This window comes from Mustela erminea, chromosome 11 (genome assembly GCF_009829155.1).
Source record: "Mustela erminea isolate mMusErm1 chromosome 11, mMusErm1.Pri, whole genome shotgun sequence".
NCBI lineage: Eukaryota > Metazoa > Chordata > Mammalia > Carnivora > Mustelidae > Mustela > Mustela erminea.
In genome coordinates, this window is record NC_045624.1 from 52,382,606 (window position 1) to 52,454,694 (window position 72,089).

The following is a 72,089-nucleotide window of genomic DNA, read 5'->3' on the forward strand; positions in this document are numbered from 1 at the left end:
GTTCACCAGTCACGGTGAACATAGAGTGATGTAGTTACTGTCTGTCACCACACAATGTTATTACAATATTGTTGACTATATTCCCCATGCTGTACTTTGCACCCCTATGATTTCCTTGTTTTTTTTTTTTTTAAGATTTTATTTATTTATTTATTTGACAGAGAGAAATCACAAGCAGATGGAGAGGCAGGCAGGGAGAGAGAGAGGGAAGCAGGCTCCCTGCTGAGCAGAGAGCCTGATGGGGGACTCGATCCCAGGACCCTGAGATCATGACCTGAGCCGAAGGCAGCGGCTTAACCCACTGAGCCACCCAGGCGCCCTGATTTCCTTGTTTTATAAGTAGGAGTTTGCACCTCTTAATCCCCTTCACCTATTTTACTCATCCCCCCACTTTTCTCCTCACGCAACCCCTAGTTTTTTCTCTGTATTTGTGATTCTCTTGTTTTTTGTTTGTTTGTTCATTTGTTTTGTTTTTTTGGTTCTACATATAAGTGAAATCTTGTGGTATTTGTTTTTCTCTGTCTGAGAGAATTTCACCTAGCATAATCCCCTCTAGGTCTATCCATGTTATCACAAAGGGTGAGATTTCATTCTTTATTATGTCTGAGTAATATTCCATTATATATGTGCACCACATCTCCTTCATCCATTCATACCTCTATTGATGGAACTTAGGTTTTTTCCATATATTGGTTATTATAAATGTTGCTGTAATAAACATAGGGGTGCATGTAGCTTCTTGAATTAGTGCTTTCATTTTCTTTGGGTAAATATCCAGTAGTGGAATTAGTGGATTGTACAATATTTTTATTTTTTATTTTTTTGAAGAAACTCCATACTGTTTCCCATAGTGGTTTCACCAATTTCCATTGTTCCCCAATAGTGCATTAGGGTTCCCTTTTCTCCACATCCTTGTCAACACTTGTTATTTCTTGTCCTTTTGATATTAGCCAACCTGATAGGTGTAAGGTGATATCTTATTGTGTTGATTTGCATTTCCCTGATGGTAAGTGATGTTGAGCATCTTTTCATGTGTCCATTGGCCATCTCTATGTCTTTGGAAAAATGTTTATTTGGGTCCTCTGCTCACTTTTAGTCAGATTATTATTATTATTTGGGTGTTGAGTTGTATAGGTTCTCTTTAGATTTTAGATACTAAACCCTTAACAGATATGTCATTTGTAAATATCTTTCCCCATTCAGTAGGTTGCCTTTCCATTTGGCTGAGAGTTTCCTTCACTGTGCAAAAGCTTTTTATTTTGGTATAGTCTCAATAGTTTATTTTTGCTTTTGTTTTCTTTGCTTGAGGTATTTTGAAAAATGTTGCTGAGGCATTTTAAGCAGTTTCATGGTTTCAGATCTCATAGTTAGGTTCTTTCATCAATTTTGAGTTTACTTTTGTACATGGTGTAAGAGTGGTCCAGTTTCATTCTTTTGCATGTACCAAGATAGCAAATAGTTTGTTTAGTGCCATGCTATCCAACATGATAGTGAGTAGCTATTTAGCACTGAAAATGTGACTGGTCCATATTGAGATATGCTGTTAGTGTGAGCTACACACTGAATTTTGAAGACTTAGAACAAAAAGAGAATGTAAAGTATCTCATTAAGAATTTGATATAGATTATATATTGCAAAGATAATATTTGAATATATTGGGTTAAGTAAGAGATATTAAATTTATTTCACTTTTGTAAAAATGTGGCCACCAGAGAGCTTAAAATTTTGTATGTGGCTTGCATTATATTTCTGTTGGACAGTACTGATTTAGAAATAAGGTGATGTATAAATGCCAAAAGAAAGAGCGAAAATAGTAAGAAGTGGTTGTCTCTGAGGAAAGAATTGCAGGATTGGGAAGGGGTAGAATAGGGAATTACTGTATTTTGTTTTAAGCCATTTGATCATTTGATTTTTAAGATGAGTGCATATGTGACTGTTAAATACAATTTAGAATATATTTATTTGGACAGTTTCCCCCTTAGTCCCTTTAGATTTACCTGATCTTTTAGGAACTGTATAATACTCTACTATATGAAATTACCATAATTGCTATAATTAGTTCCTCTTTTTCGTGGATACTGAAATTGTTTAAAAAAAAATTTTTTTTTTTTTGCTAATACCTCTGAACATAGATCTTTGCCATATTTTATCTGTAAGTCAAATATTCAGAAGTAGTCTTCCGGGACAAAGGGTATGTGCATTTGAAGTTTTCATTGGCCTGTAAAATTTCTCTTTTGAGAAATTACACTAGTTTGCACTTTGACCAACAATACCAGCTTCTCTACATTTTGATCAAAACAGGAATTATCTGTTTTATTTTTTTTAGCCCTCACTCTTTTGTTATTATTCATGATGTTGAGCATCATGTATGTTTTATTGGCTTATATCCTCACTCTGTTCATATCTTTTGCTTACTTTTATTTTGGAATGCTGTGTTTATTTTTTTACATGATTTATAAGAGTGGGTACTTTTTTGATGGATTCTGGGAGCTGTGGTAGATGGGACGGACATTTATCCTCCTAAAAGAGGACCAATCCAGAAGTGTCTGATGAGGGAACAGGTGAGAATGTTTGTGTGGGTGACAGTTTGTAATTGGCCAAAAAAAGTCATTTAAATAAATATAACAACATCTGTCCCAGAAATAAAATAGTCAATCAATCCTTTTAAAACAGTGGTTAATTATTAGGGTAATAAGAGATTGTCTTGGGGGGAAAGTAATTGTGAGGCAAGAAAAAAGATTGATTTTTAGTTCTTAGATCTGTGTCACCCCCTTCCTGACCAGTTTGGGTTTTTTTTTCATTATAAGTTTTCATAATTTGTCTTCATCCCTAACCTTATAAAAATACTGTCTTATCTAGTATGAATATTTACACACCCACATACTGTTGCTTTTATAAAAAGCTATGAAAGAGCTCACATCCTCAACACTCATCTTTCCCTTTACTCCCTAGCAGGAGCTACTGTGAAAATAGGGCTGGAACACTTGACAATATGTATGGTCTGTTGACTTAAAGTAAAGGACACCTGCAGGTTGTTAGTATTCTCATTCTGTCAGAAGAAAGAGTTGTTTTTGATATAGCAGCTGCCAGGGATAACTTACCTAAATAACTTCTCTTTCCTCTAATTTTTTTAATAGCAAATGTCTGCATGAAAATAAAGAAGAAAAATACGTCAGGGTGGGAGAGAAGTATGTGATGGAGGTGTGTAAGACGAAGGTCAGCATGGAGAATAATAGCTTAGAACCTAAAAATAAGCATCTCTTCATTGCTTATAGAAACCCAGGACTGGAAAGCACCATACAATGTCAGAGAGTCTGTGTTTTTATCCTTAGGGAGGTTTCCCTCAGCCCCCCAGACAGTGGGTTTGCATCCTTCTGCTCTTTAAACATCTCTGGAGCAGGGAGGGCTCCAAGACTATCCACAAAATATTGTGCATCAAACCCTTCTGTAAGTCAGAGGGTCTTGCTTTACTTAATTGAGATCATTTCCTCTTCTATCCTTCATGGAAAGAGACCAGGCCACTATTCAAAACTTAATAATCTTCCATGATCTTCTTGTAACATTTCTATTCTGGCTTCTTCAAGTTAAAAGATTCTCCTCAATGATACATTTCCCCCTGCTCTACATCATGTACTTGAATAATTTCAAAGCTCCTTTCTGACTTGTCTTTCCATATGACATTGAAACAATTCTTCCTTAGAGTTGAAACTTGCACCTGAGCATTTAATTATTTTGATGTAAATGGTGACAGAAATTAAAAATGATTGTCTGGTTTTGTCATTTCTGAAAGATTTCACCATTTTCTTTCATGCTTCCAACCTCCAACCTCCAACTGCAGCTCCAGATACTAGTAGCAACAACCTGTTTCCAGGGCTCACTGTATAAATTAAACAGAACATAAACTGCTGGCAGTACCAGAGGTTTTTTTTCCTTACAGAACACTCCAATGTAGAATAATCCATTGTTACAACAGCATTCTGTGAAGGTCTGCCAATAACAGGCACCAAAGTTGTGATGTGACGTCTGGGAGAGCTCATCCAGACACAGGGAGGAACCTCCATCTCTAACTTCTGAAGACAAACGAGAGAAGTCACTTGGGAATGAAGAAGCATAGACCATGGAACTGGAGCTTGATGTAATTTACTATGCAATTAACTCCAGCATAATTATGTTCAATACATTATCACTGATTTGCAGTAGGGTACTGATTACTAACTTCAGAGCCTCCTACCTAAGGCATTGGTGAATCAAGTCCTTATTTAAGGATTGCCTTCCTTCCATTCTGGCTTAGATCCCTCATTTGTGTTCCTGTGCTAAGCTAGTCAAGAGTGGGGGCGGTTAAATTCTTGAATGAATCTTATTCTCATCTTCTGTTTTTGTGGTTTTTCAGTTATTTCTGGAGTTTTTGCAAACTTCATGGCTAAGGAGGCTTATCCTCCCATCAAAAGGATATGTGGTAAGCCTGTTTCTTGTCACGTATTACTAAGAAATACCTTGTCTTTCTACCCTTCCTCTACTCTCTTCTCTTGTTCTCCTCTGTTCTCTTTTCCTCTTGTGATCTCACACTGTGTTTTGTCCATTCCCCTTGGATGGAAAAATTATTTCCTGCTTTTCCCCTCCTTAAGAATGAGTGTTACCAACCCTATTTACAGAACATGATCAATAGAGAAATGTGGAAAACACCAAAAAGCACAAGGGAAAAACTATTTATGATTCTACTACCCAGAAGTCATCACTATTAATATTTTAGTGTGCATATATATATATGTATACACAAACACACATGCATTTTAATTTATATTACAAAAGAACTATCATATTGTGCTTCCTGTGTTATAATATTTTAAAATTTGACAATATGTTATATTCATTTTCCCATAGTATTCATATAAAAATGTATTTTGCATCATTTTTCTGAATAGATTTTATTAGTTCAATTTTATGGGGATAGATGAATCATTTCCATTTTTCTATCATATATAATATTGCAGGGCACATTGTTGCACAGATGTCTCTGCACTCATTTGACATTTTTTTCAGAATAAGATCCTTGAAGTGAAACTGTAAAGTCAAAGGCATATACATTTTAAGTGTTCTGGTAAATGTTGCCATGTTACCCTTTATAATGAAAGGTGATACCAGTTTGCTTACACCAGCAGTGTATGGGAATTTCAGGACTGTGGTTAATAGTGGGCACTGACTTTTTAATCTTTTTCATTTTGATAGGTATAAAATGGTATCTCAGTATTTAATATGGCATTTCTTTGATTATGAGTCTGAATATATTTACATGTGTTTCATGTTCAGATAAACTTTTTTGTGTGATTTGCTTCTTTAGGTCATTGGTCCTTTGTCTGGGTCATCTTTTTCTTATTTCTTTGTGTTGATAGCTTTGTGTTGATAATTCTCCTAGATCAATCACCAATGAGATATCTTATTTCTTTGTATTAATAGTAGAGGGGTGATTAATGTGGAGCCCAACTGCCTAAACCCAAATCCCGCTCTCTTACTGGCTGTGTAATCCTGGGTGAATTACTTAGCCTCTTTGTGCCTCAGTTTTATCATCTATAGAATGAACAATCATGCCTATCTCAGAGTATTGTGAGAAGTAAATAAGTCAGTATACGTAAAACATTTGAAACATTGTTGGGCATATAGCAATTGCTAAATAAATGTGATTATTATAAATACTTAAGATACTCTCTATTATAGTAAGGACAGGGACCCTTTATTATATAAGTTGCAAATACTTTCCCCTATTTTCTCAATTTTGTATATTGCCTTTTACTACAAAATCACATTTATTATATTTTTTGTAGCTTCTACCATGGTGTAATGCATATAAATTCCTTTCTTATTCTAGGCTTATGTAAACAGTCACCATATTTTCATCCAAGGTTTTGTTTGCTTTCTCATTTGTTCATTAAAAAATTTTAATTACTTAGCTTATATGGAATTAATTTTGGTAAACAGAATGAGATAAGATATTAATATTATTGCTTTTTGAAATCTCAGTACTATTGAATAATCTCTCATGTTTATGGTATGGTGAATAATTATATATACTTCTTAAAGTTTCCAGACTTCCTATTCCATTTCACAGGGTTCACTATCCTTCTATCACTGATGCCACATTACTCAAATTATTTTAGCTTTAAAATATATCCTACTTTCTGGCAGTGAAGGTGCCTCATTTGTTATTACTCTTATTATTTTCTTAGCTATCACATTTTGTTAACTTCAGAATTTAATTTTTTTAATTCCAAAATTTAAATTTAAAATTTAAATTAAATTAATTATAGTAAATTAAATTTAATTTTTTAATTCCAAATAATCTTTTTTATTGAAATTGAATTAAGTGTATAAATTACTGTGAAATGAATTGATATCATTACATTGCTGGCTTTTCTCATTTAATAAGCTAGTTTATGTCTATTCTTAAAATATTTAACATATTTCAATAAAATTTTGGTTTTTTTTTCCATCAAGGCTGATTTTCTCAAAAAAATCATGGTAAAAACACATAAAATTTTTTTTAAGTATATCGGTCCTATGTATTTCATTTAATTCCTATGTATTTTGGTTTTTATTGTTCTTTAGGAATAGAAAATTTTTCCATCATATATAAAGTTTGCTGTGATTAAAGTTTACATCACGTACGGGAGAAAGTTTTCTCTTTTTGTGTTTTTTGTAACTGGTTCTCTATCCAAACTGGCCTATTTATACTAGTAGATATTATTACCTGATAGGGTTTTTACTAGTAATCATATACCTCAAATAATAATTTTGTGTCATCTTTTGTGAGATTTATACCTATTTTTTTTTCTTGTCTCATTAATACTCAAATTTCTAAAATGTTAAAAGCTTGCAGAGCTTCTGAATATTCCTCATCTGGTTTCAGTTTTTACTTGTTGGAGGTAACTTGTTGGAAGTAGATATTCCATGTTGGTGTCATAACTAAGAACAGATTTTTCACTGAGCAAAGTTACGAAGGCCTTGTCACGTCCGTGGTAAAATCATTTCATATCCCTTGTGATTGCAATTGCACAAGGGTGGAACCATTTACCGTCTTGTGTTCAGCATGACTTAATCTGCATGTATTATACGATTTAATTTTCCTAACAGCCCTAAAAAGTAGATACTGCTATCCCTATTTTCAGATGAGGAAGCCAAAATTCAGAAGAATATGTGAGTTGCCTAATCCCTAGTCACACAGCCACCATATGACAACAGAGACAATTGAGCTAATCCTGCTCGGTTTTTTCCCTGGCGGGTTATAAAGTGATGGGAATAGTGGAAGTTACAAATTCCACTGTTCTGGGAAACCCAAAAAGAATATAAAGAAATATATACAGTCTTAACTTGGTAGCTCTCAATTTTTAATGTGTATCAGAATCACCTGGGGAATGTTTACAGTATAGATTCTGGGTCCTACTTTCAGGAATCCCAATCCTAGCAAGTAGGCTGGGCTGGGCTGGGGACCAGGGATCAGTAGTTTTGAAAGAGGAAGTCCACAACCTCCTCCCCCACTTTAAGAAACAACATTTTAACTGTCTACCTTGGGGTATTACATTAGTCAATGACATCGTGTAACTAGTTGGATATAGAAATTCTGCCCAGAGTTAATACAACATGGCACTCCCTGCTAGCTCTTCTAAGGTGGTATTCTTACATAGTGCAGTTCTCCTAGATCAATCACCAAGCCTATTGTTAAGTAAATATTTTATTGATTAAGATTTTTCTGATAGCATCTACCTTATTGAGAATGATATTTATCTATCATCTCCCGTCCTTCCTGCCTTCCTGCCTTCCTTCCATCTATCTTAGAGAGAACATGATTGGCGGGGGAGGGGAGGGCACCAAGAGGGAGAGGGAGAAAGAGAACCCCAAGCAGACTCCATGCCCACCCAGAGGCAGAGGTGGGCTTGATCTCAGGACCCAGAGATCATGACCTGCATCAAAATCAAGAGTCCCTGGCTTAACTGACTAAACCACCCAGATGGCCCTTGTTGAGAATGATTTTTTAAAAATCTGTTGTGAGGGCAGTGGGGTGGCTCAGTGGGTTAAGCCTCTGCCTTCGGCTCAGGTCATGGTGTTGGGGTCCTGGGATCGAGTGCTGCATCGGGCTCTCTGCTCGGTGGGGAGCCTACTTCCTCCTCTCTCTCTCTCTCTCTGCCTGACGTTCTGCCTACTTGTGATCTCTGTCAGATAGGTGAATAAAATCTTAAAAAAAGAAAATATGTTGTGAGGGCTCTCATTTTCCCCAAAAGTAATTAGGGAGTTTCTCCAATTTATTTGTTCTTTGTCTATTGCCACTTCGACTGAGTTCATTTCTGAAATTCTTTCACACATGGCCTAAGCCTATAAATTTGGGAGACTTTAAAAGAAATTAAGTAATTTTTTATCATTGGATTATATTATCAAGATTAGCCACTACAGGGGCGCCTGGGTGGCTCAGTGGGTTAAAGCCTCTGCCTTTGGCTCAGGTCATGATCCCAGGGTCCTGGGATCGAGCCCCGCATCGGGCTCTCTGCTCAGCGGAAGTCTGCTTCCCCCTCTCTCTCTGCCTGCCTCTCTGCCTACTTGTGATTTCTGTCTGTCAAGAAAAATAAATAAAATCTTAAAAAAAAAAAAAAAAAAGATTAGCCACTACATCTTCAGTTTAACCAGGAGGAAATTCTTTGCATTTATATCTAGGACACATTTACTCTGGTGGCATTAAAAAGACACAGACAGGCATGTGAAAGTTATTAACTACTTGATCTTAATTAATTACTTGATCCTACTTGTGCTATTTTGGACTTTAAGTTTCCTATTAGAGAATAGATCTTTCATTAAGTGTTAGGTCAGGTTTATCTTCCCCATACATATCCCATATTTTCAAACATTAAATAAAAGCTCTGACAATTTCTAAGTTTAGGGGTGAGAACTGATTTTATTATAGTTTTGGGAAAGCAGCCTGAAGAGATGCTGACAGCAACAATTTTTCACCTGGTGGGACTTCATGAAAGGGTGTTTTCATTTACTTCAGAGGATATCTTACATATAAAAAAAAAAATCTCCAGGTACAATGTATCTTGATGTACAGGAGTTGGAAAACAGAATGCACCTGCTAGAAAAGGAAACTGTGAAATCAAGCCCCAGCACAGTTGCCAGCTGTCCAAGGGCCAGAACAACAGTGACTGAGCTTTTCTGCAAGCCTCTCAGATACTAATGAATTGACCCAGGTACTTGAACGTGTAGGTGCCTGGACGGTGCAATTCCAGGTTCCCAAAGAAATTCACCACTGTAGATTACTTTTCCTGCTTAGATAGTCCTCTTTTCACAATGCCCTGGTGAGATGGTTTAATTAGGCTCTAATTCTTTGATTTCTCAGAATGACTTTTTTAATCTTTTTTTTTTTTAAGATTTTATTTATTTATTTGACAGACAGAAATCACAAGCAGGCAGAGAGACAGGAAGAGAGAGAGGAGGAAGCAGGCTTCCCACTGAGCAGAGCCTGATGTGGGGCTTGATCCCAGGACCCTGGGACCATGACCTGAGCCGAAGGCAGAGGCTTTAACCCACTGAGCCACCCAGGTGCCCCCCTCAGAATGATTTTTGTTCTGATGAGACCACCAGGAAGAAAGGCAGGGAAAGATGAAGAGCTGAAGAGGGGACAGAGCCTGGGGAAAGTATGACAAGACTCTGAGGCAGCCCAGCTCATTCCTGCCAGCCAGTCTCTTGAGAACTGCTGCCTCCTCTGCTTTCTTGACTTGACTCAGCCATTGTGTGTCCCTTGAACCAGATGGTCACTTCTGAGAGGTCCTCTGAAGTCCTAGAAGAAATCCTTAAACTTCTGTTTCCTTCTTGGGTGTGTGAGGACTTTGATTCCATCTAGGCTTACCTTGAGGAAACCTTAGGAGGGTTGCCTTAGGAAACTTTGAGGATTATTCTTTGCAGGGGAGTGAGCACAATGATGATACTGTTGCTGCTGCTTTTTGGATCATACTCTGTTACAGTAACTCGAGGGTAGTCCACCCCTTGTAACATGACTGGTGTATAAAGGAATTGCCAATCAGCTCCCTCCCTTCTTTCCACCCTGCTTCTTGGGGAATGGGCTCATTATAGTACTTACCTTTGGGGAAGGTAAGTACTATAGCAAGTGACAGCCTCCTGATCATTTGACACTTGGTCTATTCATTAATTAGCTAGTCACCTATACATCAAATAAATGCAAATGTTTTTAAATGTTTAAAATATTTTTACATTTTAAAATATTATTTTTCTGTAACCTTTTAGTATCAGAACTCTGTAATTCACAACCTGTAAAATTTTAAACCCTGCTTATCCCACCGTGCTGTAGTTAATGCACTTTAAAAAATTACAACCTGACTTTTGTATCAACATGAACGGGACTGGAAGAGACTATGCTGAGTGAAATAAGTCAAGCAGAGAGAGTCAATTATCACATGGTTTCACTTATTTGTGCATCATAAGAAATAACATGGAAGACATGGGGAGATGGAGAGGAGAAGGGAGTTGGGGGAAATTGGGGAGATGAACAATGAGAGACTATGGACTCTGAGAAACAAACTGAGGGTTTTGGAAGGGAGAGGGGTGGGAAGTTGGGTGAGCATGGTGGTGGGTATTAAAGAGGGCACATATTGCATGGAGCACTGGGTGTGGTGCATAAACAATGAATTCTGGTACACTGAAAAGAAATTAAAAAATTAAAGATTAAAAAAAAAATACAACTGAGGTTTTCTTTATAATAGATCCTTCCTTTCATCCCTCCCTTCTTTCCTTTCTCTTTTTCTATTGCAACACTCATTGACCCCCAGGCATTGTGAAGGCACTGTCCTTAAGGAACTCTGACCTGGGATGCTTTGTTACAGTTGCATGGCACAGACGGCTGTTGAAACAAAGAGAAGGTGACCTAACATCAGTTTTTTCCTCCCTCCAGGGATTTAACACTGACCTTTAACTTCATTCTCACTTAAAAACCTCATTTTTCAGAGTTCCTTACCCTAAACCAGTTACTTATTTTTTCCCTCTTTACTCTCATAATCAAAAACCATTCATGAGTCACTTGAGTGGTTTGCTGTTATCTCAAGCTATCATCTCCTGTCTCCTTGGCTACTTCCTCAAATGCTTTGAGATCTTTGACACCTGGAATTCCTACTCCAGCCATGCTTTTTGGTGAGCATTAGTGACCACATAGCTGATCCCTCTGATGTTCCTTCTCTTAGAGATCTCCTCTGTTCCAAAGATCATCACCTCTTTTCCATTGTAGCTTTTCACAACATAGCCTCATTTTGGATTTTGCTGTCTAGTGGGGTTGCTTCACCCATGTGGTCCTAGAGGCCTGCAGCCCACCCTGATCATGGTTCCTGACCTCCCTGCTCTGTCACTCCCTTTCTCATTATGTCAGCTCTTGGATCTCACCAGGGCCTTCAGTTCATTCCACTTCAAGTGGACCAGTCTTCTTTTCTTTCTTTTTTTTTTAAATTAAGTTCAATTAATTCAACATACAGTACATCATTAGTTTTTGATGTAGTGTTCAATGCTTCATCAGTTGCATGTGACACCCAGCGCTCATCGGATCATGTCAGTCTACTTTTAATTTGTTTTCTTTCCTGGACAACATAGACCTTGTTGGGTGTCTGTTGTGTGTGTGTGTAGGAATGTATGCCATATCTATTTTGTTTCAGATTATCTATTTTTACTAATATAGAATTTACATGTAGTAAGATACAAAGGTCTTAGTTGCAGGACATGAAGAATTTTTATGTATGTATCACCTATGTAACTACCACCCAGATCAAGATATAGAATATTTCCATTACCCCATAGAATTCTGTACAATTCCCTTCCAGTTAATAACCACCCTCTAGATATACCCACTATCATGACTGCTAATCAGCAAAGATCAGTTTTGCCTATTCTTGAGTTTTCTATAAGTGGAAAAGTCTCTGCTTCATGGAAATCAAGATTTAAATAAATTGTTACTGGTCATCACATGGTGGAAATTGGAGTTTAAAATGTGTTCCATTAGCTTCACGTGTGCGTGCACGCGCACGCACGCACACACACACAGCTATTACAATAAAGAGGAAAAAATCTTTTATCTCATATGTTATTGAAATTTTTATCCATTCCTTAGAGTTGTTGGTCATTGGAGACCCACCTCTATCAATCTGGATATCTTGTGTCATTTAACTTAGTGTCTTAATGCTCAGGACTCATCCCAAATACAGCTCCAGGAAAGGGAAAGAGACTTTCTGTGTCTTTCTTCCTCTAATTCTACCTTTACTTACAGAGGAATGCAGTAGGGCTCAAGCAAAGATGACTTTGCATGGGAACAAAAGATGCTTTTGGGGAGTCATGCTCCTATGCAAATAGGGCCACATAGCTATAGGGCAAGCATGTTATGCCTTGATTTGAGCAGGGAAGGAGACACAATTTGTTATAATTTTGACTGTACATATCACTTTAAGCCTTCCAATATAATATTGTGCAAGGTATTATTGATCTAATTTGTCCAGGACCTGTGTTGTATGAAAGAGAAGATACGGTGTCAGGATCCAAAGGAATCAACCACAATTAGTTTGTCTCAGTTTCTGTGTGGTCTCTAGATGACTTTGTATGTGTTCCTAGAAGTCCACTTTGAGTCCTCTTTTCTCCTCCCTCCATATCCTCTCCTTGGGGAATTTCATCATCACCTGCCATGGCCTCAGCCACCATCTCTATGGGTGTGACTCTCACATATGTTCATCTCAACCCAACCTTGGACTGAGCCCTTGACCCTTCCACCCTTCCTGGATATCTCCACATGCAAGTCCCACAGGCATCTCTAAGCCAATAGGTCCCGAACTAGGCTCTTCTCCATATCTGCTCACCCTCCCGCAGTCTTGGTATTGATGAGGTGAGTCTCCCCATACTCTCTCTCGTGAGTTATACCTCATCAACTTCTCCTTGATCTGTCCCTTTCTTTCTACTTGTACCATCATTACCCTAGTTCAGGGCCATCATCTCCTGCCAGATCTTTCCTAAAGCCTCTCTGTTCTGTGCCCTTCACCTGTTCTGCTCCTTCTGCCAGGTGCAGGGGGCAGGGGCTTCTTTCTGACACAGTAACTGATCTTATCATTCTCTGATTCAAAATGCTTCAGTGACTTCACATTTCAACCTCTTCATTAGGCATGCAAGCCTTTCTTAATAAGGCCTCTGCCTACTTGCCTACTTGCCCAAACTTATCACCTTGCTACTCTCCCTTCAAACTTTGACTATTGTTTGAATAGACTTTGTGCTAGGCTTCTGTGCTGCTGTTAGTTAATAACACTCTCAAGAGCTTTCTTAGTGTAACTTGAAACTGGCCCCTGTACTCACAGCTCAGAGAGAGCCTGAAGAGACAGGCCACTCCAGGTCGGTAGGTGGTAGTTTTAATAAGCAAAGGGAGGTTTGTCTTGGGTGGCAGCAAGGTGAATTGATCCCCATACTTACCTGCCAAGCCTTAAAAGTTTACAAAGAGACCTTAACAGGGTTTAGTCACATATGCTGTGCAGGCATTTTTTTTTTTTTTAATATTTTACTTATTTATTTGACACAGAGAGAGATATCACAAGTAGGCAGACAGGCAGGCAGAGAGGGGGAAAGCAGGCTCCCCACTGAGCAGGGAGCCCAATACAGGGCTCCATCCCAGGACCCTGAGACCACGACCTGAGCTGAAGGCAGAGGCTTAACCAGCCACCCAAATGCCCCTGTACAGGCATTCTTAACATCACATTACTATCTCAAGAGTAGGCCCTTGGAGCAGCCTCTGGGAGCAGCAAAGGCAAGCAGAATCTACATGCTAAGGAATGGGGAAAGGATGAGGAGTCTCCGAATGCCCAGGGTCCAGCTCACAGGTCATCTGGTGGTCATGTCTTCTTGATGATGTTCCCCCAAATCTACTGTTCACTTTTTCTGAAATGCCGTCTTTCTACTCTCTACCTGGGAAGAATAGGGCAACCTCATGCTACCCTGTTTGTGTAGTCTTCCTTAATTCCCTATTTCTTAATCATAGGGTCATCAGTTCTACAGACACAAGGGGATGAATTCTGCATACAACTTGAGGGGGCTTTGAAAGCAGCCCCATGGGGGCAAGCATCGTTCTGTATTGTAAATGTCTATATTCTCTATCTCCTGTTCATCTATAAGAGGGCAGAGTCTTATTCAGCCTCGTACAGAGATGATGCTATCACCTGTTGAATGAATGAATGAATGAATGAATGAATGAGTAGCATAGCATTGTGTTAGATACTTTGCAAATAAGTTGGACACCATTTCTACCCTCTTCAGACTTATCTGTGGAAAGAATGAGGAAGACTGGTGAGGTAAAAGACCAACCAATAAACAGCTATTCTTTGGGAAATACTTATCTTGGGTTTTTGAACAACAGGTGAAAGGCCTTTTAGGTGAGTGTGTAATGGTAGAGACTCTAGGAAATTACCTTCTTTTTCTGGTTAATCAGTGGAGCCTTGACAACTGGGGAGGCTGGGACTTCAGGACCTGAGACTGGGGTGGGAATGAAGAAGGCTGTTCAGAGGGCAGGGAAGGATTTTCCAGGCACTGGGTGTGTTTTTGGAAGAGGCTCCTGTGCGTGAGTAGGATGTTGCTAGGAAGGCACTTAGAGCAGTTGTGCCTGAGTAGTAACAGGGTCTGCAGCGCAGGAGTGAGATAAACAATGGGATGGTGAGCTAACTCAGGGCACACTGACTAAGACCCTGGATCCTAATTGCTTGGGTCTTGTTCCTTTCAAGTGTGCTCAGATAGCCCACCCCTGGGGATCACATCAAATTCCTCTGAGAATTGTCAGTCTTAAGGGCTGATCTATCATAGTTGCCAACTGAGTAGTGTTTTTTCTGCAGGGCTGCTGAGGACAGAAATTAAGTCAGAAAAAGCTTACTCTGCCTATTTTCCCACCCACATATGTACACATACACACAAGAGTGAGTGCTCTTTCACTAACTCACAGTATTTTAACTGAGAAAGAATGTGAGATCATACTATTTGAGACAGTTTTGGGAGAGGCCATTTGATGTCATCTCTAAGATTTTCATTGTTCTCTTCTGGAGTGGAGGCAGGTTAATGTGTCATTGTACCACATGTTTGCGTGTATGTGTGTTCAACTTGTGTAAGCACCAAGTTTGCAAACTTTCTGATGGTATTATTAGCTTCCTATAATAGAAGAAGTAATTAGGCATCGGAGAAGTTAAGTGGCTTGCCTTTGATCACAGAGTAACTTTGGACATGTTACAACTTTCTGAGCCTGAGTTTTCTTAATTCTATAATGGGGATGATGATACTGTACTATCGTAGTTATTGCCCCAAATTCCGTTCTGCTGCTCCTCCATTGTGTGGCAAGCAGTTACCTTTTTAAAAAGAGAGCGTAGGGTCCCCTGGGTGGCTCAGTCTTTAAGTGTCCAAATATCCAACTCTTGATCGCTGCTCAGGTATTGATCTCAGTGTTGTTGTGAGTTTAAGCTCTATGTTGGAGAGCTTGAACATGGAGACTAGTTGAAAAAAAAAAAAAAAAAGGAGAAGAGAGAGGTGTGGTTGTCAGCTTTGAGTAGTTATTCCCAAATGTAGTTGAAAATGTGTGGGGGGATATTCTTGATCATTATGACTAGAAGGAGACACTACTGACATTTAGTGGGATAGACCCACTCCTGACCACAGACAGAATTCTGATGGGTCAGAGTCAATCAGGATGAGCCTTCCCCTTGGCCACAATGAGATGGATGTACACTTAAGGGATTGCCTTCCAAGATGAAAAACTGTGAAGGAGCCAGAAGAACAGATATATAGAAACATTAACAAGTGGTGTCATTGATGGTAGAGGTTTAGCTTTTAATCATACCTGCCTTGTATTTTTTCCTACTGTTTCTTGTGGTTTCATCTGATTCACTCCAAGACCACCTCTTTCAATACTCTTTTATTTCTTATAGCATCAAAGTCAGTGCTTTATGTATAAAGTATTCTCAGTCAATTGTTGCTGAGTTCAATTGTATTGTTAGGGGACTAAGATCTAGCCTAGGGCTGAATGGGTTGCTCAGTTGGTTAACCATCTGCCTTCAGCTCAGGTCATGTTCTGAGGGTCCTGGGGTCAAGCCCTGCATTGGTGGGGGTGGAGTCCCTGCTCAGTGGGGAACCTGCTTTTCCCTCTCCCTCTGCCCTCCCTGCCTCCAGCTGCCGCTCACTCTTCTCTCTCTCACACTGTCTCTCTCTCTCAAATAAATAAATAAAATCTTAAAAAATATCTAGCCAGAAGTATGGATTTAGAAGAAAGTTTCGAGTTTTTACTGGCACTGCTAGTCTGAGGTCAGCTAAGGTATAGTTGGACTAGATCAATAATTTCTTAGACTCTCAGGGTTCAAAGGATCCTTAAAGATCATGGGACTCCCAACATTCTCACCTGTGCTGCAGTTCTGGGTAGCCTTAACTGACACCCCCAAATATTAATGGTTAATTAAAAAATTCCCTATATATGTATGAGTATATATATTTGTATGTTTTAAATTTTTTTTTAAAAAAGGTAATATATTGTCCCTCACTCAGCAACTTGGTTTTTTACTTTATAGGATTTCTTTGATATATTTCTATATCATCAAATATCTTCCAATAGAATAATAATGAAAAAAATTGCTAATATTTATTCAATGCTAACAATAAACCAGGCATTGACTGATTGAAATTTTTTATACTTATTATATAATTATGACAATTATATAATAATATATAAATTATATATATGTGTATATATGTGTATATACACAAATCCTCCATTTTCTGTTCAATATCTGAATTTCTTCTTGAGGCATTCATACACATCAGGTTTCTAGCCATTTTACCTCAAAGAAGTATATACTTATATGTAATTATAATTACATACTTAAATACTTATACTTAAGTATAAAAGTATCTTATATATATTATATACTTAAATTATATATTATACATAAATATATATCATATAAAAATAACATATTCTTTTATAATTATGTATTTGTTATATTAATATCAATATATAATCACAATATGTAAGATATAAATATATACTATATAATTATAATAAACATATAATATATAAATATACAAATATACATTATATAATTATGTATTTATCATAAATATATAATTATAAAGGAATAAGTTATTGTATATTATATACAAATATATAAATATATGTTTATAGATAATTTATTTTTATATATAATTTATTTTATAAAAACTTATATAAATAAGTTTATATAATTATATATAATAATATAAATAGAATTTATTTTATATATAAAATTTATATATTTGTATATAATTATATGCATATACTTATATAAAAAATATATATAATTGGTGTTCACATCCCTTGTATAATTGCTTTCCCTTGAGTGTGAATGGGATCTGGGACTTGCTTCTAACTAGAATATGGTAAAGATGATAGATGTCACTCTCATGATTATGTAATATTACATAAGGTTCCATTTTGGTAGCAGACTAGCTTTGGTCACTCTCTTTGCTGGCTTGATGGAGTAAGCAGCTATGTTGCATGGACCTGAAGCTACTTTTAGTAGCTGAGGAAAACCTCTAGGATCTGAGGGTGGCCTTCAGCTGACAACCAGTAAGAATCAGGGGTTCTCAGTCTTACAGACACAAGAAAATGAATTCTACAAGCAATTTGAATGAACTTAAAAGCAGTAAGCTTCCAGATAAGATCACAGCCCAGCTAATACTGGGATTGCAGCTGTATGGGTTCCTGAGCAGAATCCCCACCTAAGTCATGTCTTGACTCCATGGAAGTTGTGAGATAATAAATGCATATTGTCTTAAGTTTCTATATTGTAGTGATTTGTTATAGAGCCTAGAAAACTAGTCCAACCCTATTTTACAGATAAGGTAGCAGAGGCACAGAGGAGCTAAATAATTTGCCTGAGGTCATGCAGTGGCAAAGCTGTATATCAATCCTGGCTTCAGAGCTCATGCTCTTACTCACTCTACTTGTTTGCTTCTACAGCATAGTTGAGGACCATGGCAGAAATATTATCCAAACACACCCATGGGCTCTTAGAATTCTGTGAGCTGGGACCCCAACTTCCAAACAGAACAGAAGAGTATACTCTGGTGTATCTGACCAATCCAAGAAGAAATACCTGATGTTTCTGATGTTGGAGGTTCCCCACCAAACAACCCAGCTAGGTTCCACTATAGTGAAACCAAAATTGGCCAAACTCCATTGAAAGGCCAGAGCTTCCAGCCAGTTTTTAAGTCCCTATTTAATATAAGCAGATAACCAAGGAATACAAGACCCCCAAGAACAGCCTCAAATGAAAGAGACCAAAATAATGAAATAAACAACTAGAAAAGCCAATGCAAAGAGAGAGAAAAAAGGAGATTTATGGAAAGAGAAAAACACTTCAAGGAGAAAAACTATTATTAATGTCTTTAGAAATAGAAAAAATATTTTAATCATAAAATGAAAATAAGATGCTTTTAGAAAAGGCAATCAATAGAACAAAAAATGCTCTCAGAAATTAACAAAACGGCACAAAAAGTGAATATTTCAACAGAAGGTTGGGAAGATGCTGTTGAGGAACTACCCCAGAAATTAGAAAGAAATAAGATAGAAACATCGGTGATAAATTAAAGATAGAATAATAAGAGGATCAGCCTGGGAAGTGCAGTTTCTGAATAAAAGTGTCCAAAAGAGGGAACAGAACAAACCAAGGGGAGGAAGTCATCAACAAAGTAATTCAAGTACATTTCCCAGAACTGGAAGACATGAGTTTCCTGTCTGAAATTGCCTATTGAGTGCCCAGCACAATGCAAGAAAATAGACCCACACCCAGGGCACAGTATTGTGAAATTTCAGGACACTCAAGACAAGGGGACAATCTTAAAAACTTCAAGGGAGACAAAACTGGTCATGCAAAGAACGGTTATCAGAATGACATTTCAATAGTAATAGTAGAAGCTAGAATGCAATTTAGAATCAAGTGTGAGGTAGAATAAAGATATATTTAGTCTTGAAATATTAAAATTCTTTTACCTCCCACACAACCTTTCTTAAGAAGCTGCTGTGGGATGAACGCCACTAAAACAATGGAGAAAACCAAATTAAGAGTGATACAAGAGATACAGGAAACAGGAGAAAGGTGATGGGAATCTCCAGGTGATGGTAAGGGCAGTTCCCAGATAGCGTAACTGTGCACTAAGCATGGAGAGTAGCCAGTCCACATTAGGAAAAGCTGGGAGGCTCTGAGACAGGCTTCTTTAGGGGTAAAATGGCTAGAAACCTGATGTGTATGACTGTCTCAAGAAGAAATTCATATATTGAATAGAAAATGGAGGATTTGTATTACTAAGTACACTAAAAAAATAAGCAAAGGCAAAAAAGGGAGATTTTTATTAATTTCAGAGGCATCACGAAGATGTTTAGGAAAGGAAAATAATCATGGTTTGCATCATGATTCAATTCTGAGTAGTGTTTAGTTATAATAATATAAACACTAAATAACCAAAGTAAATAACCAAAATTACATAAACTATGTTTAAATAGTAAAGAGATGGAGAGGGTATATTGTGGGTGGGGAGTGAAAGAGAATAAAATCATAACATTGTGGAAAGTAATTGGAGAATGCCTAATCCTGAAAAATCAAGAAGTGGCAATATAAGGAGATATTTAGAAATATAGAGATAAAAATTTCCAGAAGAATCGCCTAAAAAAAAAATTGAAAGTGGTTGCCTCCAGTGAGGAACTTTTTGTAACAAATCTTGTAGAAGGAGAAGGGAGTTGAGGGAAATTGGAAGGGGAGGTGAACCATGAGAGACTATGGACTCTGAAAAACAATCTGAGGGTTTTGAAGTGGTGGGGGGGTGGGAGGTTGGGGGAACCAGGTGGTGGGTATTAGAGAGGGCACGGATTGCATGGAGCACTGGGTGTGGTGCAAAAACAATGAATACTGTTACGCTGAAAAAAATAAATAAATTAAAAAAATATTGTAGAACTATTAAACTCCTTAAATTGTGTGTATGTTTAACTTTGATTTAAATATTTTTTAAGAGTGTACTTCCCTTTCTGTGTTCTTTATCTCTGAAATGTTTGAGAATACCTTTGAGGAGGATAATGTAAAGGTGATTTAAGCATTCTGAGGTTGATTGATGAAATGTCTAGATTTTCTTCTAAGCCTGGAGTGTGATGAGCTAATGATTTTCAGTAATGGAACTATCTAGTTTTTAAAGCAATTGACTTCCCATTGAGCAGTGCATAAGTTCTTCCTGAAACTGAAATATAGCTTCAGATAATCTCTGTCATTGGTTCTAACATTACTGCTTGGGACACAAGGAATAAGTTCTTGCCTCTTCATTATCAGCCTCCTTGAAAGATGATTAGACATTAGACATGATTTTCATCATTGACAAACTATTTCTATTCCCACACCCGCTTGTGTGGTTTTTGGTCTTCTCACATCCTATTACAGTCCACTACTAAAGAAAGGGAGAGAGAGTGTGTTCAAAACAGAACAGATTATTCCAAGTGTGGAATGCCCCTAGGACAACTCCTCCTTGGCTGTGAAGTTTAGCAAAGAGTGGAGACTCCAGAGCCAGCCAGAGGAGGTGTAGATTCAGCTTTGATACTTTGTAGCTGTGTAACTTAGAATGAACTATATGACATACTCTCTCCTTCAGTTCCCTTGTCACTAAAATGGGACAATGTCAGCATTTTCCTCACGGGATTGTAAAAATTAAATGATGCAATATATGCCCAGGACTTAGACCAAAGACTGATACATAGTGAGTGTTCAGTGAGTGTTATCTATTAACTTTTCCCCTATCATTCTCTTGATGTAGCCTAAAATACTTATCCATAGAATGATCAATTAAAGAAGTAATTTACTGAGTTCCTACTTCATGCTAGGTGCTGGAAAAGAGGGGAGTAAGACCAGTTCTTATCTGGACGAGTCAGTAGTCCATCCCCCTGTTGACTCATTGATCTAATTATGAACTAAAATCCTTTACACTTGTTTTATTTTCTCATTTTGAAAAAATAGGACATATTTTTAAATATCAATTGCTTTATTAAAAGTATACATGTACATCATTTAGAAAGTTAAATAGTATTAAAAAGTTTATAACAAAATACAGTGGTCTCCTGCATTGTTCTTCACACTACTTCCAGTACCCCTTCATAGAGACAACCACTTTTGATTCTCTCAGCCATTTCTTCTGGAGTATATATCTTGTCACTTCCAAATAATATGCCTAGATTAGACTGCTTTGATTTGTGACTTCTAGACATTTTCTATCACCTGTTATGGTAAATAAGCATCCAATTCTCTTACATCATCTTCTCCTCTGTTCCTGTGTCACATGCTCCCAAGATAATACACGCGTTGATTAAATCAACTTCTGTACTTACATAACTTGTCTAGGCAATTACAATTCACAGTTGAACATTGTAGACTGTGGTTGTTTCTTTTCTTTTTGTTTTTCCTGAAATTAATTGTTGCCCCTCCACTCCTACTTCCACTCTATTTACATAATGTTCTTTGTATCTACCTTCAGATTGACACAGATCAACCAAAATTTGGTAATCTACCAGTCTCTTTTGCTTAAATAGAGCCTCCCCATCCCCCCGCCAATCCAATTTTGTCTGGGTTGAGTGCTCTCCATGCTGTTGCAGAGCTGTCATTTTAGGACATTCCTTTCCTTAGCAACCTTGGAATTTCCTGTTTTTCTTCCGAGTTGGATTCCTTATCTCTTCCTCTTTCTTGGTTTACTCTCTTGTTTTGGTGGAGAATATCCTGTAGTAGTCAAGACAGAAAGGATCTTCCCTTTGTCTCCAGTGTTCTGAAACACAGTAAATGTTCCTGGGCCTGGGCCTATTTTCACTTATTATGCTGGGCCCTCAGGGCCCTTTCAGGAAATCCGGAAACTCCCATCTTTCACTTCTGAGAAATTTGTTTGAATTACTTTATTGATGATTTCCTCCCCTTGGTTTTCTGTTCCCTGTTTCTGAAACTCTTGTTAATTAGATATTGGAAATCCTGCAGTTGATCCTCTAATGTCTTTATTTTTTCTTTTCTATTGTTCCCTCTGTGTCTTACTCTCCTTTTTAGGAGAATACCTCCACTTTTTTTTCTGATCCTTCTTTTCAGTTTCTCATTATTACCATAATGTTTATTAATTTCTAATTATTAGGGACCGTGATCAAAGGAATGAGACTAAAACAAAGCAAAAATCAAACAAAGCTTTATTTCGTGCCAAGCATTGAAAATCAAACTGCCTGGTGGGGGCCATCTCTTACTAAGAGATGACGACGATGACCCTGACAAGGCCACTCCCAAGAAGGCCGCTCTGGACGGGGCCGCTCTGCAGACGAGGCCACTCGAGGAGGCGACGACGACCCCAACAAGGCCACTCTGGATGAGGCTGCTTGCCAACGAGGCCGCTGTGGATGAGGCCGCTCCCGACGACAAAGAGGCGATGATGACGAGGACAACAACCCTGATGACGCAGACTCTGCTCCCCATGACGCTGCTTCCAATGAGGCCGCTCTGGAGGAGGCTGCTCCCAGGATGAGGCCACTCCAGATGAGGCTGCTGCCTGGATGAGGCAGATCCCGGACAGGGCGGCTCCCCGGAATGAGGCTGCTCCAGTGAGGCTGCTCCCCTGATGGGGCTGCTCCCAAGAAGAGGCCACTCTGGACAAGGCTGCTCCTAGGACAAGGCCGCTGCTGCTGAGGTCGCTCTCTGGACAGGGCCACTCCCCAGAATGATGCCACTCTGGCAAGGCCACTTGTGGCGGCGCCGCAGCTCGGGGCGGTGAGGCCGCTCGTGGTGGTTCCACAGCGAGGCTGCTCCATGGCGAGGCCGTTCGGCTTGGCGCCGCTGCCTACGACTACGATGACCAGGACAGCCACCATGCCCCCGACGACCATGATGACCACGACGCTCAGACTCTCCCGAAGACTACCCTAATGGCTATCCCAACGGCTATTCTTTTTTTTTTTTTTTAAGATTTTTTATGTTTTATTTGACAGACAGAGATCACAAGTAGACAGAGAGGCAGGCAGAGAGAGAGAGGAGGAAGCAGGCTCCCAGCCAAGCAGAGAAGCCCGATGTGGGGCTCGATCCCAGGACCCTGGGACCATGACCCGAGTGGAAGGCAGAGGCTTTAACCCACTGAGACACCCAGGCGCCCTGCAATGGCTATTTTAACTCCTCCTACTACTCCTACTACTCCCAGCCTCACAAACTAACCTTTATATAGGTGGATGAGCCCGACCCACACACAGGTAGCCAATGGGATTTCAACTCACCACAGTAAATATATGCACACCCCACTGATTGGATGTCTCCATCTGGCCTGGCCCACCCCTGTATCTGGGATTTGCAAATACATTCCTCTGGCTAACCAGGCCCTTACACTAATATTTCTCTTTTTTGTAACTTGGATGTTCTTTTTCATACTTTCCTATCATTGTTTGAAGGGTATAACACTGTATCTTATTTTACTGAGAGTACTAATGATTTTTTTTTTTTTTTTAATTTTAGAGAGAGAGAAAAAACATGCTCGTGGAGGAGGGGCAGGGGGGAGAGAGAGAGAGAGAAAATCTCAAGTAGACTTCCCACTGAGCATGGAGCCAGATGTGAGCACAGTCCCAGAACCAGGAGATCATGACCTGAGCTGAAACCAAGAGTTGTACACTCAACTGACTGAGTCACCTAGGCTACCCTTAATTGCACTGTTTAATTTCTTTAATCCTTATTTATTTTGCTTCCTTCAAGTTGTTTTTTTTTTTTTTTCCTTCAAGTTGTTTTTATCTACTTGTTTTATTATCTAGTTTTCTTGTTTTCAGCTTTCCTTAGGAATCTGGTAATCCTTGGATGTCTGCTTTGTATTAGAGTAGAAGATTAAGAAACTAATTGGAATCTCTGGGCTTGTACTTGGGGCTTGTTGACTGAGCTTCACCGTAGCATGAAGCACTGATTATTGTAGGAAACATGATTTAGTTTTTTCTAAAATTAAAGGATTTAGATTGTCTTTTTTTAAAAAAAAGATTTTATTTACATATTTGAGAGAAAGCAAGGGTGAGAGAGATCCCACAGGGAGAGGGAGAAGCAGATTCCCTGTTGAATAGAGAGCCCGACCAGGGCTGGATCCCAGGACCCTGAGTCAGAGCTGAAGGCAGACACTTAACCAGCTGAGGCACCCAGGTCCCCATTTTCTGGTCTTTTTTCTTGGGCTGGTCGCATTCTCCAGAAAGAAACTTTTCTTTTCTTTTGTCAAGTTCATAGGGTTATGCTGCCAGTGTTCTGGTAGCCACCTGGGGAAATAGGGCTGGGAGTCTCACCATTTTATGGTCACTCTATGCCCTAGTTTGTGGTTCTGTTCCCAAAACCAATGGCTGGGCGGTTTGACCACCAATCCACAAAGAATTTCTTCAAAGAATAAACCTACCATTTTCTAACGGGTGTGGGGAAGAGCAGGGTGTAGACTCAATGATACAGAGCTGGGAGGGAATAGAAGCTCTGATTGCTTCTCAAACCGCCTTCACATAGCCTTTCTTTGGTTTTCTTTGCCTTAACTCTCAAGTATCTGGGACTGCAAGTTCCTGAGTCTTGAGGATTACTGTAAATTTTGATGGTTCTCCATTTTTGCCGTTGTTGGCTTAATGTTCTACGGTGTGCTAAATTGCTTCAACCCCAACTACATATGTGCTGCATCATTCATAAGGATTACATTTCTTTCTTCCTTCCTGTTTCTGTTTTCCCTCTCTCCCTCTCTTTTTCTGTTTTCACTACTCTTTTTCTAGATATGGGCCTTTCTGGATTAATCTTCTATCTAAAAAACAAAAATAACCAAATAAAACCCTTTTTCTCTTTTCTATTTCTTTCTCTTTTTCCTATTCTTTCTGGGAATTTTCTCATTATTTATTTAGCTTATTACTTATTATTTATTATTATTAGCTTATTTATTATTATTATCCTCATTTTATTATTTAGTGCATTAAACTTTTCATCTTTGCTGTCATATTTAGAATTCCCAAGAGTTCTCTTTTTAAAAATAGTGTCTTGTTTCATGGATATATCTTTTTTTTTTTTTAACTTGGGAAAATGAGAGTTCATTTAAAAATTTTTTTTAAATTTAAATTCAATTAACATAGGATGTATTATTAGTTTCAGAGGTAGAGGTCAGTGATTCATCAGTCTTTTTTTTTTTTTAAGATTTTATTTATTTATTTGACAGAGCGATAAAGAGCACAAGTAGGCAGAGTGGCAAGCAGAGGGAGAGGGAGAAGCAGGCTCCCCACTGAGTAGGGAGCCCCATGAGGGACTCAGGCCCAGGACCCTGGGATCATGACCTGAGCCAAAAGAAGGTGCTCAATTGACTGAGTCAAAAAAGCATCTCTCATCAGTCTTATATAATATCCAGTGCTCATTACATCATGTGCCCTCCTTAATGTCCATCACCCAGTTACCCCATCCCTCTATGCACTCCCCTCCAGCAATCCTCAGTTTGTTTGCTATGATTAAGAGTTTCTCATGGTTTGTCTCCCTTTGTGATTTTATTTTATTTTATTTTTAACTCTTTTCTCCTATGATCCTCTGTTTTGTCTCTTAAATTCCACATATGAGTGAGGCCATATGGTAATTATCTTTCTGACTGACTTATTTCGCTGAGCCCAATATTCTCTAGTTTCATCTCTGTCATTGTAAAAGGCAAGATTTCACATTTTTTTGATGGTTGGATAGTATTCCATTGAATATATGTACACCACATTTTCTTTATACATTCATCTATCAATGGACATCTGGTCTCTTTCCATAGTTCGGCTATTGTGGACATTGCTACTATAAACATTGAGGTGCAGTTGCCCCTTTGGATCACTCCACTTGTATCTTTGGGGTAAATCCCTAGTAGTGCAATTGCTAGATCATAGGGTAGCTCTATTTTCAACTTTCTGAGGACCCCCCATACTGTTTTCCAGAGTAGCTGCACCAGTTGCAGTCCCACCAACAGTGTAAGAGGGTTCCCCTTTCTGCACATCCTCACCAACATCTGTTGTTTCCTGACTTGTTCATTTGAGCCATTCTGACTGGTGTGAGGTGGGATCTCATTGTGGTTTTGATTTGTATTTCCCTGATGCCAAGTGATGTCGAGTGTTTTTTTCATGTGTCTTTTGGCCATTTGGATGTATTGTGCTCATTTCTTGATTGGATTATTTGTTGTTTGGGTGTTGAGTTTGATAGGTTCTTTATAGATTTTAGATACTAGTCCTTTATCTGATAAGACATTTGCAAATATCTTCTCCCATTCTGTCAGTTGTCTTTTGGTTTTGTTGACTAATTTCCTTTGCTGTGAAAAAGCTTTTCATCTTGATGAAGGCCTAATAGTTGAATTTTTGCCTTTGTTTCCCTTGCTTTTGGAGCCAGGTCATAGAGATTGCTGTCTGTGTTCTCCTCTAGGATTTTGATGGATTCCTGTGTCACATTTAGGTCTTTCATCCATTTTGAGTCTGTTTTTGTGTGTGGTGTAAGGAAATGGTCCAGTTTCATTGTTCTGCATGTTTGCTGTCCAGTTTTCCAACACCATTTGTTGAAGAGACTGTCTTTTTTTCCAGTAGATATTCTTTCCTGTTTTGTTGAAGAGTAGTTGACCATAGAGTTGAGTGTCCATTTCTGAGTTCTCTATTCTGTTCCATTGATCTATATGTCTATTATTGTGCCATGAATATATCTGCTTTTAGCTTTCTGAGGAAATTAGCATTGCCTTAAAACATTTTTCTTCTAATTCTTATTTTTTGTATTTCTCCTGAGTTTTTCTTTGTGTTTGGTCTCTTTCTTTCAGAAGAAGGGTGTGGTTTTTTCCAAATGTCTTGGTTACTTATTTGTAAGGGAGAGATACTAAAATGGGGATTGGAAGTTTGATGTAGGTAGGGCTTATTTGTTGGTGGGCTTTTCTGAAGAGAGATCTGAAAGGGCTCTTGCTTTTTCCATAGGAAGATTTAAATATTAGTATATGCAGAAGGTGGGGGCTGGTTTCTTCTGGAATATTCAGTTGCCCCAGAGAAGAGTTGTCTAGTCTCTTTTCGGGAGGGTGTAAACCTGCCTTGCAAGTATTCTGATAGCTCTGTCTCACAAAGGTTAGTAAAAGGAGTGATGTTGGTGGCTGTGTGCACGTGCACCTGTGTGTCTCTTTATCCATTGTGAATCTTTTAGTTAATCTCCCTGTTTTCTGTTGGCATTTCACTCTATTGGTATTTCACTCTATTTCTGTTGGTATTTCACTCTACCCACACCTGTGGCTGAAGTCCCATACACAGAATTGCTTGGCTGCTTAGTTTTTTTTCTCCTTAAAAGCTTTTTTTTTTTTTTTTTTTTTTTTTTGCAATGCCATTTTGATGGGTTTGGGGTAAATAAATGCAAACTTTAAATTCTTTAAGTGGACCTAGAAGCTCTGCCTGTATATTAATTCTTACCTCCTCTGGCTAAGTCACATCTTTTCCCTGGCCTTGTATTATTGTTTACATGGAAGCTTACTCTCCTAAGTCTTGTTTAATCTGAAAGAGAATATTGGGATTTTGAATCTGCCCTTTAATATAAGTGAGAGTACTTAGGTGTGGGGTGAGGTTCCCAGAGGATTCTGGAATAGGGGTTAGTGTACCAAGTTCTACAGGATAGCTGTGGGTAAGAGGAAGGAGACTGACGTCTGGAATAAGCCTGCACACTGTGTGTGTGCAGGCACCGTGGATGTGAGTCCCAGACTCACAAAGCACACGCTCATCTTCAGCCTGGGCCCCTGGCACTGCTCGTGCACCTTTGGGAAGCTGTGTGGATGCCCTTATCTCTATTTGGTCTTGCAGATTGCTTGTTGCCCCTTTGTCCGGGAGCAAGGATTCTTAAGAAGACCTGGTTTTGCAGCTTTTTCTTCTTAAAATCTCGCATTCAACTAATGATTTAAGAAGAGGTCATAACCCAGCTAAGATAAAGTAAACAAATAGTAGATATGAGAAGGTAAACTGAGCAAAAGCCATTGGTATTACATTGGAATGAGAGTAGAATTTTTTAAGAAAGCTTAAAAACAGACAGACAAAAAGCTTAAAAAAACCCCACACGGTTACTGAGCGCATCTTAGAATTTAAGAAATGACTGCATTGAAAGTCTTTCTTACTGAGTCGCCAAGCAAGAGATGCCTATAAAACAGTCCTTTGTTAGTCTACCTTACATGTTAGCCTACACCATGATTTTCAATGTAATAAAACTACTTTTAAAAATTGTCCTCTAGGGACACCTGGATGGCTCAGTCACTTAAGCAGCTGCCTTCAGCTCAGATCATGATCCCAGGGTCCTGGGATCGAGTCCTGCATTAGGCTCCCTGCTCAGGGGCAGAGTCTTTACCCTCTGCCCGCTGCTCCCCTTGCTTGTGCTCTCTCACTCTTTCTGTCTCTCTGACAAATAAATAAAAGTCTTCAAAAATTGTCCTCTACATTACATTAAAGCATAAAGGAGGCTTTTGCTAGTTCAGACTGGCCATCATCATCCGGTTAGTTCAAAATGATCCATATTATCAAGCAGATTCTAGGGTTTTCTTTTGAATAACCAGTGGATGTTTTAATGGAGCATGAGGAAATTTGTTTTCTGCTCTCACCCAGAGCCCAGGAAGCTGGTTTGATGTCAGGGCCAAGCTGGGGTGTTGTGGAGTGGGATGGGGATTGTGATCTGGGGAGAGTTGGCTTGGAGTCCTCAGTTCTCTGCCCCGCCTCTTTCATGTGTCTGTTTGTCTATATGCACAGGGCTGTGAAGGGAATGCCAGTTTGTCCTGGCCTGGGGTGTATTAAAAACATGTGCTGAGAGAACGGTTTTCAGCTGGGAGTAGAACACTTGTGACCCGAAGTTGTGTAGGTGGGATGTGGAGTTTTTATAACAGTTCCTAAGAAATCAGTGTAGTTTCACCCCCATGATTATCTGCTAGCATGCTATGCCTTGTTATTGACTTTGTAAATGTTCAGTGGATATTTTTGGGTGTGGCAATGACAATTACAGAATTCATTTTCAGTGTTTTACTTATCTGTGTTGTGGTTTAGGCTTAAGGTAGTCGTAAAAATCCTCAATTGTTGTATTGCAAAATTCAACTACCGTGACATCATCATTTGCGCTAATATGTTTTCTAGACAGAGGAATAAAATTTACTTCCAGTAATAACATTGCAACTATATACGTCCTTAAAGCCTTTACCTTTTAGGTAAAAGGTAAGAATAACATCAGAATGCCTGTTAATATGTAATTTCCCTCTTAGAAGAAATGAACCTTTAATTTAATCCCGATGAGACAGAGTTCCTTTATGAAAGTATTGGTGGGATGTAAAATGAAAAAAAAATGAGCCCCACTTCGAAGCAACGGAGCAAAATGAGCCGGGATTTGGGGCAAGCTCGGCTTTCCAAGGTTTCTCACGTGGAGATGTCTTCAGTTGGGCTGAAGAGCAGAAAGTAAAAGCATCAAAGATCCTGTAGCATGTGAAATGCTGTGCTTGTTTATTTTTCTTTCACCTTATCATGGAGAATCTCAAATACACACAAAAGTAGAGAGGCTCGTGTAATGAACCACCGCTGCAAACATTTCTTTTCCATTTCTTTTCCGAGTAACGCCATCAACCTGATAGGGGAAGACACAAAGTGGCCGGTGTAAGAAGTACTTACAAGTTCGGTAGAACTTAAAAACATGGCAAGAATATACTTCCCAGTGTGTCCAGCTTTACTCCTCCAGTGAATACCAGTATCATGCTAATGCCGTTTGTTAACAACAAAACACTTTCTGAACTTCTAACAAGTGACATTTTGGGTAGGACTCACACTGATTTGATCAAGTTCAGGGCAGGCTCATAGGAAGAGAGAGATCTGGGCATCTGACCGCACCATCCACTGTCTAAGTCACGTGTAAATGGAGTCAATGGTAGGAGACAGCCTGGGAGGCGAGGGCAAGAAGAGCACCATCTCGAGTCTACAGGGGCCCTGGGAAAGCTATCAGATGAGGGTCACGCTTGATTCATGGGCTTTAAAAATGCCAGTGACATTTAAAAATGCTAGTACCCCAGGGCAGGTAGGGGTGCAACTGGAAACTGCACCCCACCCCTAAAATTCCCACTCACCTTTCAGGCTCCTAATTATGGCTGCTGCAGGTGAGTGCCCCAGGGAGTAAAGACTGCACATTCCTGTTTCAGAGGAATGCCGCTGTTTAATTTACCACACGGAAAGCCCTAAAACCCCCCCAAGGCCTTCCAAAAATAGATCGGATTAGTCAGTAGTGACATTTACAGGGTTTTTTTTCTCCCCTCCCTCCCCCCCCTTCTCAGGAATGACAAAAGATTTTTTTTTTTCTTTCTTTCTGCTTAGTAAACTTATCTCCCTGGAGGATTTTCACCTTAAGAAAGAAAGACATGGTTAAATTCTGTGCTGGATTTACTGGATTTTATTGCAAAATTTTTAAAAAATCGAAACTGCTAGAGCCAATATGGGGAGGTGTTTCAATGATGTTGATAATGGAAAGGGCTGATACAGAAGCTATCCTTTGGAAGAACTTGGGGTGACTCAGTGAAGAGATGAGAGGAGCCGATCCCCTGCAGTGGCAGAAGTCTGAAATTTCTCAGCTCTCCATTTGGATAATGACTGCTTTCTGCACAATAGGAACCAAGGAAATATTTGATAGATACTGCCAACTTCTTTTCTACACCATGGCAGGTGTCCAGGACTTACACCTGCTTCACAGACTAATGAAACATAACCATATGTGTCCCGCAACAAAGAGGTGCTAATTTCTTTCGAAAAAGAAGCCCAATGAGAGACAGAGTGCCAGTAACCAAGGTTGAAGGCTGGCTGCCCATTCATTGGTCCTTTAGTTCACTCATTCATTCACTCATTCCTTCATTCATCCATTCATTTCTTCCTTCTTTCCAGCTGATGGACCTTTGGTCTTGTGAATACTCCCGGTAGAGTTACCTCCTCCTCCTCCTCCTCCTCCAGGTCTCAGCCAGATCTCACTTACTTAGGGGAGCGTCCCCTGGCCTCTCACCTCCACGTAATAGGTGGATCATGTTCTTACTGAACTACTCTCTCTGGTATATAACAGACACTCAGTAAGTATTTGTTGAATGAATGAACAAGTTAATCCATTCATCCATGCATTCCTTCCTTTGTCTCTCCACTAAGCATGACTTTTCTAAGCCACAGCTGTGTGAGGACCCTGGCCAGGTGGGCCAGGGTGGGAGGAGGGCAACCTTTCACAAGTCATGACCCATTTTCTTGAAAACCAGAGAGATCTGAGAGTGAGATGGATTTCAACCTGGTCTAGGGGTGGAGGTTTATGGAATTAACCAGAAGGGTCAGAGAGATAGGAAACGGTGGTAGCCAAGTTTACGGTTGTGCCAAGCCCATGTTGACTCTTAGAATCTGAAATATAATTTTCCTAGTAAGGAGGCTGTGACCTCAAGAGATTAACTGCTTTGAAGTCACGGAACTGGTGAATCCGCTTCTCTGAGATTTTTTGAACTGATTAAAAGTCGTTGTGGATTGAACTGTAGGAATCTGCAGTATGTTTTGGTGACTTGGATTTGAAGGGAGACAAGTTATTTCCAGAGAAGTGAAAGGACACAGAGTGTTGATCCTAGAGGAAACGTCTAGGGGAGAAAAGGAACAGTTCAGCATTTCAGGGCTTTTCTACCCTGAGGTGCTGGTGGCAGGTGGGACACCAGCAGCCCCACCAGGAGAGCATTCTGGGAGGGGGCTATTCCTTCAGCAGTTGATTCAATCACCACAGAGTTTTTATCAACAAGTAAACTTTTCTTATGGCAGTGACTTGCTAGACACTTGTTCTTTGAATTCAGCCCTTTCATGTAACAGATCATCAGTTGTGTATTTCTGAAAGAACTGCGCCTCACTGGCAGAGTTTGGGCGGATACAAGGCACCTTCACTTACAGTGACTTGCTTTCTCCTCTGACTTTCCTGTGAAGACATTAAGACTGGAGACCTTTGGTTTGGCCAAGAGTCTCATGGCAGGTTAGTGAAGGAACAAGGGTTTGAGCCAGGTCCCTGAGTCAGGGCCTATGCTCTGTAGTATGGGAGGTTATTGGAGGCAGAGCATGGCTGGGGTGATTCACATGGAAGTGTTTCTCCCTCAAGGTGGAGAAAGAGAGAAAAGTGTGACAAGGGCTTTGAAAGCACTCAGATTTCGTTTTTTAAAAAAGATTTATTTAGGGGCGCCTGGGTGGCTTAGTGGGTTAAGCCGCTGCCTTCAGCTCAGGTCATGATCCCAGGGTCCTAGGATCGAGTCCCACATTGGGCTCTCTGCTCGGCAGGGAGCCTGCTTCTTCCTCTCTCTCTTTCAGCCTGCCTCTCTGCCTACTTGTGATCCCTGTCTGTCAAATAAATAAATAAAATCTTAAAAAAAAAAAAAGATTTATTTATTTGAGAGAGAGAGAGAGAAGACACATGAGTGGAGGGAGGGCCAGAGAGAGAGGGAAAGAGTGAGAGGGGGAGAAAAGCAGACTCCCCATTGAGAGGGGAGACCAATGCAGCGCCTGATCTCATAACTGAGCTGAAATCGAGAGCAACACTTAACCGACTGAGCCACCCAGGTGCCCCTAAGATTTCATTTTTAATACTTAGAGGTGTGCTTTACTCACCGGGAGCTTTTCTTCTTACCAATTGCTATAGCAGAAGGTGACACAGGTGTGTAGCAACTTTTTTTTTTTTTTAAGATTTTTATTTATTTATTTGACAGAGAGAGATCACAGGTAGGCAGAGAGGCAGGCAGAGAGAGAGAGGAGGAAGCAGGCTCCCCACTGAGCAGAGAGCTCGATGCGGGGCTCGATCCCAGGACCCTGGGATCATGACCTGAGCTGAAAGCAGAGGCTTTAACCCACTGAGCCACCCAGGCGCCCCACAACTTTTAAGGATGATGATCGTTGGGGGCGCCTGGGTAGCTCAGATAGTTAAGTCTGCCTTCAGCTCAGGTCATGATCTTTGGGTCCTGGAATCAAGCCCCACGTCTGCCTCCCAGTTCAGTGGGTAGTCTGCTTTACCTTCTCCCTCTGCCTCTTTCCCTGCTTGTGTGCTGTCTCTCTCTCTCTAATGAATGAATAAAATCTTAAAAAAAAAAAAAAGGATAATGATTGTTAGCAACCAATTCTACAGCATTTATTATGTGGCAAATACCAAGTGCTTCGTACCTATGAGTCATTTAATCTCACAAGAAATCTGAGTTAGACTTATAGTCCTCAGTTTACAGATGTGGGAACTGAGGCACAGAGGGATAAACTTAATTAAAATCTCACAGTGAGTTTATTGTCTGAGGTCTGTCTTGTTAATCACCACCTTTTTTTTTTTTTTTAAACTGACTTTTTACCTATAAGATAGTGAACCAGTTGAGTACACAGGAAAGACCTCAATATTGCATTCTCAAAAATATTCTTAAAACTCTGGGTTTCAAAAAATTACTTTTCTGGGCGTCTGGGTGGCTCAGTGGGTTAAGCCTCTGCCTTTGGCTCAGGTCATGATCTCAGGGTCCTGGGATTGAGGCCCGCATCGCTCTCTGCTCAGTGGGGAGCCTGCTCCCCTGCACTGCACCCCCCCCACTGCCGCCCTCTCACTCTGCTTGCCTCTCTGCCTACTTGTGATTTCTGTCTGTCAAATAAATAAATAAAATCTTTTTAAAAAATTACTTTTCTTTCTAAAGTTTCTAGAAAATTATGCTTCTTGAATAGGTGATTCATATGCGTAGTACAACACTCACAACTACCAAAGGGTGTGTGAAAAAGTCAGTCTCCCTGCACCCTGCCCCCTGGCTGGCTGCTCTGTTCCCCTCTCCAGAGTCATCTGCCCTTAACCATCTCTGGTACTGAAAATGATGTTTGGAGATTTACTTTCTCACTTGTGCTTAAAGGAGAAAGAAACACCGTAGAAAGGCCCCCAGCTCTGACCTCAGCTGAATCCTCCTGTCAGGATCAAGGCACATGTGGGCTGTCTGGCAAACTTGATAGGGCAGCCAGCCAGAAGTCAGAGGGCTGCAGAGTGAGGAACTGTGTGGGAGAGAGGAGTGCCTAAGGGAGAAGGAGCTTGGCCACACATCAAAGCTTTTAGGCTTTGCTGGGGGGGAGGAGAGGGAGATTCTGAAGAAGTGGTGATTTCCTCTAATCCCATGGCAGACCCCCGTGGAGTCATTTCCGAGTCCTTTGATATGGAGAGAGAGCCAATGGGCTGAGGTAGACCTCTCAAGGGCTGTCTCTTCTAATGTTCTGGAAGACATTGAGCCCTGCTTGCCCTCAAGCAGACGTGATAAGGGGAGAGCTGCCTTCCTCAGCTCACCCCAGGTCCCTGGACAGTGTTGGCACCTCCGAGTTTCCTGGGAGTGGTGATGGAGAGCTGTGAGGCAACAGAGCTTTGAGGGAGGTGGCCACACAGTGGGAGGCTGAGGGAGTGCTTCCTTCATAGGCCAACCTCTCCAGAGAACTCCAGAACAAAAGAGAAACAAAATGGGCAGTCTTGACTCACAAACTGGTAGCAGCATATAAAAAACACATCTGGGATAAAAATGTTTGCTGATGCTCTGCACGGGACATTCTCTTGTTGTCTTGATTCTTTGTTCTGGCTGCTCTCTTTGCCTAGATTGGCCTTTGTTCTTCTCTTTTCTGGTCCAGTTCCTGCTTATTTTAAGACATAGGCAGCTCCTTTCTTACACCCCTACACTGCTCCCAGCCTCTGGCCCTTGTATTTGTCACCACCTGACTTGTATTATCATCATCTGCTAATGGGTCAATCTAAGACCGTGCACTTCTGTTTAGGAGTGGTTTTGATCAGTTTTGTAGTTCCAGTGCATGGCTTTCAATAAATACGTGGAGAAGTGTGGAGTTCCTGCAGGATATTCTGCACTACACCCAAGGTACCTAAGGCATGTTTGCCAAAGATCTGTCAGTAATAATTGGGCTATCTAATGATCTACTTTTTGCTAGCTTGGCAGACTAGAAAAACTGCCTTTTGGTAGAGAACGGGGCTAAAACTCTAGGTGATTTTGCTTTCAGTGAGCATATCTGGAACAGACTGCCCTGGAAAATGAGCTTCATTAACACGTCAGCATAACCATTTAATTATCTTAGATACCCATCAAAGTATTGGCTATATTACTCACGTTTGGGTCGTTGAAGGAAAATACAAGCAATTGAGAAATCTCATCCTGTTTCTGTGAGGGAAATGTTCTATAAGACCATGTTGAGGTAGCCTGAAGAAAGACTCCATATAATTGTTGTTTTTCCCCCTCACTGTCTTTTTCTTTTCCCCCATTATCTTTCTCCATTCCAGACATGGTGCTTTAAATAACTGGACTTGGGTCAGATTGGAATATAGAATAGAAGCCAATGTTGGGGAGGAGATAAGGCAATGCCTAATTGTGTCTGAGTGACAGAGGGGAAATAGACCATAGACCATATCTGGTACACTTTTGGGATGTAACCCTTTCTGTCTCTTCAGAAGATAGTCAGGGAAATAGAAAAAAAAAAAAAGTCTGAATTCTCTGAGTAGCTTCTGCTTTGTATAGTTTCAACCAAATGAACTAAATTTGTACTTGGAGATGGCAAGTCTGCAGGTAATGGTGCAAACTGAAGGTTTTACACTGTGTAAAAATGGTAATTTTCCCCTTTGGAAGTCAAGGAGCCAGGAAGGGGAGGGGTGGGTGGGGAAATCAATGTGTAGGTCAAAAATTTGAATTTTAAGCACAATTTTCTTAGTCATCACTTTCATTTCTGTCTTCTAGGGAAATCTGACACAGCTAGAAAGCAATGGAAAACACTAAGGGTTGCATCAGATGTTGAAGAGGAACTGATCATACCATGGAGATAAAAATGATCTCTCTAAGGAGAATTTTTAAAATCTGGTTATTTAAAGGTAGCAGCCTTTTCGAGGAAAACTAACAAGGGTTCCAGAGGCCACCTTACCCTTGCTAGCAATGTTGGCCTCATGTTAGAATGAGGAATGGAACTATCTTGATGCTATTCCTCTTCCATTCAGCTTAGATTTGCAAGAGTGGGCTGCAAATAAATTTTCATGGTTTTTCCCTGTAAAGAGCGTCCTAGATTCACTCTGTGGAAAAATGTCTACAATAGATTTAATATGGTTATGATTTTGCCTTAATCCTCTTAGGTAAATCATTTCCTTTTATTCTTCTTAACTGTGGGTCTATTTTTAGCTTACAGCATTACTGGCACCATATATGACCCAGGGACGAGTTAGAAAGGAAGTAAAACATGTGGTCTCTGAGGACCCATGGGGGAGAAACAACACAATAATGATAATTAACATTTGTACAACACTTGAAAATGTATAATCACTTCCCATTACTTTACCTCATTGATTCTCTCCACAAACATCTTGTGTGGGTTTTACAGTCTCCATTTTAGCAATGAGGACAGCGAAGCTCAAAGTAAGAGGGACTTGCCCAGGATCACATTCCAGTAAAGGAAAGAGTCTTAGAAATAGTATTCTGACTCTAAAACTGTAACAGATTCCATTGAAAACTGGCAATTTTAGTCCAATATCTGTATAAGTGCATGCTGATAAGACTTCATGAATGTGGTGGAATGGGGTTCCCCCAGGATACTATCTTGGGAAAGGGTGCAGTGCACATGGATGATTAAAGGAATCAAAGGAGATCCAGCTATGGGGAGAAAAGTGAAAAATGTCATAGGAGGAAAACGAGGGCAGGAATGAGCTGAACCTGTTGATCGGGGGAAGGAGACAGACCTTCCCAGGCAGAAGAACTGTGGTTGGGAATAATGAGACAAGTCTAGGAGAGACTGGAGATGTAAATATAAGGGTAAGGGAACTAGAACTCCTGGAATATTCTTTCAGTTGCTTCAGGGAGCCCTCAAGAGAAGTTGCTGTGAGCACTCGTAAGAGGATGTTCTGCTCTGGTGCCTCAATAAGTAGAAAAGGGGGTTGCCAAGTGAGTTATATATAGAAGTTGTGCAAGGGAAGTTCTTATGCAAAATGACTAAACATGCTTCATTGCCCTGCCTGGTTACTTATAAATGTTGTGTATGTGCAGAAGTTGATGGTGGTCTGGGCATTGTCTATGAGATTTCTCAGAGAGTAAAATGAGAATAAAGTTGTCTAAGAGACAAAGAGCCTCTAGGTTACCTGCAGCTCTTGACAATCTGCTTCTCTGCTCCAGTGGAGGCAGTTTTAGCCACATTCCCATCAAGCATTTCCTACATCTTGCACTGACATCTTAGAACATGGGGGAGACTGGGGGGCAGAGCTTTACTCAAAGGAGGAACTGACAGCTTGGGGGTGGGGAGGGAAGAGAGACCTGATGTAGATTTGAATGGTCTCTATAGTTATGTAATTTTTCTAGCCACAAATCGCTTATTAAACCACTGAATTCATAAGACAAAAAGACTACTGTGCATTTGGGTCACTCCAGTTACCTTGAGATCTGGGACCCATGGGGCTGGGGGTGGCATTGGGTCAGGTCGGTAAGACAGCAACCTGAGCACAAGAGAGAGCTCCAAACTTTTGGGAGTCAGTGCCTGACTGGCTGCACTCCCATGAGTGCAGCTGTGCAGCTGCAGTAGCCCTTCAGAACTATCCGAAACCGAGACAAAAGGGGTCAGCCAGACACTCTGGTAGTGCCCAGGCACTGGATGTGAGCTGGCCCCAGGAAGGGGGTGTGATCTCAGGCAAAGAAAGTCTTTAGCAGAGGGCAGTGCCTCAAGAGGGATTCATCTCATAGCTGGTAGCTGCCAACATTCCAGCAGGTGAAGGGATTGAAATGCTAAGATCTGAACAAGGTGATAAATCTGAGCCCAGATTTTCAATATCAACCTGTGTCCTATATCCAACCATTCTTAAATTGTTCAGGATTTGCCCTTTTCCAAGTGTACAACTTCCTGAATAAATGACAATAGATCCCTTTAGGGAGGGATTGAGCTGATTATTAGTATATATACTTAACATGGTATGATAGGGCATTCCCTTCTGGGGACTTTGCTTCTCTTTCAGTCAATAGGTTCCAAGTCAAATACTGGCTCAGATCCAGAAATTGGACTAGGGACATGACTTTTCATTGGATTACAAGTAGTCTCTTGATCACCCATTTTTTAATTTCTTTTGTTTGTATAGATTGAACATTATTACCCTATCGGCTTGCTCTAGAAATTCTGTCTTCTATTAACCATCTCCATGAATTAGGGCAATTGTGACTACCTTTCTTTTAGTGGTTCAGTGTGGCTACCTGGCCCCTCTTCAGGATGCTGCCATTACCATTGCTATCAATGAGTCCGATTCTGTAATGATATCTGCTACTAACAGGCTGGCCCTACCGAGGATGTTCACTATTGAAACTTCTCATTGATGTTAGTGCTCCTCTACTAGGGCATTCCTTGTCACTTTGGTTAAAAGAACGTCTTCTGGGGCTCCCACAGAACAAAGTTTTCTGTTGTATTTTCTCAACTTTTTTAGTGTATCCACTTCAGCATGCCTCCTACCCAGAGCCCTTCAGCCCCTTCTTCCACTGTTTGCCACGGCAGTTCTGGCATTTCTACTTCACTGCTTTTGCTAAATATCCAAGATCCGTTCTAGGTAATGCTTTAGCACTGTTTCCTGAGGTATTAAATCCTCTTCACAGAGTATCACAGTTCCTATTAGCATATGCTAGCTAGATCCTATAGTTTATTTGGGAGGGGTGTGTGTGTGCGTGTGTGTGTGTGTGTGTGTGTAGATATGATAGATAGATAGATTTTTTTTTCTTAAAGGACTCAGTACTTCCTCAATTGGGTCATGTCGTGATTTAACTCTAGTTCTTGGTCTGATGACCAATATGGGATGTGGGAGTAGATCCTAAGGTCCTGTATTAGTTATCCATGCTGTGTAACAAATTACCTCAAAATCTAACAGCTTAAAACAACAAAATTTATTATTTCACAATTTCTATGGTTGAAGAATTTGGGTACAGCTTAACTCTGTGTTTCTGGTTCAAGGTCACTCATGAGATTACAGTCAAGATGTTGCTCAGGGTTATAATCATTTGAAGTCTTGTCTGGAACATCTGCTTGCAAGATGGCTCATAACATGGCCTTTGGCAGGACATCTAAGTGGCTTGCTGGCAGTTGGTTTCAGTTCCTTACCTTGTGGATCTTTCCATAATGCTGCTTGAGTATCCTTACTACATAGTAGCTGGCTTCCTCTGGAGTGGGTGACTACTTCCCCCCAAACCCCCCCCAAAAAAAAAAACGCAGGAGGGAAGCCACATGTCTTTTATGAGCTAGCCTCAGTAGTTATACTTGGGAACTTCTGCAATATTTTGTTGGATAAAAAAGTTCCATTCAGAGCAAAAGTAAACATGGGACCACTGGGCCATCTTTGGGTCTGTCTACCACAGAGTAATATGTGTTATTTTGCAAGAAGAAGCTCTACATCATCTTCAGGCAAGGTTTGAATGCTAGCCTTTGGCAGAAGGAGTGAACCAATTTGGCAGACCCAAAGTGTTTAGGGGAATCTTGAGATTTGAGGTTTTTGAGTGCATCAAACGAGATGTTCCTATCCCAAGTCTCTAGGGTTCACCCTTTCCTAATCAGGGACCAGATTCTGACGTGGAATACCTTCTAGGTTGACAATTCCACCTCCTCTGGGGTTCTGCTATTATAATTAAGTTCTGAGTCTGATACTCAGTTTTCTCTGCCTTCTGGCTACAGGAACATTGTTTTTGTTTTTTTTTTAATATGCTTCTAAGGAAGCCTTCTGGTATTAACATCTAACTTTAATTAGTAATTAATCACACTCAGTCTTTCATTGTTTTTCTCCAGTGCATCTCTTCTCCCTGCAATAGCCATCCAATTCCATACTCCTTAAATTATTATCTACCCCATCTCCTGAATGCTTGACACATTATAGTGCATACTCTATCACTGTGTCCTACCCTACTTCATCCTATAAAAGTTTCTAAATTTCACTACTAATGTATATCAGGGTCTAACAGTGCTTCATCTTATCACTGTGGACAAAGTCCTTGTTGTGGCCTGTTTTAATGTCTGCTTTTCCAGACATCTATACCAATATTGCCATAAAGGTTCACTAATAAGCTCTCAGATTTGTATGCTAAAAGGTGATTAGGAAGTGCTTTTGTGAATGAAGGAAATAAGATGGGACAGAAAGAGAAGCTGAACTGCAGTACAGTTACAAAAAAGGCCTTAGTCAATCGCATGGGCTACTCTGGATATGGGATGACCCTTGCAGAGTTTACCTGAGCTGATACCTCTGCATTTAGCAGTCATTGGGTAGGGACTGCTTCCTGGAAAGGATGAGAATTCAGACAAAGCAACTGTCTTCAGCTGAGGGTAATTCCCCCAGGGAGACGTCAGCCTTGAACTCTGAGCTACCCATAGTCCCAGCGTCTGGGGGAATGGGTGCCTTAATTCTAAATGGAGTGGTCTGGGTGGCACAACACAGCATCAGACCTGAAATTAGAGGTAGGCATGTAAGGACCCTAGACACAAAATTTAAGGAGGCACTCACTCTCAAGTGTCAACCTGCATGTGCACCATCCTGAGAGTGAGTGCCTCCTTAAATTCTGTGCCTTGCTTGCCTCACCCTAGTGCTGTCCCTGCACAGCATTCCCAATTGTGTGTAATGCACTTAGCCCAGAGCCTGGCATATGGTGAGCGCTTAGAAATTGTTATTAAGTTGTCATTACTGCTTTTATTATTATCTCATAGTTCAGCACTTACTGGGGTGTCCATATAACTTGAACAGGACAAGTGACTGAGTGAAGCGACTTTCTAATCCTGGTTCTATGTTTGTTTGATAAGAAAGGTGTCATCTTTTTTTTTTTTTAAGATTTTTATTTTTATTTGTCAGAGAGAGAGAGAGGTAGGCAGAGGGAGAAGCAGACCTCCCTCTGAGCAAAGAGCCCAATGTGTGGCTTGATTCCAGGACCCTGGGATCATGACTCAGGTGAAGGGCAGCTACTTAACTGACTGAGCTACCCAGGTTTCTTCTTTTTAAACCAGAAATGCCTTTTTAGAAGTTGGAGCTTCTGACATGGAATACATAGACATGATTGGTTATATACCCATTGCTCTTGCTAATAGAACTCCAAAATTTGGGTTATCAGATACTCAGATGTATCAGGGGAAACTGAAGCTCCTCGTCAGTCCTGGGAGTGAATTCTAATTGGCCTAAGCCAATCATGGTGATCCCATTCCTTTTGCCTGTGATTAACTTAACCCTGTATGCCTGATATGATTCTGGCCAATGAGATAAGGGAAAGTCTGCTGCAGGCTTCTGGGAAATATTTTCCTCCTTAATGAAAAGAAACTCTCTTGAGGAACTATCCTGGGGATGTTGCCAATACTTGACTCCTAAGATGCAAATATCTTAGACTCATGAGAGAGCAACCATCTTGGGATCATGAGGGTAGCCAGCTAACAGGTTTTATGAGCAAGGGTTTTTCAGAGAAATAGATGAATAGGATATACATATAGGAAGAGATTTGTTATAAGGAGTTGGGTCCTGCAGTTATGGAGGCTGAGAAGTCCCATAATCTGCTCTCTGTAAACTGGAGACCTACGGAAACCAGTGGTATCATTCTGTGTAAATCGAAAGACCTCAGAACCAGGGGAACCAATGATATAGATTCAAGTTCAAGTTTCGAGGTCTGAAAACAAGGAATGCTGAGAGCAGGAAAATGTTTCAGCACTCTCAGTCAGGAAGAAATGGTGAAATTCTCCCTCTGCCTCTTTGTTTTATTCAGGCCCTCAATATTTTGGTTGACGCACACCCACAATGGGAAGGGCAAACTACTTTCCTGAGTTCATTGATTCAAATGCTTATTTTATCAAGAAATACCCTTACAGACAAACCCAGAAATGACGTTTAACCAAATATCCAGCCACCCTGTGATCCAGTCAAGTTGACACATAAAACCAACCAGCACAAGTCCCCCCAGTCTATCAAGTTGGCACCCACATGCATCTCCTTAAATTCTACTTAATATCCACATGAAGACAACAACAAGGTCATAATTCTGTGTAGTATGATATAACTATCCTGCATACAACTGAAAATGCACTAACCTCTTCTCCAGAAGAGGAGGAGAAGTCCTTGAATGGTGTTTACTCTTTTTGAAATCCTAAACCAAACTACTATGATGTAAAATTAGCAATATTTAAATACTGCTATAAAGCCAAAATATCTTGTTTTATGTAAGAGAATAAGAAAGGACAGAAAACAAAGATACATACATACAGAAAAATATATTCATGGCAATAATGGAAGAAGCACTCATGACAATTACAGTCTTTGTTTCTGTAACTGGTCATGTGGTCATAGCTGGTATTTATAACTACTTTCTTTCTCTATCCATTCTGCATTCCCTTTACCTTCAGCAAGCACCTCAGCTGACCACAGTTTTTTGTGTGTGTTTTTTTTTTAAGATTTTATTTATTTGACAGAGAAAGCATGAGATAGCACAAGCAGGCACAGCAGCAGAGGGAGGGGGAGAAGTAGGCTCCCTGCTCAGCGGAGCTCCATCCCAGGACCCTGGGATCATGACCTGAGCTGAAGGCAGTCACCTAACCAACTGAGCCACCCACGAGCTCCTGACCACAGTACTTTACCTAGTGAGGTGACCCAATCCTTTATTCCTAAAAGTCTGGGCCATTAGTAATTCTGGCTGGATTGGGTTGTTGTAGTTTTTCATTGACGTTAATCACCAGACTTGGTAATACTAAGAGATGCCCTATGGGATCTCCTGTATTCTGGATATACTTTCCCTGATTTCCTGATGGAATGGCAGTCCAGTTTCTCCAGCCAAAATAGTAACTCCTTATCTACCTGTTGATTTCAAGGCATGGGAAGTCCAAATCGGCTGGATGGCACTTCTAGATCAATGAAATCATTGCTGTCTCTCTTGTTGGAAGTGTCCTCTTTGTGGAACTAAGATCCCTAGGCTGGTAGAACATAGTGTTGTAGGAACAGAAAGCAAAAATTTTGCTAGTGGGTCACCAGGGGTAATAGTAAGCAGTGCTGTTCTTATTTCCACACCTTCATTCCTGGATCCATGAACCCTGGCTATGTGAGAAATAGCAGCATATATTGATGGAGAGCATATATAGCCTTCTGGGGAACTTTGCTTCAGCACTGCAAGCTATCGCCACCAAGCTGGCACTGTAAATGATTCTTCAAAAGGCAATTCTAACGTTCTATGAAGCCAGCTGCTTTAGGGTGGTGGGGAACATGGTAAGATCAGTGAATTCCATTAGCATGGACCCACTGTCAAATTCCTTTTATTGTGAAATGATTTTCTTAATAAGAAATAGTGCTATCTAGAATGACACGATGATTGGTAAAGCATTCTGGAAGTCCATAGATGGTAGTTTGGGGAGAAGCATTGCATGCAGGGAAGGCAAATCTGTATCCAGAGTGTTTATTCCAGTAAGAACAAAATAGTGTTGCTTCCATGATATAATTAACCTGCCACAGGGTAGCTGGCTGTGGCCACCTCAGGGAATGGGTACCAAATAGGGGACTCAGTGTTGGTCTCTGCTGCTAACAGATTAGGCACTCAGTGGTAGACTTAGCCAGATCAGCTTTGGTGAGTGGAAGTCAGTGTTGCTGAGCCCATGCATAACCTCCATCCCTGCCACTATGCCCACTGCGCAATGACAGTGGTGACTGAGGAAAGAGACTGGTGTTCACAGAGTAGCTATGTCTCTCAGTCTGTCCATTTGATTATTAAAATCTTCCTCTGCTGAGGTCACCCTTTGGTAAGTATCTACATGGGACACAAATATCTTCTTCTGCCCATTCAGAGAGGTCTATCCACATACTTCTTCCACAAATTCTTTTGTCACCAATGATCTAATCTTATTCCTTCTAAGTCTCTGGCCATCCAGCCAAACCATGGACCATGACCCATGAATCAGTATATAATCACATATCTGGTCATTTTTCCTTCTAAGCAAAGTGAACTATGCACTGCCCCCAAAGTTCTGCCCCTGGGAGGATTTCCCTTCACCACTGACCTTCAGGTTGTAGTGCTGCAGTTGTCCACTTTCAAGTGGTGCCAATATATCTTGTAGAACCATCTATAAACCAGGCCTGAATTTCATATCCTCTGTCAGCTGATCATAGGGAACGTCCCATGAGACTATGCAGACTGGGAGAGAGAAGGTAAAGTGGCAGGAATGGGGATGATAGATACTTGGGCTCCTTCTTCATGTAACTTATTTGTGTCTTCAGAGTCTGCTTAGGCCTGATTACATATACACCACTTCTGTTGATAATGGTACACCCAACTTTATGATTTGCTCTTTCAGATAAACCCAGTTCATGACAGGAAGCTCAGGTTGCATGGTAACTTGGTGGTCCATTGTTAAGCAGCCTATCTCTACTAAGGCCTAGTAGCTGGCCAAGAACTGTTTCTAAAAAGGAGAGAAGTTATCAGTGGAAAGCTGTAGGATTTTCTTCCAAAGTCCTAAGAATTGTCACTGCAGTTCATGGGAGCCTGCCAACAGCTCACAACAGCATCCTGATCCGCCACAGACATGTCAAGCTCCATTGGAACTGCCAGATCATATGGCCCAAGTGGCAGAGCAGCCTACACAACAGCCTGGACCTGCTGCAGAGCCTTCTTTTGTTTTGCGACCCGCTCGAAACTGAAACTTTCAGGTCACTCAGTAAGTGGGTCATAGTAACACACCCACATGAAGAATGTGTTGCCTGCAAAATCCGAAGAAGCCCACTAGGCATTGTCCCTCTTTCTTGGTTGTAGGAGGGGCCAGGTGTAACAATTTACCGCTCAGATTAGAAGGGATATTTCCACATGCCCCACACCACTGGGTCCTTACAAATTTCATGGACAGAGAAGGCCTCTGAATATTAGATTTATCTTCTATCTTCTGGTATGCATATATTATCAGTAGGTCTAGAGTAATTGCTACTTCTTGCTCACTGGGTCCAATCAGCACAAGGCCATCAATATAATAGAGCAGTGTAATATCTTGTAGAAGGAAAAGGTGATCAGGATCCCTGTAAACTAAATTATGACATAGTGCAGGATATACCCCTGAGGAAGGACAGTGAAGTTATAATCCTTGCCATTTCAGCTGAAAGAAAACTGCTTCTGATGGGCATTATGGACAGGGATAGAAAAAAGGCATTTACCAGATCAATAGTTAAAGGCCAAGTACTAGGCATGTGTTCAATTTGCTCGAGCAATGAAACTACATCTGTACAACAACTGTAATTGAAGTCACCACCTGGTTAAGTTTATAGTAATCCACTGTCATTCTCCAAGACCTGTCTTTTGCACAGACCAAATAGGAAAGTTGAATTGGGATGTGGTGGGAATAGGCACTCCACATCCTTCAAGTCCTTGACAGTAGCATTAGTTTTTATAATCCTTTTAGGAATGCAGTATTGCCTTTGATTTACTATATACTATTTATTATTACTATTTACTATTACTATTTACTCTGACTGGTAGACCATAGTGACGTTTGGGTCTCCTGGAATTAATGTCAATTTGGAGGGTGTTCCTGAAGGGTCTGATGGTTTTCTTTTCTCTAATGCGCATATACCCTGGAGATCCCTCTGGGGGAGAGGGATCTCCCTCTGGAAGAAAGATTAACAGTATCAATTTTTGGTAGTATGCCAAAGTCCTTCCTCAAGGCAATGAAGACTTCCCTTCATTCAAGGGATTCTAGGTCTATAAACAAATCTGGGACTTGACTGAGGGACCATGGCTCTCTGTTTTTATGATTCAGGTTGGACTTTTATTCACTTGACTTAGGATTTTTCTGCTTACACAGATCAAGTAAGAATTTAGTAAACTTTTTATCTAGTTTAGTTCTAGGAGCAGCAAGATCAAGTAGCCAATGCCGTAGATCTGCATGAATCAGACTTCTGATTTCTGCTTTGATTCTGCTGTCCATTGTGATTCTGCCTACCTTGCCTTTGGCTCTCGAGTGCACCCACTTAGATCCTGCCACTTCAAGGTCCAATTACTCCCGCTGAATTTTGGTTTCCCGATTAAACGGCTGAGTTCCCACTGTAAGGCCTGGCCTACAGAGAGAGTAATCATGGAGCCCTTCTAGGATTCTGGGGGTCCCCTCACAAATTTATTTCTTATTCCTCTCACAGTCTTGGTGAAGGATATGTCTCTGAACCCTGCCAGTGTGGGTGAGTAGATCCTAAATGACAAATACACCGTAATGTTGCAATCTCTCTGCCTTTAAATCTCTTCTATGTTAAATCAAGCAGGTCAGGCATGTCTAATTCACTCATCATAAGCCACATTTTCATCTATGTTTTAGCCAACCAAATAAACTTTTAGGGCCCCTTCTAACTCCCCAAGTTGTAACACTAGATGTAGAATCTCTGCTTAGTGAGCCCATATCCATAAATTTGGCCCAATCTAACTTTATTATCCTTCCACCATTATTCCACATCCTTAGTATCCATTCCTAATAAATGTTTCCTTCATTTCTATCTGCATAAATTAGAAAACTCAACTCGTTTTAGTATAGTACACTTCCTTACTTCCCCATAAGGAAGAAGTAAAGAAAAGTGGTGGAGGGGGTTATTGAGGAGAATCAGCTTTGCCTTCATGGGAACTGCCTTAGAGGAGGCCATTACAAGTTCCTTGGGCAATGCAGAATTAATCCCCCCACAAGTGGGCCTATACCAGTAATTGTGGGGAGGCCTATTCCACTGGCAGAGAGGGACCATCAGAATTTAGGAGCCCAATGTCCCTGACTTCATCAGGGTCTTCCTACATGTCCCCACCTCCCCATTTACAGGATCCCATTCTTTCCCAGTCAATGCCCTCACTTCAATAGTAGACTCCCTGAGAGTCTGAGTGTTGAACTTGTGTTATAATTCAACCAGTCACCGGAGGAAGTTCTACATTATATTTTAAATAATTTCAGCTCTGCAGCTATAGGAAATAGGGTTCCCTTCGTGGCACACATAAAAGCTCTTTGGTCACGTATGTGGTGCTGGAGTTGGAAATTCAAATCCCTGAGTATACCTGTAATTAGCATATAATTTACACCAAATAGCAGGTTTATTGTATAGGGTCTTTATCAAAATATCAAAACTGGTTCAGGGGTGCCTGGGTGGCTCAGTGGGTTAAAGCCTCTGCCTTCAGCTCAGGTCATGATCTCAGGGTCTTGGAATTGAGCCCCACATTAGGCTCTCTGCTTGGCAGGGAGACTGCTTCCTTTCCTGTCTCTCTGCCTGCCTCTCTGTCTACTTATGATCTCTCTCTGTCAAATAAATAAATAAAATCTTTAAAAAAAAAAAAAAACTGGTTCAGAGTATGCCCCATATTCACTTCAGGCCTTACCTGCCTGGAACCACAAAGAAACTTGCATTTATTTTCACATTCAGTCTTTGAATAATACCATTTTGTTCATCCTTTAGAAGGTAAACCGCAGAAAGGGACTAGAATGAGGAAATGGAAAGCTGACCAGAGGCTGGACAGCATCGTGTTCCTGACACAAGTCTGGGCATACTTGCACCAGAAGACAGGTACCTGTACTACAAGGACAATAGCTTCAGTGGGGAGGGTAGGTCAGAGTGGGTTTCCAAAGAAGGCACTGAAGTGGTAGGAAATGACCACATACTGATAAGTGAGCAGGCTTGAGAGATGAAGGAAAGAGTTTATAACTCTTTTTAGACTTGTGTTACTGTCCCCCAGACTATCTGTTAAATGTTGCTGCTCTGCCTGTGGGTGACTCTTGACAGTGGGGTTCCATCCAGCCCAGCCAGCCACTCCTGAACTTGGTGCTGCTGTTGGCTGACACTTGCGTTTGTCACTGCATCTGTCTCACCCGTGAATATCTGCTGGGGTGTATGTTCAGCTCACAAGCCAGTACAGTAAACTCCCTGTTCTAGGAATGGATCCCTCTCCCCTGCACAGGCAGTCAGGGATTGCTAACAGATGTTGGCGGCAGCTGACTGTGCAGGGGCGATCCCCTGATCCACATCAGAGCAGTCATTTTCTCTGTTGGGAATTTGTAGTCATGACCATGAGAGATCTGTAATGCATAAACTTGGAAGCTGTGGGGTAGCCATCTTCCACCTCTCATGCACACAGAGAAGTAAAAAGGCCAGTCTGCAAAGAGGAAAAGACAGTTTCCTCCTTGCTTCCAGTCTGGGCTTTTCCCTTGAACATCTGTTACACGTTTTATATCTGTCCCTCACTTGGCTGCTGTCACATCTGGGCTGGCACTGACATTACTGTTCTGTACACGTACTGCTTTTCTTCCCAAGTATATTTACTCTAAAGGCTTTCACTTCCATGAGTTAGCACTTGACCTTATTTACAATCAACAGTCAATTAGAGTCCCCTAGATGGGTACAAAGGCCATCACCTGAGCACACAAAAGTAGTGCTAGAGCAGTGAGCAGAGGAGCTGTGATGCCTGGGGTTTGATAAATATTTTCATTTCACCAAAGAGCCCATTATTCTGCCATTCACAGGTTTTGTGTTTCACTGTGTATGCGTTTATCCTCTGTGCCTTTGTTCTGTTCCGGTCTTTGTGTATGCCCTTGCTCTTGCACTTTCTCTGGAAGCTCTGTTGCCAAGAAACAAGGAGAGGCCAAAACTCTTGAGGTGAAACTCAGTGTTAATAAAAAAGCGGAAAGGAAAGTTGGCAGACATCAGGTGTGCTTTGGGCCTGCTTGAATCTATACCAGAATCGATGTTTTGACAGCAACAAGATCAAGGAAATTGGTCTAGGGAAGTGAGGTTATTCTATGCCAGGAGTTTTACAGTTGCCAGAATGAAACTGGTGTGCAGCCCTTGACCTCAAAACAGACTCAGTCCTATGTCATAGTGGTTTTGATTCAAAGCAGAGGCTTTGAATTGCAATGAAGAGTGCTTTGGGAACATTGGAATTTGACACATGCACTTAATACCAGGATAATGAGTGTTTAAATTTTTATTTTTTAAGTTAGTACAGTATTTAAGTCTAGAATTATTTGAGATGGAAATCAGGCTATTGGATCCATCTGTATCATTGGTATCCAACTAAATACCTTAATTTACCATTATTTCTAAAATTTTTAAGATTATTATATTCTATTTGTGGTTTTGTTGTTGTTGGTATTTTGTTTTTTTCTGGTAGAATTACCGTCTCACTGGCTATCACTCTGGTTTATACTGTGTATGTTAAATAAGTACTTGCATTTCTGTGTGAATGCATATCTAAATGCTAATTTAGAAAAGTACTTCTCCAATTTAAATGTGCCTTAGAATCACCTAGCGATCTGGTTAAAATGCAGATTTTGATTCATTTACTAGGCCGGTGGGGCCTACACTACACTACTGTATCTTGAATAGCAAGGATTTAGAAGACCGGACAGAAAGAGTATCTTCCAGATGGATACCTTTTGTTGTTTTTCCTTTTGTGTCCAAGTCAATGGTAAGGTGAGTTAAGCAGTGAATGCAGGTGACACTCTGGACAGGAGCACTACTCTTGATCCTGTCACTAACTATGACTTTGGGCAGATCACTCACCCTATTAGACTTCAATTTTCAGTCTTATAAAATGAGGCAATAGGGCTGAATTATGCTTCAAGCTGTCCTGAGGAACTTTATAGCCACACAGAGATACCTCAGGGGTGCCCCAAGAAAAGTGTGGGGCTAGTATGAGGAGGAAGAGGAGCAGTAACAGCAATGGAGAGAGAATCATTATTTGGAAAAATAGGAGAACAACTAGGAATGTGTCCTGTCACTAAGCAGGTGACTTTGAGAAAGAATGCAGTGGTGGATCATTGGTCAAATTCTTTTGTTTAATTATCATTTGTTTAATTATCATTAATAACAGAATTGAAGCCAGTATGGTTCCCGCTTCCGGGATTTTAAAGCACTCATTATTTTAAAGAAGTCCGAAAATTAATCCTCGTCTTCTAACTGGTGGGATCTAGAGGTCTTAAGATCATGCTTCATGGCAAAGAGGGTGGGGAAGGAGGGGGAAATACCAACTGAACAAGTCAGCAGCCACCAAAGCTATCGAGCTGTCTCTGGGAACTGATCCACTCTCTCTCCTTCCCACTGCGTTCCCAGTGGATCTTTTTCCCCAGTGCCTCCTGGGGAACAGGGAGGTGACTAATTCATTCAACCACCACTCTTGGGCAGAGCTCCAAGGGGTGCTGATCACCCAGGTCTGACCTGGGTGAGGCATACATGCTGAGATTGCTTTTATGTCTTCTATTTCCAGGAAAGAGAGACGTGGAGGGAGAAAGGAAAATTTTCCAGTGACACGGACTTATAGTTCAAACCCATTTTTTTTCTCATCCAAGACTGACTAGGATCACCTGTAGTGCTTTCACAACATAACTATCTACATCTGATTTCATTGGTTTGAGGAGGGACTTGGGCGGCATGGCTGTTTTTAAAGTTCCCCTGATGACTCTGCATGCAACCAGGGATGAGAACTGGTTTACCCCCAAGGCTTAGCATTTCCCCTCTTCTTTCAGTGAGTCCGTGGGCAACTTTCCCCGAATCTAGAACTGCCAGGTAAGAAGCCTGTGATTGATATGCATTATTTAAAGGCCATCTTGATCTGAATATTATAGTTAACTTTCTGTTCAAAAGTGATATGTTCCGGGGCGCTGGGTGGCTCAGTGGGTTAAGCGGCTGCCTTCGGCTCAGGTCATGATCTCAGGGTCCTGGGATCGAGTCCCACATCGGGTTCTCTGCTCAGCAGGGGGCCTGCTTCCCTTCTCTCTCTCTCTGCCTGCCTCTCTGCCTACTTGTGATCTCTCTCTGTCAAATAAATAAATAAAATCTTTAAAAAAAAAAAAAGTGATATGTTCCCAGGCTCCAGCAGTGTTTCAGCCCCTGGAGCCTCAGGTGAGAAGACGGTTTTATTGGGGGGACTCCAAGACAGAACAATGGTTTTTAGGTAGCGGAGGCGTCAGACTGCTGTTCCAGGGACCCAGCTGTACCTCCCTGAACTTCAGCATATATGGTATGTTTAGCTTAGCATAAGCTCCCTGGATGGCAGGGATTGCATCTGTCCCAATGTGCCAGACAATGGGCAAATGTGCTGTAGTCTTGCTGCTATAATTTTTCACTTAGGAGTGGAATTCAGAGCCATATCTCATGGACCCTGACACTAGGTTCCCGAGTGGGGCTCAAGCATTGTATACTATGACCTCATTCAACTGTACTGTTCTCTCTTTTTCTACTTCCTTATCTCTCCTCATAGGGGGAAGGGAATCAGAATATACCACCCCAAAATATGCCAATTTGGCACAAAAGTTATTTTGAGCTAAAGACATTTGAGGTTCAACAGATATAGAAAGAAACCTTTCTGGAGCTTCTTTCATCCAACTAAAAGCAGAAACTCCTGAGAAATAAAAACCGCCATCAGTCCCCTCTGCTAGGGAAGATCTGTGGCCATGAAGAAGAATGAAAAGTCGACACTAAGATCAATCTGCATGAAAAACTTAGCTGGGATAACCTTTATCTTCCATTAACTTCCTTTTTATATTTACTTTCCCACAGTTTGCAATCACCAGAAGCCCCCAAAACCTTTTCCTTTGTCTTGTTACATCTCTACAATTTATCATTCTTTGTTGTAAGTGATGTATAAGATTTCAGGCCTATCCACCTCTTTGGTTCTTCACATCTTTTCTAAGAAGGCCCTCATGTTACATAAAACTCAACATCAAATGGAATTTGCATGTCTATTCTCCTGTCAATCTGTCTTTTGTCAGTCTAATTCTCAGGATTCCAGTCAATGGACCTAAGAGGGTAGAGGAAAAAGACTTGCTTCTTCCTCTACAATTTCAACTGTGATAGCCAACAGCCCTCAGATCTATAGATCTCTCCCAGTGTTTGACTCATGACCTGTTGGAAAGCTACACCGGAATAGTTCATGGGCTTCCTCAAAACTCAACATTTACAAAACCAAACTCCTTGTCTATTTCTCAAAGCATCTCCTTTTTCTCACCATTCTTATCTCAGTTGTCAATAGCAGTTCTGTGCACCCTATAAATTGGGCTAAACTTCTCAGTCACCTACTATATACCATCCATTGTTCCAGCCACTGTACATATAATGATGAAAAAACCAGATAAGGCCTGCTTTTATGGAGCTTGCAGTTTTGTGGGGAGAAGGATGATAGTGAAGAGATAATTCTACTTTCAGGCAACAAGCAGGCTATAAAGAAAGAAAAGGAATGGGAGAGAGTGTGGTGGGAAAGCTACTTTAGGAAGTGTGGTCAGAGAAAGAGTCTCTCAGAGAGGCTACTTGAATGTTAAGAACCATGCAAAGTCGGGGTGGGAGGTAGGTAATTATTTGAGATAAAGGAAACTGCAAGTGTCTGGCCCCTGAGACTGTTTGAAAAAGTCTGAGAGACCACTGTCTAGAGAGTTGTGGGTCAAGAAAAGATGAAGAGAGCTGTATTGTAGGACATGGCAGACGGGTTGGAGTTAATTATGTTTTATTTAGTCCAACTCCTTTATCTACACCTTCCTTTTTACTCTCCTAGCTGTGCTCTTTGTCAGGGTCTTGTTATACTTCATCTGGACTATTTACCTTCTTATCTTTTCTAACTCTTCCTCCTCCTCAGGCTCCTTAGGTGGCTCTTTGCTTTCTCGTCCTCACCTCTTTACTCTCAGCAGACCCCAAGCTTCTCTTCTTTCTTTTCCTGGGGCAGCATCCTAGGCCAGCATACCCCAGATTCTGTTTTGGCCCTGAGGAGGAGTGTGTCTGGTTAATCATCTTCCTCAGATCTTGGCATATTATTGTAATAAGAACTGGCGAGTCCCTCATTTGATAGAAGGATTGATTTCCTCCTTATCTCATTTCATTACTCCCAATTTAATTGTATTTTTTTTTAAAAGTGGACATGTTCTTTGTGTGCATATTTGTGTGCATTTCTTTCAAAATTTGTAAATGATATTATGCTCTTTATCTCATTCTCTTTCTTAATTTTTCATTAAGCGCTGTGTTTTTAAGACCTGTCTGTGGGGCTATATATTTGTAATCTGTTGCTCCTAAGAGGTGATAGTATTTCATGGTGTACAGATTATTCAAAGTGGGCTGGGCTATGTTGAAGTGACAACGCCAAAATCACAGGGGCGTAACACATAAAAATATGTTTCTCATTCATGCAGAATCCCATGGGGGTCTGGCAGTTTGTCCAGGCAGCTCTTTCAAGCTGTGATTCAGGGGTCCCTACCACTTGTATTTTATAGCTATGGCACTAGGAACATCCCTCCTAGGATTACTGAGGCAGGGAAGGAAAGGGCATGGAAAATTCATACCCACTATTATGTTCTTCAGTTTGGAACACAAGTCACTGCCTCTCACAGCACATTGATCAAAACTGTAATATGACCCTAGCCAACTGTGTTGCAGCTGGGAAATATAGGGTATGCCATGGGTAGTCAGTGAGCTGTAAGTGTCTCTGACGCAGCCAGCATCTACCATATTTTATCTACATACTGCCCTAGGGGGTGGGCATCCACCTCTTAACTACCACAAACAATGCTGCAGTGAATACCCTTGGTTTATAGCCACATAAACCGAGGTGAGAATTTCTCTGGGATGTTGTGGTCAGTTGAAGGCTGGTGTCCCAAAAGATATATCCACATCCTAGCCCTCAGAACCTGTGAATAGGAGCTTATTTGGAAAACAGGGACTTTGGAAATATAATTATTAAAGAGCTCAAGATGAGCTCATCCTGGATTATAGAGGTGGGCATGCCCCAGATCAATGAAAAATATCCCTGTAAGAGATAGAAGGGAAGAAGACACAGACAAGGAGAAGACATGTAAAGACAGAGGTGGATCTTGGAGTGATGCAGCCAATCAAATACCTGGAGCCCCCAGAACCTGGAAGAGACAAGGAAGGATTCTCCCCCTAGATCCTTTAGAGGAAGAACACAACCATGATTTTGGACTTCTGGGCTTCAGAACTGTAAGAGAATAAATTTCACTGTACTAAGTCACTAATTTCATGTTACTTTTTCAGGTAACCCTAGAAAACTAACACAGATTTTGTGACCTAGAAGTTGGAGATGCTATAATAAACACCTAATACAGTGGGAATGGCTGTGGAATTGGGTAATGAACAGAGGCTAGAAGAATTTTAAGGTTCATTATAAATAAAGTCTAGATTCTGGTGAGAAACTCACAAGGACATGAGCAGCACAGTGGAGAAAGCATCTGTGGTCTTAGCGGATACATATATTGCCATGTATAGAATACCATTAGGAAAATGGACATTAAAGGTACTTCAGGCAAGAGCTCTGAAGGAAATGAGGGACATGTATTGGAAATGGGAGCAAAGGTTATCCTTGTTATATAATGGTAGAAAACTTGGTCAAATTGTGTTTTCTTTGTTATGTAGAAAGCAGAATTTGTAAACTATGAGCTTGGATATTTAACTGAAGATATTTCTAAGCAAAGTGTTGAAGGTGCAGCCTGGTTTCCCCTTGCTGTTTATGGTAAATTGTGAGAAGAAAGATAAGCTGAAGAAGGAACTATTAAATAAAAAGGAACCAGCACTCTGACTGGGGAGACTCTCAGTCTACCTGGGCTATAAAGGACACTAAAATTAGGAAATTTCACTATTGGGAAGTGTGCTCTAGGGGGTAGGCTAAGGGTGTTGGCTGATAACTTTTTGCTGAAAAGGTTAGCCATGTGACTCATGGATTCACTTGGCTATCACAACAGAAGTTGGGATAAGAGATAGTGTTACACAGGAAAGAGCTGTCTTTCTTGACAGACAAGAACCCTCTTGTCTAATGGCATGAACCCATGTGACATGTACCAAGACCCACAAGACTTTTGGAAATGTTAGATTAGAGAAACACTACCAGCTTGGACTGAAAAGAAAAGAGATGGGATGACATTAGAGAAGGCTCTCAGACTTCCAAAATTCTACAGGACAGACAGAATTGGCTGATAGAACTACCTGACTACAAACACTTGCAACCCTTCAAAAAAAAGGAAGAATGACTCTGAGGTGCCATTGTAGGCCCAGAGGACAGGGTCACCAGAGGGCCAGAGGGTGGGATCACTGCAGGCCCAGAGGATAGTGTTCCCATGGAGGATTATTCTCAGGCTTGAAATTGAAAATGAAATTTGCCCTAATAGGTTTTGACTTTCTTGGGACCAGTGGCCCCTTTATTCCTTTCATTTTTTCCCTTTTGGAGTGGGAATGTCTATCCCTTAACTGTCCAACACTGTATTTCAGAAGCAGATAGCCTGTTTTCTAGTGTTCACAGATCCATAGGTAGAGAGGAATTTTGCCCCAGGATGAACCATACTTCCATTCTTACCCATACCTGATTTAGATGACGAGATTTAGAACTTTTCTAGTTGATGATACTTAGATGAGATTTTGAACTTGTAGTTGATAGTGGACTGAGTTAAAATTTGGGAAGATGTTGGGATTGGGATGTTGAATATATTTTGCACGTGGGAAGGACAAACACTTGGGGGGACCAGAGAGTGAACTGTGCTGGGTTGACTAACGTCCCCGCCAAATCATATCTACCTGGAACCTGTGAATGTGACGTATTTGGAAATAGAGTCTTTGCATTTGTAATCAAATTAAGACAAGGTCATACTGGATTAGGGTGAGCTTTAAATCCATTGACTGGTTACCTTTAGAAGAGACAGAAGAAAAGACACAGAAAAAGAGAAGAAGCCCACATGAAGACAGAAGCAGAGATTGAAATTAGGCAGTCAAGGAACACTTGGAGCTACTAGACTCTGAAACCAGAGGCTCCCCTGCAGCCTCTGAAGGGAATTTATCTCTTGATTTCAGACTCCTGAACTCCAGAACTGTGAATGAAGTTTTGTTGTTTTAAGCCACCAAGTTTATGGTACTTTGTTAAGGCAGCCCTAAGAAACTAATACAGATGTTGATTGAGAAGTATGAATGTACTTCGTTTGATCATCTGTCAGAATGCTCTCCATACTACTTGTACCAGTTCATACTCCCACCAACAGTATTTAGAAATTCCTACATTTCTGCCAACATTTAGCATCATCCAGCTTTTAAATTTTAACTAGCCATATAGGCGTAAAGGAGTATCTTATCACTCCTTCAACTTTCCATTTCTCTGATTACCCTTATTTTGAGTATCTTCATGGTATGCTTATTAGTGTTGGGGGTTTTTATCTTTTGGAACTTGCTTATTCATGGGTTTTATTGATTTTTCTACTGAAATTGCTTACTGACCTTCAGAAATTTCATATATATTCTAATCAACAGTCCCTTATTGGTTTTAGACATTGCAAATAACTTTATCCACTTTTTTAGCTGTCCTTAAACAGAAGTTTTAAATTTGTTGCATTTTCTCTTTGGTTGCCTTTACCATGCCAAACATCATTAATCCCCTTTTCTGGCTTTGTTGTAGTTTACTAAGTGATGTGATAATGTCTGTTAGATGACTTGTTCTCTGTTCACTTGCTCTTCAGCTGTTGTACATTATTTTTTTCCTGAACCCAGTCGACTCTGCAATCATGTGTTCAGCAAAAATCAGGGCCGGAAATGGCAGGCCTTATGTTATAACAGAAAAACTGCAACTAATCAGGAACATTTGGGACTTCAGCACATTTCTTTAGTCAGGCTGTTCACATGTGGATGTGATGTGGGGTCAGGCCAGAAGTTACATCCCTCTCACTTCGTGGCTCTCTTCAGGGAGCTGCTGAGACATATGAGGGCAAGTGACAAAAAGCTCTTTAGCCAGTAGTGTGAGAGCAGGTGGGTCTAATCTCATGGTATTTTGAGGGGTGAGTGTTCACTGAATCATACAATGTGAGAGCTGGAAAGGACCTCTGGGATCATCCAGTTCTACCCTCTCATTTTAAAGATGTAGGAACTGAGACCTGGGGAAATAAAGGGGCTTGTCCAGGTCACTGGGCTGTCAGTGAATTGCTGAGACTAGAGCACAGATCTCTTGACTCCCATTTTGTGTATTTCCATTTTTCTGCCTTCCCCAAGAGGATGTCAGAAGTCTTTTTTAAATTAATTAATTAACTAATTAATTAATTAATTTTTGGAAGGCTCTGGATCAGAGCTGGGACTTAATCCAGGAAATCAGATGCCTCCAGAATTCGGACCCACTCTACCTCTCCAACCTCACCTCTCGCCATTCAAGGGTAGTCTCTGTCTCATTCCTCCAATGTTCCACGTTCTCCTGAGCTCTGAGCCTTTGCTCATACTGTGGTCATGCAACAGCATGCCGAGCATTCCTTTCCCTTATCTCACCTTTCAAGTGCTCCTCATATGAGGCTCAGTCCTACTTCCTCCATGCCACTGCCAGCCAACATTGTGCTCTCTCCCTTCTTTAGATTTTCATAACGAGTGCAGTCTACACAAATACAATGATATGCTGCTTTGTTCTGCCGTGTTCCTGTTGTACAACTCACTGAGCAAGTCATTCAATGTCTCTGTGCCTCACATATTTTATTCACACACACACAAAGGAGAGTTGATCAAGATCATTTCTGAGGATACATCTTTATCTAACATTCTATGTCTCCCTAAGATTTCAAACTTTTGAAGCAAAGGGACCCTGCCTTATGCCTTATGTTTCTTTTCTCATTGACTTAATCTAGTGCTTCTCAACTGGGGACAGTTTTATTCTCCAGGACACATTTCACATATGGGGCTATTTTTGGTTGTCACACTGGGGGAGGGAGGTCCTACTGGCATCTAAAGTATAGAGGTCTGGGATGATGCTGCTAACTTATTATTCATGAGCTGTCCAGTACAGCCCCCTACCCCCAAATGGATTACCTAACTCAATAGTTCAGGCAAGGTTGAAAACTTTAACTTATTAGTCTCAAACCCAACACCATAGACACACTTTGTTTTATGTCTTAGTCAAAGACAAATGTCTTCATAAAAGGGATCCTGTCGGATACGCAACTGCCATGGGTGTAGGGGAGAAGAAAAAGAAGTGAGAACCTATGCAAAACTAATGCTAAATGAGAGGAGAGAGTCTAATTTTCCTTAGTCAAGAGGGAGAGGAGAGACTACAGAAAAGAAGGAAATGCTGGATGGATGAAAACTGTGAGCTGAGAAGTTATTTACTTTGTAGGAGGTGTTGATTTAAATAGCTTTTCTTCTAGACATCTCTGGGGGACTACATGCAATTGTGGTAAATAGTGGTAATGATAATATTGGAACACATGAAGGAAACTTCTGGGAACTATAATTTATGTTGTCAAGAAGACATGTGTTTATTATAGTCTCATTCTTACCTTCCCCTAAAATAAAGTCTGGGTGATGAAAGGAGCTTTAATTTATAGATGAGACAAGGAAGTTGGTTCCAGGGACTCTGAACTGTGACATCTAAACAAATCACAGCTTCTCTTTCTAGACCCTTACTCAGGGTTTTCTGGGGTTAGGAATGATGAATGACTATTGCTTTTGGTGTCTCCTCCCAGCCTTTGCCTTGGACATGTTTGAGCCTTTGCCTCATCATGCCATGTTTGTCTTTCTTTTTAGGTTGCAACATACAAGGAAGCCAAATAGTTATTCCTTTGTCATTCATGCCCCCCACTCTCCATTATTAAATAAATATAATAAGAAACATCCTGGATATATAAAAGAGAAAGCTCCCCAGGAAGTTGGGATGTGGGGGGCAGGGAATCTTGGGCCTAAAAACTCTTGAGAGGGACATCATTATTTTCAATCTTGTATCTCAAACACTTGACAGGAGATTGCGTTATTAGTTCTGCTGGCTTTCAGAGGTATCTGGCAAGGTTTCTGTTTAGATTTTGCTTGGAGAAGAAATGCTTAAGTTAAACATTAAAATTCATGAGAATATTTCAGTTCCTTATAAATTCTTCTGATCACAGTCACTTCAAGTGAGGTGTCATTTGTGGCTCCTCACTGAGGAAAAGCTCTCCTGAGGGGACTTCCAGCAGTTCATTTCGGGAGATCGCCAAGTCTATGCCGAAGTGCCATGCATTATAAAATAAGGTTGAAAGATAAATGTTAGCAACATTCATGATTTCTTTTTTTTTTTTTTTTTAAGGTTTAGGTTCCTCTCTGTTGGGTAGGATTATAAATTGGATCCAAGGAAAAAAATGGGTCTTCTCACTTAATGATGTCTGAGTTTTGCTTTCCCCCCTTCCAGGTTTTCTTTTTCTTTCTTTCTTTCTTTTCTTTTTTTTTTTTTTTAAGATTTTATTTATTTATTTGATAGACAGAGATCACAAGGAGGCAGAGTGGCAGGCAGAGAGAGAGAGGAGGAAGCAGGCTCCACACTGAGCAGAGAGCCCGATGCGGGGCTGCATCCCAGGACCCTGGGATCATGACCTGAGTCAAAGGCAGAGGCTTAACCCACTGAGCCACCCAGGCGCCCCTCCCCCCAGGTTTTCTAATGAAAGAAAAATCAAATAAGAGAATGGAGGTATCTCTTTTTCTTTTTAAAACTTCCCTGTAAAGGTCTTTGGAGAAATATTCTGGGGCAAAGACTGTCAGTGTAACCAGTGCTGAACTCTATATAAAATGGAGACGATAAATGTGTGTCTGCTGCTGCTCTGTTAATAGTTCGGTTTTTTGTTTGGGGCTTTTTATTTTTGGCAGACGAATGCATGACTTATTATAAAATGATCTGTAAAACACACAGGAAGGAGTTATAAAAAGATAAAGCCTAGAAGTGTGACCGCACATTTTTGTGGCCCAATCATCATTTCTATTTATCTGGAATTTGGGGTTTTGATCCATTCTTCAATGTTGCCTCTTTCACTTTTCTTTCCCACTTTTCCCGTATACCAGATAGCAACTGAGTGTGAGAAATTTGAATTACCACCATAAGGCCCTTTGAGATTAACACACGCATTTGTGGGCCCCTGTCCGGGATCTTTTCCCTCTTCCCCCTTTCATGATTATTTTTAAAACGTGATGCCAAGGAGTGTGTTTGGTTTCTGGTTTTGCTTTCATAGGTCTTTCATGCTTACTTGGCTGGGTGTAGCTGCGACTGGTTTTACAAGAAGCTACCAATAAAGCTCAGAATGGGAAGAGATGAGTAAACTCTTACTCTGAAGGCAAGGTTTGTGGAAAGAAACAAAGGGAGATCCCCTTTACACTTTATGAGAATGCATAGTTTAGCAAGGCTCTATTTAAAAGTGCTCCTGGTCCTGTCTAGGAAGGCATGGCTCAGCTACTTGCTACCTTCTGGTACTAATTAGGAAACTGGTTTTGCTCATCAGTTGATTTTTGAGCAGCTCCCTGTGATTCTGTTCTTTCTGTGAATATGAAGTATAACCATTTTGAAAATAACCTGAACAAGTATGTGGTCGGCATTTTCTCACATGCGCCCAAGCCTTTGCACCTCTCCTTTCCATGTAGGTGCTCTGTGTAATAAATATGTGGGATTATGGGGCAATTGGGTGGCTCAGTTAGTTAAGTGTCCAACTTTTGATTTCGGCTCAGGTTGTGATCTCAGGGTTGTGAGACTGTGAGATTGAGCCCTGTGCTAAGCTGCATGCTTAGCAAGGAGTCTAGGATTCTTTCTCTCCCTCTGCCCATTCCCCACTCCCTCTTTCTAAAATAAGTAATAAATCTTTTAAAATAAATAAATAAATAAGACTATGATTAATGGATTTTACTCCTGTGTTACGGTATGTTATATGGCACAGCTGACTTTAAGGGAAATTATTTGGTAGGCCTGACCTAATCACATGAAGTTGTTTTTCTTTTTGTTTTCTTTTTAGGATTTTCTTTATTTATTTAAGAGAGAGAGAGAGAGCATGAGCAGGGGGAGGGGCAGAGGGAGAAGGAAAAGCAGACTCCCCAATGAGCAGGGAATCTCATGACCTGAGCTGAGGGCAGACCCTTAACAGACAGAGCCACCCGGGTGCCCCAACATAAAACTTTTAAAAAAAGAGAGATTTTTTTGTTGTTGTTGATTGCTTGTGTTTCCCCAGCCAGTTGCAGAAGAAGGCAGAGATTTGAAGCAGGAGACAGATTTGATGTGTTTTGACTGACCTGAAAATGGAGGGGGCCACATCTAAAGAATGTGGGTGACCCCTGGGAGCTGAATGTGGCTTCCAGCTGACAGAACTCAGCCTACAGCCATAAGGAAATGAATTCTTCCAAAAAGCAGAGAGCTTGGAAAAGGCCACAAAGCTCTGGATGAGAGTGTAGTTTCACCCGACACCTTGGTTTTAGCCAAATGAGACCCTGAGCAGAGAATGTAGCTGCACTGTGTCCAGACTGCTGACCTGCAGAAATTGAGAGATAATAAATTTGTATTGTTTTCAGCCACAAGTTTCGGGGCTTAAATTTTCCATTCCACACAACAATGGAAAACTAACATGAAGGAAGAAAAAGGCTTTGTGATAAGAAAGCAAAGTAAAACCAACATTTATACGTTTGATTTTAGAACGGTTACTATGATGGTTAATTACATGTTTCAAATTGACTAGACTATGGTGTCCAGCTGGTTGTTTGATCGAGCCCTCGATAGATGTTGCTGTGAAGCTATATTGTGGATGCAGTTAACATTTACAACCAGTTGGCTTTAGGTAGAGGAGATTATCCTGGTAATATGGGTGGACTCATCCCCTCAGCTGAAGGTCTTAAGAACAAAAACTGAGGTTTTTCCCAGAGAAGAAGGAATTCTGCAAGTGTGCAGCATTGAAATCCTGCCTAAGTTAGAGATTTCAGACTTGCCAGTCCCTACAATGCCATGAGCCAATTCCTAAAAATAAATCTTTGTATGTATCCTATTGGCTGTGTTTCTTTGGAGAACCTTAACTGATGTAGTCACAAACTAAGGCGCCTTTAGGTGCCACGCAGATGGGTGAGACAAGCAGGGTGCTAATTTGAAGACAGCATGGGTGCCCGTTGAAAGGCAGGAGCCCATATGTGGTGCCACAAATTGTAACTGGCCAATAGCACCGACCCAGTGCTATCTGATCCTTCGATGTTTTTCAAAAGAAGCCAGAAATCCAGAATTTGACTCTGAAAATTGCCTGAATTCTACATGTAGATCACTATTCCAAAAACATATTTTTAAAAAACATTGAGCTACTGCAAGGAAATCATCAAACATCCAGAATATGGACTGTCCTATAAGACACATCATCCTGGTTTCTTCTATAAGTCTAAGTCATTTAAAAAAAAAAAAAAAAAAAGACAAGGCCAGGGGACTCTTGGAGATGGGAAAGATTAGAAGACACTTGGCAAACTTGATGACCAAATGCAGTGAGTGTCTTTGGAGCCTGTTTTGAAGAAAATCACCCATAACAGACATCTCAGGGACAGTTGTGGAAGTTTGAGTATAGACTGTATATTACACGATATTAGGAATTTCTAGTTAACTTATTTGGGTGGGCTAATGGTGTTGTGAATATATAAGGAAGTTCTTAAATTGTCTTAGAGATACATGCTGAGATTTTTAGGCAGGAATGTCTATAATTTACTTAAAAATTCTTTTTCTCTCCCTTTCTCCCCCATCCACCCCCCTCTGCTACACATAATGATTTAATCTAGATCCTGTGTACATATGTGTTTAAAGTGGCTGAGTAGACCACACAAAATATGTGGATGCCCCTGGGGTCCCAGTTTGCAACTGTGACCTATACAGGTAGATCAAAGAACTGCAAGTCATTTGTAGGTTAACTAGTCTTCTTAATGTGCCGATGGTGGTATGGCCAGTCTATCATTGTTATTTATGTATGCCTCTCCCTCTAGATTCTCTCTTCTTGGGCTGCAAAGGGAACTTATTGACCTATGTCTCCCTGTATAAGTGAGAATTTCTGCTGAATGGATAAAGTCCGGGAAATCTGTTAACACTAATCATATAGCAAGATGATAATGATAGTAACTAACATTAATTGAGTCTTTAGAATGTTCTAGGCTAAGAACCTCACAACAAGCACATGAATTAGATGCTAATAGTGGTAGCAGCTGGTCCTCTTTTACTAGTGAGGAAGGTGAGACCCTCAGATGATTGGAAATTTGCTCTAGGCCACATAGCAAGAAGGTGAGGTCAAGTAGCTTGGCCCCAGGGGCACCTTTGAAACCAACTCCCCTTCATGCTTCTGAAGTCTCCATAGCTGTCTGACATATAAAAGTTCCCTACAATAAGTCTTGAAACATTCTGTATGGCAAACAAGGGAACTTCAGGAAGGACTTACCATGGGAGAAAGGAGGCTGTCCCGTGGCACCCAGGGCTCCCGAGCAGAGAAGCCCTTTCTGCAGATTCCACGCAACCAAGACTCAGATGTCGGGAGCTGGCCACCCAGAAGTCTGTGTGACTTCAGTGACCAGGAAGGATGAGCATGTGCAGGGAGGAACAGCCAGAACTCAGGTGGTCCTTGATGTCTGCATGCCGGGGTAGCTGATCAGGACACAGGTCGATGAGCCACCTCCCTTCCCAGAGCCCTAGGCGCCCACCCTCTAATGGCCCTGTGGCCTACCTGGGCCTGGGGATGTGGGAGTGGAGGAGGTACTGGCCCTACAGAGTGTTAACTTCCAAACAGAACATCTCTGCTCTCTGCCAGGCCGCCCTGGGGGTTCCTTAGCAGGTCATCTCATCTAGGAAATGGAACAAGACTAATTGTGATGGTTTCACCATCCCCCAAACTACCCTCAGGCATTTTAAAATCATGCTATACGTAGTTCTAGAGACATTTGTAAATAAAGCAAATCTGTTTAAATTTTTTGCTGTTGGCTGGTCAGGAAACAGAAAAAATGTAAAAGTAAATGCAGGATTAGAGTTTCCACCAGGCTGTCTGTTGGATATGATGCTTTTCACCTTGAAACCTTCATTATGGGGGAGCTGATATGCCATGGTGACCCTGACCCCTTTACCTTGGGTCTCTAATGCTGCAGATATGGTACCTTATATCTATCAGTTCTTCCCACTCCCCTCGAGCCCAGTGAATTCACCTGCCCAGAAGACTATTAGCAAAGCTCCTTACACAAAGAGGTACATATGGAGATCTCCTTTATAAATGAATGAAAATTTATGCATTTTATACTTGGTTTGGACTAGACCAATATATTAGTGTCCAACTGCTGCTATTATAAATGATCCCAAATTTAGTGACTTAAAACAGCATTAATTTATTATCTATGGTTCTGGATGTCAGAAGTCCAAAAATCAGTTTCACTGGGCTAAAATCAAAGTGTTGGCAGGACTGTATTTCCTCTGGAGGCTCAAGGGTTGTTAAGAATCTAGCTACTTGCCTTTTCCAGTTTCTGCCTGCATTCCGCTCTGCAGCCCCTTCCTCCATCTTCAAACCCATTGGAGTAGCATCTTCTAATCTCTGGCTCTAACTCTGCTTCCCTCATCATCAGCTTTCTGCTCTCAGTACAGACAGCCCTGCCTCCCTCTTACGAGGACCCTGGCGATTATGTTGGGCCTACCCAGTTAATCCAGGAGAATCTTAACATCTCAACTTAATCCCATTTGCGAAGTTCCTTTTGCCATGGAAAGTAACACTCACAAGTCCTAGTGAGTAGGACCTGGACGTCTTTGGGGAGTGATTATTCCAACATAGTTAATGTTTGGAATAGAAAATAAGTTAAAAAAAAAAAGTTACTTATTCTCTTGTTTGGAATCTATTTTCAGATGTTGGCAAATCCAGCTGACTTTTAGTTACAGCCTAAACAGATTTTTTCATTCAGCACCACATGATCCCTAGTTGTGGTTAACTAGTTGCTTGTTAACTTTAAATATTTTTTGTTTTTGCTTGTTTTACCAGAACTGCTCTTTCCAATTTCTGAGCCTTAACCTACTCCTCCCCAACTCCCATTTTAAGCTGTCTTTGGGTATTTTTCTTTCTTTCTTTTTTTTTTTTTTTTTTTTGCAAATTTTGAGGACAAAACTCATTCAGAATTTGACTACTTAGATGAAATAGGAGTGACCGTTTTGAAAGTATATAATCATGGCTAAAAGACCCATGCCTAATAAAATCTGTCTGCACATATTTACCATTATTTTTTGAAGTGGCCATTTTTTTTCTTCTATAGTTCAGGGAATGCAAAGGCTTTAATTTTTCAATGCAACAAAAAACAAAAATAATCTCCTTACAAAGGTAAAAGCTGCCTTGATGTTTTGACATTTTTCAAATAGTTTAGAATTTTGGAACTTGCAGTCTGAAGTGAAAGACCAACTGGAGATCAATTCAACAAAGTTTAGTGACACGCACATTTTTTTTTTTTTTAACCTCGTAAATACTTAGGGTCCATATGGTTAAATAGAAAATATGAATACCTGTTTTCATAAGTAAAAGGGACTATTTGGTATGAGATAGATTTCCTTTTACAGAATGTCTTCTCTATTTTAAGATGTGAAATGCAAGGTCTTCCATTTACAGTAAGCAGCGGCGTCCATACGAACAGTCTGGCTATTTGTATACTGGGGGAGAGAAGGGAAATTCCTATGAGAGTTGCTTTTCCCAAATTGAGTATTGATATAAAATTATCTTCAGTTTGTAAATTACCATCGACTATGTTTTTAGTTCAAATATCTCTTTTTTTCTTGTCACAAATAGCTTCAATGTTTTCCTTGGAATTTGAATTTATCCAAGCTGTTCACAAGCATTTTGGTATGTATAAATCCAAGAGAGTTACAGTAAGATAGAGTATTTTGGGACATGTGGACAAAATATTTCTGTGATTTTTCAGCTATTTTAGAAGAGCACCTGAAATCTGCAGGAAGGGAAATGTATCCATTTTTAAAAACAGACGTAATTCTTAATATGTGCCTTCTTTTGTATTGCTTCCATCCACCCACACTCCAGAGAACCTCAACCAGACACAGCCAGGAATGGCATGCTATTTTATTTCTTCCAGAGCAGATTGCCAAAGATCACATCATTGGTTAGGAATTCAGAATGGGAAGAGCTACTCCTTAAGAAAATTAGGATAAGACCTTAGCACATGCTTGAGAAAGTATCGCAGATCTCTGAAGAGAGGCTATTTTTCCCATTAGGCTGTTTTGCTAACTAATTATTATTTGGGCTCAGAGAAGATATGACAAGAATAGGAGGGGGGTGTAACCTCTCAATCCCTTCTGTGCCCTGATCCAGAGCAGAGGTAAAAAATAAGAGACCATTTGACAAATTGCCAATACTATTTTTCACTTACTCATCCAGTCCTTTAGATTTAAGAAGGCATATTTCAGGACTCTTTTTCAAATATTTGGAAAGAAAAAAGATTGATCCCTATATTCACTGTTTACTGGGGTAAATAAATTTTAGGTAAATGAACAATTTACCTAAAGTCAACAACAACAACAAAAAGGATGAGGATTGGTGAGCTTGGAAAAGGTGGTTCTAAACATAACATTAAACCAACAAGTCCTACAAAAAAGAGCTACAGATCTGACTACCTCCAAACTTAAAATGTTTACAAGGCAAAACAGGTCCTGAAAAAGTTCAAAGACTAAATTAAAATTATACAACATATATATAGCAGATGAAAGGGTTTCTATTTCTAATGTACCAAGAAATAAGGGGGGAAAAAAAACCAAATAGAAAAGAAATACTAAAAAGCAATAAACCTGCTAACATAATGTAAATTAAAACACCAACTTTATCTTTTAGATATAGATATACAAACAGATCTACTTGATTTTGTAAATCAGACTTGACAAAATTAAACAATCCAATAATGTTGAATGTTTGATTGGTGAGAATAGGAGAAATGAGAGTAATAGTTCTCATAATATTTTTGGAGGAAATTTGATACTATCTCTCCAAGATAATAAAGTGCTTTCCTTGCAGGGCACATGGCTGACTTGGTCAGTGGAGTCTGTGACTCTTGATCTTGGGGTTGTGAGTTCAAGCCCCATGTTGGGTGTAGAGATAACTTAAAAAAAAATTTTTTTTTAATCTAAAAAGGAATAATTATGTGCTTTCTCTTCTACTGAAAAATTCTCCTTCTATCAATAGATGAGAACTTGACAGGGATGTTGCAGCAGAATTCTTGCATCTGGCTGGGAGCTCAACCCCTTCATGTCTTTTTCTTGCAGTGCTAAGAATCTATGTTTAGGACAGAAAGTAACATCCACTTTTCTAGATGCTGGCTGATCCCTTTTCTTTTCATGGTTGATTTGCGTCTCCACAACGGAAATATATTTTTAGGGATGAAACCATCAGGAGTAAATCTGTTCACAGGCTATAGATATGGGGTAGGATGAAAGCTGGCGTAGCGAAACCTGTCCCCGGTATGCTAGAGTTGAGGCAGCAAGAAAGCAATGCTTTCCAGTCTGCGCGGTTTGGTTAATGCAGAGATGCCACTGGGTAACTTTGTAAATAATAAGATATATGGAATACTGAATGTCATGACAACTTGTGGAAGACTTTACCTGTCTTCTGGGCTACTTTTACTTTTTAATAAACAAGGCAATGAACCATAGTGCTTTATCTTGCTCTCCTATGCATTAGAATTTTTGAAATTCTGTGTTTGTCACAGAGGTATTAGCGAATCCTACAGTGGTAATCATATTGCAATATATAAATGTATCACATCAATACACTGAAAACCTTCAACAAACACTATTATATGTCATAATATGTCCATTTTTAAAATCTACAATGAAAAATTTTTAATATTCTATGTTTACTTGGATAATAATTTGTTTTGCATTATGTCCAAGAGAAGACAGCACGGTAGCTAAGAATGTTCAGGAGACAAATTGCCATATCTCTCCCTTCTCTTTTCTCTTCTTTTCCCTTCTCTTCCTTTCTCTCTTCTTCCCTCCCTCTCTCCCTCTCTCTTTTTCTTTTACCAGTCCAAGAACACTTAGAATACACCTAAGCAAGGGAGTTCACCATTACTACATCATTCATACATTTATACATACATACATACATTCCTGAGATTTTTATTCCTTTATATTCCTAAGTATTAACCCAAGGGAGATGCAAACAACTATTATCTACCACTCACGTACACAAAATCTAAGTCATCACTGAACCACCTCCTGAGTCAGGTCTTTTGGCTGACCCAGCAGGTCAAACTTCACTGCAAAGGAGAGGGAGGTACTTCGGACTGCGTTGCTAAACCCCCGGGTAGGGTCTGGAATCCTGTGAATACAAAGAAGCTTGGAAGCATTTCTATAGCGTATTTAAATGTCTTAAAAATAGAACAAGGCAAAGCAGTATTTCAAAATGAGAAAAAATGGTTTTAGATGGCTTACCTCCTCCATTTGAATTAAATTAACTATAACTAATTCACTTTTTAACTCAGGTCAAATACTACTCATTCCTTATTTGACCTTACCTTAGTTCGCCCCTTCTCCTCACCCTCCCCGGTCAGTGTTGTTTCTGGATTTTTTTCTATTAGGTCTCATTATCAACGTTGAATAAATAAAAATCATACTGCTATTGTAGCGCTCTAGCTTCTACCTCAGAGTCATTATAATTTTGTTTGTCCTAGTGATTTCTCCTATGCTTTTTAGCCTCTGTGAACTGCTGAGGCACCTTCTGTGAATTAAATAAAACAAGTGCCCCTGAAGGATAATGCAGCCCCAAGCTGGTAGCCATGGTGGCTTCTGTTTCACACCCCACCCCCCAACGAATCCCACTCAGCCAGGGGCCCCTGTGCACTGGTCAGCCTTTGCAATGGTATGTGCTTGCCCGTGTTCCTCCTATTTCTTCTGCTCGAATATATGAGAAAGATGAATCATTAGGAAGAAGCCTGTGTGGCGCTGGAAGAAATAATTTTGAAATCGTAAAGAAATGCCCTAACAGCTGCTGTGACTCTTCATGCGCTCACCTTTCTTTTTTTTTTTTTTTTCAGAGATTTTATTTATTTATTTGACAGAGATCATAAGCATGCAGAGAGGCAGGCAGAGAGAGAGGAAGGGAAGCAGGCTCCCCGCTGAGCAGAGAGCTCAATGGGGGCTCCATCCCAGCACCCTGGGATCACGACCCAAGCCGAAGGCAGAGGCTTAACCCACTGAGCCACCCAGGTGCCCCTCGCCTTTCTTTTTATGTATTTCCTATAGACTATTAAAATGGGACTCTTGCTCTCAGGGTTTTTGCAGAGGGCCCAAGTCTGGGAACCAAATATTCCAGCATCCTAAAGAAAGATATTGGGCCACCTATGCAGGATATGCCTAGAGACTGTGACTTCTGCTCTGCTGGCATTAGTCCATGGCCTACCTCCGAGTGGGGCCAAAAGTGATAGGAGATGGGGCACCTGGGGGCTCAGCGAGAAGCCTGCTTCCTCCTCTCTCTGTCTCTGCCTGTCTCTCTGCTACTTGTGATCTCTGTCAAATAAATTTTTTAAAAAAATCTTAAAAAAAAAAAAAGAAAAAAGTGATAGGAGATGACACGATTCAGGGTATCTTTGGAGAGAGTTGTCAGTGGGGAGGTGGGTGTGAGGAAGGGAGTGTTTCTGTCATTTCAAAGCAACTAAGGGATTCTGGAAGAGATGCTCACAGAGAAGTTGTCATGTGTCCCCTGGAGTGTGAGGGAATACCTAAAAAAATAGGCAGAGGAGAGACTATCTCTCACTTGTTGCTCTAGAGCCATGGAGTAGAGAGTTCTGTTGGTCATGAGCTGTACTTCTAGCGTTTGGTGAGGCAGGGTGTTTCCCGCTTGGTCAGATGAGGACCCCTTGACGGGACCAAACTGGGTCATTCCATAATGGACTCTACCCAAAAGGACTGTCTAGAGGTGACCCCCAACAGATGGCGGTGACTTACCAGAAACCCCAGGGCAGGAGTCTAGCTGCTATCTTGGGGGAAATTCTTACCTATGGGAAGTCTTTGAAGAATCCATAAAAATGCTTCAGGAGAGAGAGTGTTGGTTCTTAAATTCTGTACCCTGAAAAGGGCACTGATGCCAAATTAGAATTCACCAATCAGATAAGACCTTTTTTCCCCTCTCTTAACTTTTGTCTCTACCAGGCTCCAACCCTGGAAGAGCCAAAGCCTAGCAGGTCGGACTGGCAGATGAGATTGAGCAAGCAAGAAGGGAGAAACATCTTCTCCTTCCTCAGTCACTTATAATTTTCTGGTATGGGGTAGGTCAGAGCTGAGGGATTAGAGAAACTTAACATTAAGTCAGTTTGGAAGTATTGAAAATATACTATGTGCTAAACACAATGGATGGATTTTGTTGTTATCTAAAAGTAACTGGGCAAGCCATGAGATGTTCTGGAGGTTTTATCCAGGAGCGAGGAAGTACAACTTGAGAGATCTACTAGAGTGACATGGGATGGTGTTGGGAAAGAACAATGTTGCTTTGTGTTTCCCCCTTTTCAAGTTTCAGTTTATGTACTGAGCCAGTTCTGTATTAATACAAAGGGTCTTACTTGCAAGAGTATTTATATATTCTCACCTTCTCAAGGATGTCAACCCCATGATTGTCTCCTTCCTTTTGTGCATCATTGACTTCTCCCTCTCTACTGAGTCTTTCCCACCAGCACATAAAAATAACTTTAAAAAATAGCCCACTTTAAAAATAAAATGGTGCCATGGGATGCCTGGGTGGCTCAGTTGGTTAAACCGCTGTCTTTGGCTCAGGTCATGATCCCAGGATCCTGGGATCGAGTCCCACATCGTGCTCCTTGCTCAGTGGGGAGCCTGCTTCTCTCTCTGCCTCTACGTGCCGCTCTGCCTGCTTGTGTTCTCCCTCTCTCTCTAAATAAAATCTTAAAAAAAAAAAAAATGGTGCCATAAACCCATTAGTGACTGCTCTGTTCCCTATTTCCTTTCACTGAAAATTTCTTTGAAAACGTTAGCTGACTTCATGGTCTGTGCTTCTTCATCTCTTATTCTTTCCCTACCCTACTCCAACAGCTTTCACTTCCATCACACTTCCCAGTGGGTTCTTATAAGCATCAACGGTTCTCCACCTGCATCTTATTTTGGTTTCTCAAGGGGACTTGATGTGGTTGACCAGTTCCTCCTTTTTTTTTTTTTTAAAGATTTTATTTATTTGCCAGAGATAGAGGGAGAGAGTACACACAAGCAGGCAGAGAGGCAGGCAGAGGCAGTGAGAGAAGCAGGCTCCCTGCTGAGCAAGGAGCCCGATGCGGGACTCGATCCCAGGACCTTGAGATCATGACCTGAGCCGAAGGCAGCGGCTTAACCAACTGAGCCACCCAGGCATCCCCAGTTCCTCCTTCTTGAGACATGTTCTTCTCCAGGCTTCTGTGTTATACATTTATCTGGGCTTTTCCTACTTTACTGGTCATTCCTCATCAGGCAGCTCTTCCTCCTCCACCAGCCCCTGCCCTTGGCTTATTCTCCTCTCTGTCCAAATCCTCTTCCTAAACCACTGAGTCCAGTCCTGGGGGCTTCACTGGACAGTGCACAAACAATACATTTCCATCCTTGCAGAAAGCTTTACAGGTCAGTGCTGGTCTAAAATAAGAAAAAAAAAAGTTCTCATTATTAAGTAAAGCTGACTTTAATCAGACTCAACAACAACAAAAAAATTAGAGAGAGAGAGAGATGAGAGCATGCCAGCATGTGTTGTGAGTGTGTGCATGTGTGCATGTGTCTACATGTGTGTGTGTTCATTTAGGAAAACAGTCTTTTGGTTCTAGGTGACAGAAAACCCAACCCAAATAATCATAAGAGAAAAGGACAAATAAAATAAAATAAATAAAAATTAAAAAAAAAAAGAAGGAAGTACTGGCTGATCTATCTGAAAGGTTGAAAGGTTGGGGAGCTTCAAATGTGGCCTATTGGAGGGCTTAGCCAAAGTCTCTTGGATCCCTCTCTCTGCTCTCTCTCCTCTTGAGTTGGCTCCACTTCTGGCTCTGCCTGTTGACCACTCATTCCCATGCCAGGAACATTAAGCGCACATTGTCATCAAACCCAGTCAGATACATTTGTTTCCTTCATAGCCCACTCCCAACCCTTCCCTACCCCCAATCCTGAAATTGAGTCAGTCGGCCTCTCCCCACCCCCTGCCCCTTACTCCCCACCCCCCATCTCTTTCAGTAGGTTACAGAACTACAGACGTACCTTATCTTATGGAGCTCCACTTTGTCATGCTTTGCAGACATTATGAGATTGTGACAACCTTGCATCAAGCAAGTCTATTATCTGCTATT

The 72,089-nt window shown here is 40.7% G+C and overlaps 2 long non-coding RNA genes across 2 annotated transcripts; one reads left to right on the forward strand and one right to left on the reverse strand.

The window, feature by feature from the left end:
• Positions 1 to 4,021: 4,021 nt before the first annotated feature.
• On the forward strand, positions 4,022 to 36,112 carry LOC116569349. The gene is made up of 3 exons (XR_004276989.1): positions 4,022 to 4,135; positions 4,391 to 4,456; positions 35,818 to 36,112. It is a non-coding gene; the product is annotated as an uncharacterized LOC116569349 (long non-coding RNA).
• Positions 11,485 to 25,491, reverse strand: LOC116569351. Its single transcript, XR_004276991.1, has 3 exons — positions 25,463 to 25,491; positions 12,943 to 12,950; positions 11,485 to 11,576 (listed from the first exon to the last, which is right to left on the reverse strand). It is a non-coding gene; the product is annotated as an uncharacterized LOC116569351 (long non-coding RNA).
• Positions 36,113 to 72,089: the final 35,977 nt, after the last annotated feature.